Source organism: Hetaerina americana, unplaced genomic scaffold (genome assembly GCF_022747635.1).
Source record: "Hetaerina americana unplaced genomic scaffold, ioHetAmer1.1.p SCAF_268, whole genome shotgun sequence".
Classification (NCBI taxonomy): Eukaryota; Metazoa; Arthropoda; class Insecta; order Odonata; family Calopterygidae; genus Hetaerina; species Hetaerina americana.
The window spans coordinates 48042-120130 of NW_027286839.1; the positions used below are offsets into that span (position 1 = coordinate 48042).

The 72089-nt window shown below is 50.0% G+C and overlaps 1 protein-coding gene across 1 annotated transcript; it reads left to right on the forward strand.

Moving 5' to 3' along the window:
- Window positions 1-7188: 7188 nt before the first annotated feature.
- Window positions 7189-48696, forward strand: LOC139689656 (cell surface glycoprotein 1-like; the record flags this gene model as incomplete). The annotated part of the gene is made up of 8 exons (XM_071586844.1): window positions 7189-7739; window positions 16912-17092; window positions 17310-17956; window positions 27130-27310; window positions 27528-28174; window positions 37359-37539; window positions 37757-38467; window positions 47986-48696. Coding segments are annotated over exons 1-8 (3810 nt in total), but the record flags the coding sequence as incomplete, so codon positions are not given.
- Window positions 48697-72089: the final 23393 nt, after the last annotated feature.

The following is a 72089-nucleotide window of genomic DNA, read 5'->3' on the forward strand; positions in this document are numbered from 1 at the left end:
AACAGAGACCAGTGAAATTTTGGGAATGAAGCGCTTTTTCATTAGTTAAGAAAAAAGATCATAAGACTGAATAACGTGAGGATTTGACTTAATGAATTCGGTAGCAGTACCGCTCAGACGCAGCCGTGCTACGCTTAAGGTCTGATTCTCACTCCACCCGCTAAGATGACTCACTAACTTAAGACTGTTCAAAAAATCCTCGATGCTTGTGTCCCCATCACCGTTAAAACTCGGAATTAAATGAATGTGATGTCCTGAAAATGTTTGTTGCATAGTTGGAGGGAAACAGGGGCGCTTTCTATCATATAAACAGCGGAAGTAAAATCAACTAGGTTCGTATTGTTTGGTGATAAATCACGCTCCCAAGGCAGAGATTTGCCAAAGCGCCCATACGTGCCCTTGCCACCGAAATCCATTATGAATTAAAGACAATACGGCTAGGAAAAAATTCATTCGCCATATGTTAGCAATATAACCGATTATCGTTAATAAAAAAATGGGGTTAGTTTCCTTTTGGCATTACGCGTAACTACTTCTTAAATCGAAATTCAATCAAACGAATGAAGCATGATGAACGGAACGGAAGTTGCATTTAAATAAGCCGCTCCAAGACTCCGCCACCCCACACCTGACACCAATATGTCGCGTGGACATAGTAGGGTTGGGTTCGTGGAATCAAAGAGGGGCTTTCATTGCTATACATTTATTGGACTTACTACACAAGGAGTCCGGCCCGGAAGGAAAGAGGAAGCGTAGAGACAACAGCGGAGAAAGCAAGGTTGACTTCTAAGGGGCTAACAGTTTGATTTCAAAGCCGGGGTGATGTCGCGGGGACATGATGCTAGTTCTGATGTTTCGGAAAAGCCAAGTAGATGGCAGTCTCAATACACAATGTCGCGGGGACATGATGCTTGGACAACTAGAAGGACTCATGCGAGCTAGTGTCCTTTTCGCCGAATCCACGATAGCAAATTTGGTGAACAGTGGCTGGACACAGTCACCCACTACCGACGTTAACCTACTCTCTCCCCTTTCGCTAATGACACGGAATTCGGCGCCCGGTCTTTGTACCTGGGAATTCATATATAAACCCCGAGCCCCCCAACTTGATTGCCAGAATATAGGAGACATCAGACGAGAGCCTACTACTTTATTCGGATTTCATCTAGCAACTCTGCTTTTCCGGTGGTCCAGGTAAGGAGGAAGATACACCGTCGTGCCAACTCCTTCGGAGACTTCATGTCCACGAAGGGAATTACACAGCGCTGGAATAATCGTCAGCAAGGCAACGAACCTCCAGCTGTTTTGCCGGGGGTATCTAAGGCTTCGGCAAATTCATCATCAGGTGTTGAAGCCTTGGCTCTCAGCCCGTCGCAGTGCTTGGAGGAGACGAAGACCCGAAGCGGGACAACGGAGGCAACAGCAGACCTTGGCCCTTTACAGGGCTAGGTGGTGAAGGACACCGCAGGTGGCGTCAAGCGAAAGAAGGCATCTGTAAGACACCAGAAGCAAGAAGATTCCGCGGTTACGCGGATGCCGAATCTTCAAGGAGACGATAGGGCGGAGCGTGCGCTGAGCACAGAGGAGGGGGAAGGCGACGGCGGATTTACCTTGGTTTCTTCCAAGAGGAAGAAAAGGAAACCGCTTCTGACGAACGACGCAGCCGTCCCGGAAGCCACACCTCTACTGGCACCGGCATCTAAGACGCTGCGACCACCGCCTATCGTCGTCTATTGGGTCACCGACGTCCAGGGACTGATTGACCAGCTGTCGGGCTACAAAAGTGATGCTTTCGGCTTGGAAGTTCGAAGAGCTTGAATCCGGATCATCACCTCCAACAGAGAGGGGCATGAAAAGGCACTCTCCTTGCTGCAGAGGAAGAAAATCCAACACCACTCGCAGCCCATTGAAAGGGTGCCAGGGATGAAGCTGTTCATCAAGGGTATCTCTCGGTGGATAGCAGTCGAAAAGGTATCCGAGGGACAGATCCCTCGGATACGAAATTCGTAGCGTACGTCGCCTTACGGTCACGGAGGACGGAAAAACGGTTCCCATTGATCGCCACGTAGCGAACGCGGTAAAGACTCCATCGGCCATCGCCCCCGGGGACATCCGCCAGCTCTGCCACCGCTACGTCACTGTGGAGCGTTACCGTGGAGACAGAGGTCCACTCCAGTGCAGCAACTGCATGCGGTTTGGACACATCGGCATAGCTTGCTGGTGTGCGAAACACTGCATGCGCTGTGCAGGAGCACACGCAGTCAAGGAATGCTCCCGAGGAAGGGGAGATGATGCCATCTGTGCGAACTGCGGAGGACCTCATGCGGCCGTCTCTCGCCGGTGTCCCGCCTTTCAGGAGGCTGAGCGGCGACAACACGCCAACGCACGCAAGCCAGAACCAGGGAAGCAGGCGCCCAAGAAACCGGCAGCGGAACCGGGACAAAAACCATTCCGACAAGTCGATCACGCTACAACCTACGGAACAATCCTGAAGGGCCCTTCTCAGGACAAGGTTCAGGCTCTCTCCGGAGGAGAGGGGAACATGGAGGTGGATATCACAGATCCACCCAAGGATGCTAAGGCGGTCCGAGAACCACCACCAGCGCCAGCCGTAGTAGAGGCCACCAAGGGGAACTTGTCACCCCCCGACAGCCTCCCTCCGAAGTAAGCGACCCATCCTTTTTCTTCCGAAAGGAAGAAGAAGAAAAAGAAGCAGAAGGTGAAATCCCCGATCACCACCGAGAAAGAAGGAAAAGCCATTACGAAGCCAACCCAGAGGGCGCTTGGGAACACCCTCCGAACGGCAAGTGAAGAAGGCGAAAAACCAAGCCAGAAACAGGAAAAACGGAGAGAGGGGACATCAACTGATAAGTCTCCAGTTTCCGCAGAGTCCTCGCTGACACCAGACAGAGAGGACCAGGAATTATTGCAGACCATTGCCGTTATTGCATGCACCTTGAAGAAACTCGTCACCTCGACGCAGGGCTAACTTCTCCTCTCACTCCTGGAAGAGCTGGTGCGCAGCAGGATCGGAAATTTAACCAACCATGGCTGAACGACCCGTCCTGCTTGCGAAATGGAACGCCAACGGAATTCTTCGCCGGCGCGAGGAATTACGGGCGTTCCTCCAGGAGAAGGGAGCCATAGTCGTCGCTGTCAATGAAACGAACCTTCGGCTAACGGACGCCTGGAGGTTACCTGGCTGGACCATCTATAGGGCGGACAGGGATCCCAGGCGACAACGACTTAAAACATCAGGAGGTGCGGCCATCCTCGTCCACAGGTCCATCGAGCACCGAGCATGTAGAGAGATTTCTCACCCGCATGCGGAGTCTGTTTCGGTGGACGTACGGACAAGAGGAGGAGGGCTCCGGGTCTCATCTCTGTATTTCCCACCCGGGAAACCTTGGGATCCGGATCTCATCCAGTACCTTGCGGGGGACAGCGGACCATCGGTCATCTTGGATGACCTGAATGCCAAGCATCCTACTTGGAATTCACCGTCCTCGAACCCGAGAGGAGAATCCCTGCGTCAGCTAGCAGATGCAAAAGGCCTAACCATCATAGGACCGGCGATACCCACGCACGAACAAGGAGACGTTTTAGGCATTGCGATTGCTCACAATGTAAGGACGTCCCTGAGTTTGTACACATGCGTGGAACTGTCGTCGGACCACAACCCGATCATCCTGGCAGTGGGGAGCCGAATCCCAGTGCTGTCTTCCACCCGGCGATTGGATCTGTCGTCGGCCGACTGGAGCAGTTTCCGCAACGTCATCGCTGAGGAGCTGCCAAGAGAGCCACTGGAGCCGACTTCACCGGAGATGGCCGATCAAATGGTCAGCCACCTCACCTCTGCAATAGACGGCGCAATGAAGGCCTCGATACCGCTATAGGAACAACGAAACTCGTATCTTCGGGTTCCACTTCCAGCGGGGGTTAGAGGCCTCATTTCGCGGCAAAACAACGTGCGGCGCCAATGGTAGAAATATCGTACAGCGGATGTGAGAAGGCAGCTCTCAGAGCTCAACGCGTCGGTACAGGATGCCCTCCGGGAGGTCCGATCGGGCCACTGGGAGGCGCACCTGCTGGATGAGCTCCTATCGGAAGACGGCAACGAGGACCTGCCGTCGGTGTGGAAGATATGCCGGAGGCTGCGGGCCCCTCAAAGACTTGACCCGATTATTACCGACGGAGACAGAGAGGCACGATCTCCCATGGAGAAGGCGGAACTGCTCGCTGATCACTTGGTCTGCAGCTTTTCAACCAATCCTGGGAATCCCGCTTCTGCCGAGATTGAAGAAGAAATCGAGGCGTTTGAAAGAGCCGGAGACGCCGATCTGAAAGACGCCTCGGAAATTCCAAGATTCGACGAGAAGGACGTCAAAGAATCAATACGTCACCTACGCACGAGGAAGGCCCCCGGAAGCGACAACATTCCCAATGTGGTCATTCGGGAGCTTCCAAAGGCGGCGGAGAGGTCCCTGACAAAATTCCTAAATGGCTGTGTCAGGATTTTCTACTTCCCGACCACTTGGAAAAGAGCGAGAATCATCTGCCTGCCGAAGTTGCAGAAATTGGAGGTGGGTCCCGGAGAATTCCGGCCTATCTCCTTGCTCGACGGCTTCGGTAAGATATTCGAGCGACTGCTGCAACGGCCGCTGACTGATTTCGTCCGGGAGAATGACATCCTCCCGGAGGAGCAGTTTGGTTTCCGTGCGTAGCCTTCCACAGTCCATCGGCTGGTGTGAGCGGCGGATTTCATCACGGACAGCTTCAACAGGAATAGGGCGGTTGCTGGGGCCATCTTCGACGTCAGTAAGGCGTTCGATCGCGTCTGGCATCCGGCTCTCTTGTTGAAGATGAGACGACTCCATTTCCCACCTTTGATTGTTCGGATGGTTCATTCCTATTTGAGAGACAGGACATTCACCATGGAATGGCTCGGGGCGAATTCAGGGGTGCGTCGGATCTCCGCCGGCGTGCCCCAGGGATCAGTCCTCGGACCAATGCTTTACAATATCTACTCCCACGACATTCCAACTCCACGTGGGAACCTCGAGATCCTGTCTCTCTATGCCGACGATACGGCCCTCCTGTGCTGCTCCTGGCAGAAGGTGACCGCGGTGCGAAGACTGAAGAGCGCTGGGGCGGATCTCCTTGAATGATACCGCCGATGGCGCTTTGCTGTTAACGCACAGAAGACGAAAGCGATCATCTTCCATCCAGGAAATGGTCGGCCGCCAGGAGTGAACCTAACAGTGAATGGAGTCGCCCTACCGTGGGAATCCGAAGTTACCTACCTCGGAGTGCTGATGGATCGGAAACTCCTTAGGAACGCCCAAGCGCTTCGTGTAGTAAGCGCTGGTCCTGAGTATGGACAGGAAGCGTAGACTGTACCAAGCGTGCGTGCTGCCTGTCATCACGTACGCTGCTCCGGTACGGTCAGGAGTGTCGCGAACGAGTCTCGCTCAATTCAGGTGGTGCAGAATTCTGCTCTTCGTGACATCATGGCACGCGGTGCTTACGCCCGCGTTTCCGAGATGCACGAGGACGGAAAGCTGGAAACCCTGGACGTCCTTCTGCCTAGAATATCTGGAAAATTCTTCATAAAAGCGGCAGAAGCGGAAGTAAAAGTAAATCTCCGGGTTGGCGACATAAGGGTCTGGCCATGGGACCGCTACAAGCGCCCCATAGCATGCCAAGACGAGCAAGACACCCTTCCGGCAAAGTAGAAGCCAAGGCTGCTCTGAGTGGGAATAAATCCAACGACTGAAAACGCTGAAGAATTCTTCCCGCCTTAGTAGTCTTGGAGGCTGGAAAGGCGCAGTGTAAGGGCTACGCAAGAGCCCTTGCAAGAAACTGCTCTATAATCAAAGCAGAGCAGTGACTGAAGACACTAAAGGTTGTGGAAATCTCTTACGGAGGCCGAACCTGCTGTTGTCTCTACGCTTCCTCTTTCCTTCCGGGCTGGACTCCTTGTGTAGTAAGTCCAATAAATGTATTGCAATGAAAGCCCCTCTTTGATTCCACGAACCCAACCCTACTATTTCCACGCAACAAATGGAGTTAAGTCCATGAGGAGTAATTTCCGGGAATATGTGGAATGGGCAAAGTGACAGGCAAGAGACGCTGTTCAACGCTTCTGAATCCAACGATGATGTATTATGGTTTTTTAAAATGCAATGGAGGGAGTTGGCAGAGGTATTTGCTTTGTCGCAGTCATTGTATAGTGCTCTCCCATCATGTGGTATTGGCGGGATGGGTACCTTTTTCCTTCGCAGACAGTGGGCTAGGGTCCATACCGAATTGTCGTTATGTGAGAGTGAACTTATTTTCTCTTGCCATGTTTTTTCCCAGTATGTTCTACTTTTGTATGTTACAAATTTTTGAAGTGCACAGAAGCCGATTTTATCTTGGCGGATATGAATGCGTTGCCATGAGGGCTCTGGCCTTGTTTCTAAGTGAAATTAAGTGCAAAATATCCGGAGGTAGTGTGGCACCAGCGATGGAGGCCGGAGAAGGAGGGTAGCAAGACCGATGAATGATTTTGGTTAAGGTGCTTGTAAAACCTTGAGCCGCTGTCCCAATGCTGTCTGGAGTGCTAGCAGGAGATGGGACAAGGTTAATGGCCAAGCAGTTTTCTTTAAATAGTTTCCAGTTAACTCTTCTAGTTGGTTCTGGTTGTATGAAGGAGCAACAAGCCACTGCAACAAGCCACTCAAGAATGGCGGTTACCCCAAGGCCAATGTCAGGCAAGACCCGGAACGCCAGCCCCCGACGAGCTTACCTTTGCGGCCCTCCGCCAGCCGGGTCCACCCACGTGGATCGCCCCGCCGACGGACGATCAGGGGGTGATGCAACTCTGCCATCAGGTAAAGGCAGCACGGGGCTCTCAGCGTTTAACTAAACGCGACCTTCATGACTTGGACGCGATGTTAGATTTGGCGGCTGACTGGCCGACGTTGCCTGAGACGAGCCGGCACATCATTTATAATCGTATCAGGGTCCTCGCCATCGTCCAGGCCCATGGGTGGGAGGCGGCAATGCGTTTAACGGACACAACGGGAAACGCATTACTCCGGCTGCCAGCCAACGCTATCCCACCGCCGCCTCCCACCATCATCGTCCAAACACCCCAGCAGTGGTACGCCGGAGAACCAACCCAACAACAGGCACGCCCGAGAAATGCAGGAGGACAGCCGCAGCAGCCCTTTCGCGGCCGTGGTCGCCGAGGCGGCGGCCGTGGGTCCTCCGACAGATACAACAATTGAAAGCATGCAAGTTTCCCAGCCGACACCACCTGCGGTTGAGGGCAGCCCTAACGGCCACAAGCCGACACTGCAGCAGCTGGGAGAATTCCTGCTCTTTCGTGACAGCGCGGAACCGGACAATCCAGACGAGTGGCAAACGGACTCCGAATCGGTGAGTGACGCCACAGATTCCCCAAGCGAACCAGGATCCGAACAGGAAAACCCACAGTGCAGTGACAGTGACAGTGATAATAACGACGATATAGAACCCAGTGCATGGCGGATTCCCGGACCGTTGGGAACGGCGGACGGCCCGGAACATGTCGACCCCATTACTTACGACCCGGAGGAGGAGGTGCAGCCCGGCGATGACCCGGATGCCCCCGAGGATGCGCAGGAGCCAGAGGACGTGGCAGAGGAGGACGATTACTTCCCCACGGCAAGGAAATTTTACTACCAATGCCAATCCACCCGGGACACCATTTGGTATGGCGCCAATCTGCCCATGCTGGAGCAGGCACCACATGTATTCATCCCAACACGTCCAACGGTATTAATCGATCAATATATACACAAGTTAGTCAATCGAGGCATCCTGACCATAGGACGGGCAACCAATGCGTTCCCCTAATTGCCATCCCGAAGGCGGGAGGCGGCGTCAGGGTAATCCAGGATCTATCGGCTTGGACGAGGTTCATCCGCACACCACGGTTCACATTAAAATCCGCGGCCCAAGCCCTAGAGTCAATCCCCCCAGGTTCCCTTCTAATTAAGATTGACCTAAAAGATGCCTTTTGGCAAGTGCCGATCGAGCCGTCGCATCGGCATAATTACGGTGTTTATCACCGGGGCACGACATATACTTGGACACGCCTGCCAATTAGCCACGCGCTAGCGCCTGCAATCATGCAGAGGTGGGCGCGGGCGGTGATAAACGAAGTCCATCGGAAATTCAAAATAGTTATGATTGCATATTTAGACGACTGGTTGCTGTTGTTTGACGACTCTACGGAACACTTGATCCTAGAGGTGGTAGACTTCCTACGCCAGGAACTACAAATTCAAATTAACGATAAGAAAATCCGCTTGGTCCCGGCAACCAGAATCAAATACCTGGGAGTTAAAATAGATACAATAGCCATGACCCTCAGTCTTACCAGATACTCCCTGCGTAGAATCGCGTATATTATTAAAGTAATCAAGCGCATTAGAAACCGCGACATCCCGAAAGCAGCGGGATTCATTTCATGGTGTGTTTATGTCCTCCGACTCCCGTTGTTCCTGATTACCCAGACGGCGCAACGCGACACCACCTGGTTGGCCCGCTTATGGGATGACGGAGTCTGGCACGCACCAAGGGAATTTACAGATTTCCACTACGTCATGGATGTATACGCCGATGCCACACCATGGCAGACGGCGTGGACCATCCCAATGCTCCGGACGACTGAGATTTGGGCGCTAGGGCAAGAGCGGCCCATATTGGAAGCGGAGGGGCTGGCGGCCTTGATGGCAGCACACCACGCCATCAGTGTCACGGAACCGGATACACTAATAAATGTTTACACAGATAATATGGCAGTTATGTATTCTTTAATCAAAGTCGAGGGGGTCCTGTTGACCTACCCTGATGTTGTAAGATTATTTATGCTCTTAATAAAGGATTTGTCACGCAATGTGACCTGGAGGTACATCCCCTCGGACCAGAATCCGGCCGACCGTCCGTCTCGGACCGTGCTACCTCCCTATGCCCGCTCGGCCTCGGATTCGGGGTCCGGGCTGGTATATAGGTGGGATGAAGCCTGAAACGGACAGTCGATCGAGATTTCGAGGTCAGGGCGGACGTATCTCCAGATCTCCCAACCGGCAAATCTAGGGAAAGTACCGTCATACGGTACTTTCCCTAGATTTGCACTCAATGTATCGTGAGGATAAACTTCTCCATCGATAATGAAAGTTATGTTGCATTGCCCTACTGTGGCGAGCACATGGCCGGAGGCACTTCTCACAGGGGAGGAATAGTCGTCAATTTTTAGGCTTTCAAAAGGGAAACTTGTACTCTGCATAATACTCACAGCGGCACAGGTATCCACTAAAAAGGAATACACTCTACCTAGTACTGTAACCGAGACCGTTAAGCCGACTTCTGGTGCTACGACGAGCACTAATTCGTCCCCGACCTGCCGGCCGGGGTGGCCGCGTTTCCCTGATCTCGCTTTTGGGTGGGGGTTGGACAATCTATCGGGCAATGGCCCGCTTGCTTGCACACGCCGAAAATCATCAGAGGGCAATCTTTACTGACATGGCTCCCTTCCCCACAGTTATAACATGCGCGGGGTTTTGTACGGCTATAGTGCGCGATGTGTCCCACCTTTTTACAGTAATTACAAGTCCGATGTGCATTAGATACGTTCCCTCCACCCACCGACAGTGTAGACTGTGAAGGCTTCGTGTTTACATTTGTCAGAATTGCGTGCACTTGATCCGCAAGACTAGGGCTCACAGTGGGGTTTAAGATTGGCTCGAGATGGGGTTGAACATGACTCCTTGTGAAATATCGTGTCGGGTCACTGTACGGAAAGTTTGTCGGTGTCTTCACGTTAGGACTGCGCACGGGCATACCAAAGTCATGGTTCTGCAAGAAGTTTACTTTTCTAACGTCTGAGTGATTACGAGCATCCTCTAGGTTAGCAAATTCCTCAGCCTCTTGCATGGTTCTTGGATTGCGCACTAGCACGAATCGCCCAATTTTTCCCTAAGTCCGACCAAGAACTGTGAGAGCAGGCGGTTTTCGAGCAGAATTCCTGTCGCTTGTGAGTCTGGGTCTAGAAAAGCAACTCTTAGTTTTCGTCCCAATTCCCTGAGACGGGAAGAATACTCGTTCACGCTTTCCAAGGGTCGTTGGAAACAGCGTGTGAACATTTTTTCAACAGAGACCAGTGAAATTTTGGGAATGAAGCGCTTTTTCATTAGTTAAGAAAAAAGTTCATAAGACTCAATAACGTGAGGATTTGACTTAATGAATTCGGCAGCAGTACCGCTCAGACGCAGCCGTGCTACGCTTAATGTCTGATTCTCACTCCACCCGCTAAGATGACTCACTAACTTAAGAATGTTCAAAAAATCCTCGATGCTCGTGTCCCCATCACCGTTAAAACTCGGAATTAAATGAATGTGATGTCCTGAAAATGTTTGTTGCATAGTTGGAGGGAAACAGGGGCGCTTTCTATCATATAAACAGCGGAAGTAAAATCAATTAAGTTCGTATTGTTTGGTGATAAATCACGCTCCCAAGGCAGAGATTCGCCAAAGCGCCCATACGTGCCCTTGCCACCGAAATCCATTATGAATTAAAGACAATACGGCTAGGAAAAAATTCATTCGCCATATGTTAGCAATATAACCGATTATCGTTAATAAAAAAATGGGGTTAGTTTCCTTTTGGCATTACGCGTAACTACTTCTTAAATCGAAATTCAATCAAACGAATGAAGCATGATGAACGGAACGGAAGTTGCATTTAAATAAGCCGCTCCAAGACTCCGCCACCCCACACCTGACACCAATATGTCGCGTGGACATAGTAGGGTTGGGTTCGTGGAATCAAAGAGGGGCTTTCATTGCTATACATTTATTGGACTTACTACACAAGGAGTCCGGCCCGGAAGGAAAGAGGAAGCGTAGAGACCACAGCGGAGAAAGCAAGGTTGACTTCTAAGGGGCTAACAGTTTGATTTCAAAGCCGGGGTGATGTCGCGGGGACATGATGCTAGTTCTGATGTTTCGGAAAAGCCAAGTAGATGGCAGTCTCAATACACAATGTCGCGGGGACATGATGCTTGGACAACTAGAAGGACTCATGCGAGCTTGTGTCCTTTTCGCCGAATCCGCGATAGCAAATTTTGGTGAACAGTGCCTGGACACAGTCACCCACTACCGAGGTTAACCTACTCTCTCCCCTTTCGCTAATGACACGGAATTCGGCGCCCGGTCTTTGTACCCGGGAATTCATATATAAACCCCGAGCCCCCCAACTTGATTGCCAGAATATAGGAGACATCAGACGAGAGCCTACTACTTTCTTCGGATTTCATCTAGCAACTCTGCTTTTCCGGTGGTCCAGGTAGGGAGGAAGATTCACCGTCGTGCCAACTCCTTCGGAGATTTCATGGCCACGAAGGGAATTACACAGCGTGGGAATAATCGTCCGCAAGGCAACGAACCTCCAGCTGTTTTGCCGGGGGTATCTAAGCCTTCGGCAAATTCATCATCAGGTGTTGAAGCCTTGGCTCTCAGCCCGTCGCAGTGCTTGGAGGAGACGAAGACCCGAAGCGGGACAACGGAGGCAACAGCAGACCTTGGCCCTTTACAGGGCCCTTAGCAGGCCTTCAACACCTGGCCCTTTACAGGGCCAGGTGGTGAAGGACACCGCAGGCGGCGTCAAGCGAAAGAAGGCATCTGTAAGGAACCAGAAGCAAGAAGATTCCGCGGTTACGCGGATGCCGAATCTTCAAGGAGACGATAGGGCGGAGCGTGCGCTGAGCACAGAGGAGGGGGAAGGCGACGGCGGATTTACCTTGGTTTCTTCCAAGAGGAAGAAAAGGAAACCGCTTCTGACGAACGACGCAGCCGTCCCGGAAGCCACACCTCTACCGGCACCGGCACCTAAGACGCTGCGACCACCGCCTATCGTCGTCTATGAGGTCACCGACGTCCAGGGACTGATTGACCAGCTGTCGGGCTACAAAGGTGATGCTTTCGGCTTGGAAGTTCGAAGAGCTTGAATCCGGATCATCCCCTCCAACAGAGAGGGCATGAAAAGGCACTCTCCTTGCTGCAGAGGAAGAAAATCCAACACCACTCGCAGCCCATTGAAAGAGTGCCAGGGATGAAGCTGTTCATCAAGGGTATCTTACGATGGATAGCAGTCGAAAAGGTATCCGAGGGACAGATCCCTCGGATACGAAATTCGTAGCGTACGTCGCCTTACGGTCACGGAGGACGGAAAAACGGTCCCCATTGATCGCCACGTAGCGAACGCGGTAAAGACTCCATCGGCCATCGCCCCCGGGGACATCCGCCAGCTCTGCCACCGCTACGTCACTGTGGAGCATTACCGTGGAGACAGAGGTCCACTCCAGTGCAGCAAGTGCGTGCGGTTTGGACACATCGGCATAGCTTGCTGGTGTGCGAAACGCTGCATGCGCTGTGCAGGAGCACACGCAGTCAAGGAATGCTCCCGAGGAAGGGGAGATGATGCCATCTGTGCGAACTGCGGAGGACCTCATGCGGCCGTCTCTCGCCGGTGTCCCGCCTTTCAGGAGGCTGAGCGGCGACAACACGCCAACGCACGCAAGCCAGCACCAGGGAAGCAGGCGCCCAAGAAACCGGCAGCGGAACCGGGAAAAAAACCATTCCGACAAGTCGATCACGCTACAACCTACGGAGCAATCCTGAAGGGCCCTTCTCAGGACAAGGTTCAGGCTCTCTCCGGAGGAAAGGGGAACATGGAGGTGGATATCACAGATCCACCCAAGGATGCTAAGGCAGTCCGAGAACCACCACCAGCGCCAGCCGTAGTAGAGGCCACCAAGGGGAACTTGTCACCCCCCGACAGCCTCCCTCCGAAGGAAGCGACCCTTCCTTTTTCTTCCGAAAGGAAGAAGAAGAAAAAGAAGCAGAAGGTGAAATCCCCGATCACCACCGAGAAAGAAGGAAAAGCCATTACGAAGCCAACCCAGAGGGCGCTTGGGAACACCCTCCGAACGGCAAGTGAAGAAGGCGAAAAACCAAGCCAGAAACAGGAAAAACGGAGAGAGGGGACATCAACTGATAAGTCTCCGGTTTCCGCAGAGTCCTCGCTGACACCAGACAGAGAGGACCAGGAATTATGGCAGACCATTGCCGTTATTGCATGCACCTTGAAGAAACTCGTCACCTCGACGCAGGGCAAACTTCTCCTCTCACTCCTGGAAGAGCTGGAGCGCAGCAGGATCGGAAATTTAACCAACCATGGCTGAACGACCCGTCCTGCTTGCGCAATGGAACGCCAACGGAATTCTTCGCCGACGCGAAAAATTACGGGCGTTCCTCCAGGAGAAGGGAGCCATAGTCGTCGCTGTCAATGAGACGAACCTTCGGCCAACGGACGCCTGGAGGTTACCTGGCTGGACCATCTATAGGGCGGACAGGGATCCCAGGCGACAACGACTTAAAACATCAGGAGGTGCGGCCATCCTCGTCCACAGGTCCATCGAGCACCGAGCATGTAGAGAGATTTCTCACCCGCATGCGGAGTCTGTTTCGGTGGACGTACGGACAAGAGGAGGAGGGCTCCGGGTCTCATCTCTGTATTTCCCACCCGGGAAACCTTGGGATCCGGATCTCATCCAGTACCTTGCGGGGGACAGCGGACCATCGGTCATCTTGGATGACCTGAATGCCAAGCATCCTACTTGGAATTCACGGTCCTCGAACCCGAGAGGAGAATCCCTGCGTCAGCTAGCAGATGCAAAAGGCCTAACCATCTTAGGACCGGGGATACCCACGCACGAACAAGGAGACGTTTTAGGCATTGCGATTGCTCACAATGTAAGGACGTCCCTGAGTTTGTACACATGCGTGGAACTGTCGTCGGACCACAACCCAATCATCCTGGCAGTGGGGAGCCGAATCCCAGTGCTGTCTTCCACCCGGCGATTGGATCTGTCGTCGGCCGACTTGAGCAGTTTCCGCAACGTCATCGCTGAGGAGCTGCCAAGAGAGCCATGGAGCCGACTTCACCGGAGATGGCCGATCAAATGGTCAGCCACCTCACCTCTGCAATAGACGGCGCAATGAAGGCCTCGATACCGCTATAGGAACAACGAAACTCGTATCTTCGGGTTCCACTTCCAGCGGGGGTTAGAGGCCTCATTTCGCGGCAAAACAACGTGCGGCGCCAATGGCAGAAATATCGTACAGCGGATGTGAGAAGGCAGCTCTCAGAGCTCAACGCGTCGGTACAGGATGCCCTCCGGGAGGTCCGATCGGGCCACTGGGAGGCGCACCTGCTGGATGAGCTCCTATCGGAAGACGGTAACGAGTACCTGCCGTCGGTGTGGAAGATATGCCGGAGGCTGCGGGCCCCTCAAAGACTTGACCCGATTATTACCGACGGAGACAGAGAGGCACGATCTCCCTTGGAGAAGGCGGAACTGCTCGCTGATCACTTGGTCTGCAGCTTTTCACCCAATCCTGGGAATCCCGCTTCTTCCAAGATTGAAGAAGGAATCGAGGCGTTTGAAAGACCCGGAGACGCCGATCTGAAAGACGCCTCGGAAATTCCAAGATTCGACGAGAAGGACGTCAAAGAATCAATACGTCACCTACGCACGAGGAAGGCCCCCGGAAGCGACAACATTCCCAATGTGGTCATTCGGGAGCTTCCAAAGGCGGCGGAGAGGTCCCTGACAAAATTCCTACATGGCTGTGTCAGGATTTTCTACTTCCCGACCACTTGGAAAAGAGGGAGAATCGTCTGCCTGCCGAAGTTGCAGAAATTGGAGGTGGGTCCCGGAGAATTCCGGCCTATCTCCTTGCTCGACGGCTTCGGTAAGATATTCGAGCGACTGCTGTAACGGCCGCTGACTGATTTCGTCCGGGAGAATGACATCCTCCCGGAGGAGCAGTTTGGTTTCCGTGCGCAGCCATCCACAGTCCATCGGCTGGTGCGAGCGGCGGAATTCATCACGGACAGCTGCAACAGGAATAGAGCGGTTGCTGGGGCCATCTTCGAAGTCAGTAAGGCGTTCGATCGCGTCTGGCATCCGGCTCTCTTGTTGAAGATGAGACGACTCCATTTCCCAACTTTGATTGTTCGGATGGTTCACTCCTATATGAGAGACAGGACATTCACCGTGCAATGGCTCGGGGCGAATTCAGGGGTGCGTCGGATCTCCGCCGGCGTGCCCCAGGGATCAGTCCTCGGACCAATGCTTTACAATATCTACTCCCACGACATTCCAACTCCACGTGGGAACCTCGAGATCCTGTCTCTCTATGCCGACGATACGGCCCTCCTGTGCTGCTCCTGGCAGAAGGTGACCGCGGTGCGAAGACTGAAGGGCGCTGTGGCGGATCTCCTTGAATGGTACCGCCGATGGCGCTTTGCTGTTAACGCACAGAAGACGAAGGCGATCATCTTCCATCCAGGAAATGGTCGGCCGCCAGGAGTGAACCTAACAGTGAATGGAGTCGCCCTACCGTGGGAATCCGAAGTTACCTACCTCGGAGTGCTGATGGACCGGAAACTCCTTAGGAACGCCCAAGCGCTTCTTGTAGTAAGCGCTGGTCCTGAGTATGGACAGGAAGCGTAGACTGTACCAAGCGTGCGTGCTGCCTGTCATCACGTACGCTGTTCCGGTACGGTCAGGAGTGTCGCGAACGAGTCTCGCTCAAATTCAGGTGGTGCAGAATTCTGCTCTTCGTGACATCATGGCACGCGGTGCTTACGCCCGCGTTTCCGAGATGCACGATTACGGAAAGCTGGAAACCCTGGACGTCCTTCTGCCTAGAATATCTGGAAAATTCTTCATAAAAGCGGCAGAAGCGGAAGTAAAAGTAATTCTCCGGGTTGGCGACATAAGGGTCTGGCCATGGGACCGCTACAAGCGCCCATAGCATGCCAAGACGAACAAGACACCCTTCCGGCAAAGAAGAAGCCAAGGCTGCTCTGAGCGGGAATAAATCCAACGAATGAAAACGCTGAAGAATTCTTCCCGCCTTAGTAGTCTTGGAGGCTGGAAAGGCGCAGTGTAAGGGCTACGCAAGAGCCCTTGCAAGAAACTGCTCTATAATCAAAGCAGAGCAGTGACTGAAGACACTAAAGGTTGTGGAAATCTCTTACGGAGGCCGAACCTGCTGTTGTCTCTACGCTTCCTCTTTCCTTCCGGGCTGGACTCCTTGTGTAGTAAGTCCAATAAATGTATTGCAATGAAAGCCCCTCTTTGATTCCACGAACCCAACCCTACTATTTCCACGCAACAAATGGAGTTAAGTCCATGAGGAGTAATTTCCGGGAATATGTGGAATGGGCAAAGTGACAGGCAAGAGACGCTGTTCAACGCTTCTGAATCCAACGATGATGTATTATGGTTTTTTAAAATGCAATGGAGGGAGTTGGCAGAGGTATTTGCTTTGTCGCAGTCATTGTATAGTGCTCTCCCATCATGTGGTATTGGCGGGATGGGTACCTTTTTCCTTCGCAGACAGTGGGCTAGGGTCCATACCGAATTGTCGTTATGTGAGAGTGAACTTATTTTCTCTTGCCATGTTTTTTCCCAGTATGTTCTACTTTTGTATGTTACAAATTTTTGAAGTGCACAGAAGCCGATTTTATCTTGGCGGATATGAATGCGTTGCCATGAGGGCTCTGGCCTTGTTTCTAAGTGAAATTAAGTGCAAAATATCCGGAGGTAGTGTGGCACCAGCGATGGAGGCCGGAGAAGGAGGGTAGCAAGACCGATGAATGATTTTGGTTAAGGTGCTTGTAAAACCTTGAGCCGCTGTCCCAATGCTGTCTGGAGTGCTAGCAGGAGATGGGACAAGGTTAATGGCCAAGCAGTTTTCTTTAAATAGTTTCCAGTTAACTCTTCTAGTTGGTTCTGGTTGTATGAAGGAGCAACAAGCCACTGCAACAAGCCACTCAAGAATGGCGGTTACCCCAAGGCCAATGTCAGGCAAGACCCGGAACGCCAGCCCCCGACGAGCTTACCTTTGCGGCCCTCCGCCAGCCGGGTCCACCCACGTGGATCGCCCCGCCGACGGACGATCAGGGGGTGATGCAACTCTGCCATCAGGTAAAGGCAGCACGGGGCTCTCAGCGTTTAACTAAACGCGACCTTCATGACTTGGACGCGATGTTAGATTTGGCGGCTGACTGGCCGACGTTGCCTGAGACGAGCCGGCACATCATTTATAATCGTATCAGGGTCCTCGCCATCGTCCAGGCCCATGGGTGGGAGGCGGCAATGCGTTTAACGGACACAACGGGAAACGCATTACTCCGGCTGCCAGCCAACGCTATCCCACCGCCGCCTCCCACCATCATCGTCCAAACACCCCAGCAGTGGTACGCCGGAGAACCAACCCAACAACAGGCACGCCCGAGAAATGCAGGAGGACAGCCGCAGCAGCCCTTTCGCGGCCGTGGTCGCCGAGGCGGCGGCCGTGGGTCCTCCGACAGATACAACAATTGAAAGCATGCAAGTTTCCCAGCCGACACCACCTGCGGTTGAGGGCAGCCCTAACGGCCACAAGCCGACACTGCAGCAGCTGGGAGAATTCCTGCTCTTTCGTGACAGCGCGGAACCGGACAATCCAGACGAGTGGCAAACGGACTCCGAATCGGTGAGTGACGCCACAGATTCCCCAAGCGAACCAGGATCCGAACAGGAAAACCCACAGTGCAGTGACAGTGACAGTGATAATAACGACGATATAGAACCCAGTGCATGGCGGATTCCCGGACCGTTGGGAACGGCGGACGGCCCGGAACATGTCGACCCCATTACTTACGACCCGGAGGAGGAGGTGCAGCCCGGCGATGACCCGGATGCCCCCGAGGATGCGCAGGAGCCAGAGGACGTGGCAGAGGAGGACGATTACTTCCCCACGGCAAGGAAATTTTACTACCAATGCCAATCCACCCGGGACACCATTTGGTATGGCGCCAATCTGCCCATGCTGGAGCAGGCACCACATGTATTCATCCCAACACGTCCAACGGTATTAATCGATCAATATATACACAAGTTAGTCAATCGAGGCATCCTGACCATAGGACGGGCAACCAATGCGTTCCCCTAATTGCCATCCCGAAGGCGGGAGGCGGCGTCAGGGTAATCCAGGATCTATCGGCTTGGACGAGGTTCATCCGCACACCACGGTTCACATTAAAATCCGCGGCCCAAGCCCTAGAGTCAATCCCCCCAGGTTCCCTTCTAATTAAGATTGACCTAAAAGATGCCTTTTGGCAAGTGCCGATCGAGCCGTCGCATCGGCATAATTACGGTGTTTATCACCGGGGCACGACATATACTTGGACACGCCTGCCAATTAGCCACGCGCTAGCGCCTGCAATCATGCAGAGGTGGGCGCGGGCGGTGATAAACGAAGTCCATCGGAAATTCAAAATAGTTATGATTGCATATTTAGACGACTGGTTGCTGTTGTTTGACGACTCTACGGAACACTTGATCCTAGAGGTGGTAGACTTCCTACGCCAGGAACTACAAATTCAAATTAACGATAAGAAAATCCGCTTGGTCCCGGCAACCAGAATCAAATACCTGGGAGTTAAAATAGATACAATAGCCATGACCCTCAGTCTTACCAGATACTCCCTGCGTAGAATCGCGTATATTATTAAAGTAATCAAGCGCATTAGAAACCGCGACATCCCGAAAGCAGCGGGATTCATTTCATGGTGTGTTTATGTCCTCCGACTCCCGTTGTTCCTGATTACCCAGACGGCGCAACGCGACACCACCTGGTTGGCCCGCTTATGGGATGACGGAGTCTGGCACGCACCAAGGGAATTTACAGATTTCCACTACGTCATGGATGTATACGCCGATGCCACACCATGGCAGACGGCGTGGACCATCCCAATGCTCCGGACGACTGAGATTTGGGCGCTAGGGCAAGAGCGGCCCATATTGGAAGCGGAGGGGCTGGCGGCCTTGATGGCAGCACACCACGCCATCAGTGTCACGGAACCGGATACACTAATAAATGTTTACACAGATAATATGGCAGTTATGTATTCTTTAATCAAAGTCGAGGGGGTCCTGTTGACCTACCCTGATGTTGTAAGATTATTTATGCTCTTAATAAAGGATTTGTCACGCAATGTGACCTGGAGGTACATCCCCTCGGACCAGAATCCGGCCGACCGTCCGTCTCGGACCGTGCTACCTCCCTATGCCCGCTCGGCCTCGGATTCGGGGTCCGGGCTGGTATATAGGTGGGATGAAGCCTGAAACGGACAGTCGATCGAGATTTCGAGGTCAGGGCGGACGTATCTCCAGATCTCCCAACCGGCAAATCTAGGGAAAGTACCGTCATACGGTACTTTCCCTAGATTTGCACTCAATGTATCGTGAGGATAAACTTCTCCATCGATAATGAAAGTTATGTTGCATTGCCCTACTGTGGCGAGCACATGGCCGGAGGCACTTCTCACAGGGGAGGAATAGTCGTCAATTTTTAGGCTTTCAAAAGGGAAACTTGTACTCTGCATAATACTCACAGCGGCACAGGTATCCACTAAAAAGGAATACACTCTACCTAGTACTGTAACCGAGACCGTTAAGCCGACTTCTGGTGCTACGACGAGCACTAATTCGTCCCCGACCTGCCGGCCGGGGTGGCCGCGTTTCCCTGATCTCGCTTTTGGGTGGGGGTTGGACAATCTATCGGGCAATGGCCCGCTTGCTTGCACACGCCGAAAATCATCAGAGGGCAATCTTTACTGACATGGCTCCCTTCCCCACAGTTATAACATGCGCGGGGTTTTGTACGGCTATAGTGCGCGATGTGTCCCACCTTTTTACAGTAATTACAAGTCCGATGTGCATTAGATACGTTCCCTCCACCCACCGACAGTGTAGACTGTGAAGGCTTCGTGTTTACATTTGTCAGAATTGCGTGCACTTGATCCGCAAGACTAGGGCTCACAGTGGGGTTTAAGATTGGCTCGAGATGGGGTTGAACATGACTCCTTGTGAAATATCGTGTCGGGTCACTGTACGGAAAGTTTGTCGGTGTCTTCACGTTAGGACTGCGCACGGGCATACCAAAGTCATGGTTCTGCAAGAAGTTTACTTTTCTAACGTCTGAGTGATTACGAGCATCCTCTAGGTTAGCAAATTCCTCAGCCTCTTGCATGGTTCTTGGATTGCGCACTAGCACGAATCGCCCAATTTTTCCCTAAGTCCGACCAAGAACTGTGAGAGCAGGCGGTTTTCGAGCAGAATTCCTGTCGCTTGTGAGTCTGGGTCTAGAAAAGCAACTCTTAGTTTTCGTCCCAATTCCCTGAGACGGGAAGAATACTCGTTCACGCTTTCCAAGGGTCGTTGGAAACAGCGTGTGAACATTTTTTCAACAGAGACCAGTGAAATTTTGGGAATGAAGCGCTTTTTCATTAGTTAAGAAAAAAGTTCATAAGACTCAATAACGTGAGGATTTGACTTAATGAATTCGGCAGCAGTACCGCTCAGACGCAGCCGTGCTACGCTTAATGTCTGATTCTCACTCCACCCGCTAAGATGACTCACTAACTTAAGAATGTTCAAAAAATCCTCGATGCTCGTGTCCCCATCACCGTTAAAACTCGGAATTAAATGAATGTGATGTCCTGAAAATGTTTGTTGCATAGTTGGAGGGAAACAGGGGCGCTTTCTATCATATAAACAGCGGAAGTAAAATCAATTAAGTTCGTATTGTTTGGTGATAAATCACGCTCCCAAGGCAGAGATTCGCCAAAGCGCCCATACGTGCCCTTGCCACCGAAATCCATTATGAATTAAAGACAATACGGCTAGGAAAAAATTCATTCGCCATATGTTAGCAATATAACCGATTATCGTTAATAAAAAAATGGGGTTAGTTTCCTTTTGGCATTACGCGTAACTACTTCTTAAATCGAAATTCAATCAAACGAATGAAGCATGATGAACGGAACGGAAGTTGCATTTAAATAAGCCGCTCCAAGACTCCGCCACCCCACACCTGACACCAATATGTCGCGTGGACATAGTAGGGTTGGGTTCGTGGAATCAAAGAGGGGCTTTCATTGCTATACATTTATTGGACTTACTACACAAGGAGTCCGGCCCGGAAGGAAAGAGGAAGCGTAGAGACCACAGCGGAGAAAGCAAGGTTGACTTCTAAGGGGCTAACAGTTTGATTTCAAAGCCGGGGTGATGTCGCGGGGACATGATGCTAGTTCTGATGTTTCGGAAAAGCCAAGTAGATGGCAGTCTCAATACACAATGTCGCGGGGACATGATGCTTGGACAACTAGAAGGACTCATGCGAGCTTGTGTCCTTTTCGCCGAATCCGCGATAGCAAATTTTGGTGAACAGTGCCTGGACACAGTCACCCACTACCGAGGTTAACCTACTCTCTCCCCTTTCGCTAATGACACGGAATTCGGCGCCCGGTCTTTGTACCCGGGAATTCATATATAAACCCCGAGCCCCCCAACTTGATTGCCAGAATATAGGAGACATCAGACGAGAGCCTACTACTTTCTTCGGATTTCATCTAGCAACTCTGCTTTTCCGGTGGTCCAGGTAGGGAGGAAGATTCACCGTCGTGCCAACTCCTTCGGAGATTTCATGGCCACGAAGGGAATTACACAGCGTGGGAATAATCGTCCGCAAGGCAACGAACCTCCAGCTGTTTTGCCGGGGGTATCTAAGCCTTCGGCAAATTCATCATCAGGTGTTGAAGCCTTGGCTCTCAGCCCGTCGCAGTGCTTGGAGGAGACGAAGACCCGAAGCGGGACAACGGAGGCAACAGCAGACCTTGGCCCTTTACAGGGCCCTTAGCAGGCCTTCAACACCTGGCCCTTTACAGGGCCAGGTGGTGAAGGACACCGCAGGCGGCGTCAAGCGAAAGAAGGCATCTGTAAGGAACCAGAAGCAAGAAGATTCCGCGGTTACGCGGATGCCGAATCTTCAAGGAGACGATAGGGCGGAGCGTGCGCTGAGCACAGAGGAGGGGGAAGGCGACGGCGGATTTACCTTGGTTTCTTCCAAGAGGAAGAAAAGGAAACCGCTTCTGACGAACGACGCAGCCGTCCCGGAAGCCACACCTCTACCGGCACCGGCACCTAAGACGCTGCGACCACCGCCTATCGTCGTCTATGAGGTCACCGACGTCCAGGGACTGATTGACCAGCTGTCGGGCTACAAAGGTGATGCTTTCGGCTTGGAAGTTCGAAGAGCTTGAATCCGGATCATCCCCTCCAACAGAGAGGGCATGAAAAGGCACTCTCCTTGCTGCAGAGGAAGAAAATCCAACACCACTCGCAGCCCATTGAAAGAGTGCCAGGGATGAAGCTGTTCATCAAGGGTATCTTACGATGGATAGCAGTCGAAAAGGTATCCGAGGGACAGATCCCTCGGATACGAAATTCGTAGCGTACGTCGCCTTACGGTCACGGAGGACGGAAAAACGGTCCCCATTGATCGCCACGTAGCGAACGCGGTAAAGACTCCATCGGCCATCGCCCCCGGGGACATCCGCCAGCTCTGCCACCGCTACGTCACTGTGGAGCATTACCGTGGAGACAGAGGTCCACTCCAGTGCAGCAAGTGCGTGCGGTTTGGACACATCGGCATAGCTTGCTGGTGTGCGAAACGCTGCATGCGCTGTGCAGGAGCACACGCAGTCAAGGAATGCTCCCGAGGAAGGGGAGATGATGCCATCTGTGCGAACTGCGGAGGACCTCATGCGGCCGTCTCTCGCCGGTGTCCCGCCTTTCAGGAGGCTGAGCGGCGACAACACGCCAACGCACGCAAGCCAGCACCAGGGAAGCAGGCGCCCAAGAAACCGGCAGCGGAACCGGGAAAAAAACCATTCCGACAAGTCGATCACGCTACAACCTACGGAGCAATCCTGAAGGGCCCTTCTCAGGACAAGGTTCAGGCTCTCTCCGGAGGAAAGGGGAACATGGAGGTGGATATCACAGATCCACCCAAGGATGCTAAGGCAGTCCGAGAACCACCACCAGCGCCAGCCGTAGTAGAGGCCACCAAGGGGAACTTGTCACCCCCCGACAGCCTCCCTCCGAAGGAAGCGACCCTTCCTTTTTCTTCCGAAAGGAAGAAGAAGAAAAAGAAGCAGAAGGTGAAATCCCCGATCACCACCGAGAAAGAAGGAAAAGCCATTACGAAGCCAACCCAGAGGGCGCTTGGGAACACCCTCCGAACGGCAAGTGAAGAAGGCGAAAAACCAAGCCAGAAACAGGAAAAACGGAGAGAGGGGACATCAACTGATAAGTCTCCGGTTTCCGCAGAGTCCTCGCTGACACCAGACAGAGAGGACCAGGAATTATGGCAGACCATTGCCGTTATTGCATGCACCTTGAAGAAACTCGTCACCTCGACGCAGGGCAAACTTCTCCTCTCACTCCTGGAAGAGCTGGAGCGCAGCAGGATCGGAAATTTAACCAACCATGGCTGAACGACCCGTCCTGCTTGCGCAATGGAACGCCAACGGAATTCTTCGCCGACGCGAAAAATTACGGGCGTTCCTCCAGGAGAAGGGAGCCATAGTCGTCGCTGTCAATGAGACGAACCTTCGGCCAACGGACGCCTGGAGGTTACCTGGCTGGACCATCTATAGGGCGGACAGGGATCCCAGGCGACAACGACTTAAAACATCAGGAGGTGCGGCCATCCTCGTCCACAGGTCCATCGAGCACCGAGCATGTAGAGAGATTTCTCACCCGCATGCGGAGTCTGTTTCGGTGGACGTACGGACAAGAGGAGGAGGGCTCCGGGTCTCATCTCTGTATTTCCCACCCGGGAAACCTTGGGATCCGGATCTCATCCAGTACCTTGCGGGGGACAGCGGACCATCGGTCATCTTGGATGACCTGAATGCCAAGCATCCTACTTGGAATTCACGGTCCTCGAACCCGAGAGGAGAATCCCTGCGTCAGCTAGCAGATGCAAAAGGCCTAACCATCTTAGGACCGGGGATACCCACGCACGAACAAGGAGACGTTTTAGGCATTGCGATTGCTCACAATGTAAGGACGTCCCTGAGTTTGTACACATGCGTGGAACTGTCGTCGGACCACAACCCAATCATCCTGGCAGTGGGGAGCCGAATCCCAGTGCTGTCTTCCACCCGGCGATTGGATCTGTCGTCGGCCGACTTGAGCAGTTTCCGCAACGTCATCGCTGAGGAGCTGCCAAGAGAGCCATGGAGCCGACTTCACCGGAGATGGCCGATCAAATGGTCAGCCACCTCACCTCTGCAATAGACGGCGCAATGAAGGCCTCGATACCGCTATAGGAACAACGAAACTCGTATCTTCGGGTTCCACTTCCAGCGGGGGTTAGAGGCCTCATTTCGCGGCAAAACAACGTGCGGCGCCAATGGCAGAAATATCGTACAGCGGATGTGAGAAGGCAGCTCTCAGAGCTCAACGCGTCGGTACAGGATGCCCTCCGGGAGGTCCGATCGGGCCACTGGGAGGCGCACCTGCTGGATGAGCTCCTATCGGAAGACGGTAACGAGTACCTGCCGTCGGTGTGGAAGATATGCCGGAGGCTGCGGGCCCCTCAAAGACTTGACCCGATTATTACCGACGGAGACAGAGAGGCACGATCTCCCTTGGAGAAGGCGGAACTGCTCGCTGATCACTTGGTCTGCAGCTTTTCACCCAATCCTGGGAATCCCGCTTCTTCCAAGATTGAAGAAGGAATCGAGGCGTTTGAAAGACCCGGAGACGCCGATCTGAAAGACGCCTCGGAAATTCCAAGATTCGACGAGAAGGACGTCAAAGAATCAATACGTCACCTACGCACGAGGAAGGCCCCCGGAAGCGACAACATTCCCAATGTGGTCATTCGGGAGCTTCCAAAGGCGGCGGAGAGGTCCCTGACAAAATTCCTACATGGCTGTGTCAGGATTTTCTACTTCCCGACCACTTGGAAAAGAGGGAGAATCGTCTGCCTGCCGAAGTTGCAGAAATTGGAGGTGGGTCCCGGAGAATTCCGGCCTATCTCCTTGCTCGACGGCTTCGGTAAGATATTCGAGCGACTGCTGTAACGGCCGCTGACTGATTTCGTCCGGGAGAATGACATCCTCCCGGAGGAGCAGTTTGGTTTCCGTGCGCAGCCATCCACAGTCCATCGGCTGGTGCGAGCGGCGGAATTCATCACGGACAGCTGCAACAGGAATAGAGCGGTTGCTGGGGCCATCTTCGAAGTCAGTAAGGCGTTCGATCGCGTCTGGCATCCGGCTCTCTTGTTGAAGATGAGACGACTCCATTTCCCAACTTTGATTGTTCGGATGGTTCACTCCTATATGAGAGACAGGACATTCACCGTGCAATGGCTCGGGGCGAATTCAGGGGTGCGTCGGATCTCCGCCGGCGTGCCCCAGGGATCAGTCCTCGGACCAATGCTTTACAATATCTACTCCCACGACATTCCAACTCCACGTGGGAACCTCGAGATCCTGTCTCTCTATGCCGACGATACGGCCCTCCTGTGCTGCTCCTGGCAGAAGGTGACCGCGGTGCGAAGACTGAAGGGCGCTGTGGCGGATCTCCTTGAATGGTACCGCCGATGGCGCTTTGCTGTTAACGCACAGAAGACGAAGGCGATCATCTTCCATCCAGGAAATGGTCGGCCGCCAGGAGTGAACCTAACAGTGAATGGAGTCGCCCTACCGTGGGAATCCGAAGTTACCTACCTCGGAGTGCTGATGGACCGGAAACTCCTTAGGAACGCCCAAGCGCTTCTTGTAGTAAGCGCTGGTCCTGAGTATGGACAGGAAGCGTAGACTGTACCAAGCGTGCGTGCTGCCTGTCATCACGTACGCTGTTCCGGTACGGTCAGGAGTGTCGCGAACGAGTCTCGCTCAAATTCAGGTGGTGCAGAATTCTGCTCTTCGTGACATCATGGCACGCGGTGCTTACGCCCGCGTTTCCGAGATGCACGATTACGGAAAGCTGGAAACCCTGGACGTCCTTCTGCCTAGAATATCTGGAAAATTCTTCATAAAAGCGGCAGAAGCGGAAGTAAAAGTAATTCTCCGGGTTGGCGACATAAGGGTCTGGCCATGGGACCGCTACAAGCGCCCCATAGCATGCCAAGACGAACAAGACACCCTTCCGGCAAAGAAGAAGCCAAGGCTGCTCTGAGCGGGAATAAATCCAACGAATGAAAACGCTGAAGAATTCTTCCCGCCTTAGTAGCCTTGGAGGCTGGAAAGGCGCAGTGTAAGGGCTACGCAAGAGCCCTTGCAAGAAACTGCTCTATAAGCAAAGCAGAGCAGTGGCTGAAGACAATAAAGGTTGTGGAAATCTCTTACGGAGGCCGAACCTGCTGTTGTCTCTACGCTTCCTCTTTCCTTCCGGGCTGGACTCCTTGTGTAGTAAGTCCAATAAATGTATTGCAATGAAAGCCCCTCTTTAATTCCACGAACCCAACCCTACTATTTCCACGCAACAAATGGAGTTAAGTCCATGAGGACTAATTTCCGGGAATATGTGGAATGGGCAAAGTGACAGGCAAGAGACCCTTTTCAACGCTTCTGAATCCAACGATGATGTATTATGGTTTTTTAAAATGCAATGGAGGGAGTTGGCAGAGGTATTTGCTTTGTCGCAGTCATTGTATAGTGCTCTCCCATTATGTGGTATTGGCGGGATGGGTACCTTTTTCCTTCGCAGACAGTGGGCTAGGGTCCATACCGAATTGTGGTTATGTGAGAGTGAACTTATTTTCTCTTGCCATGTTTTTTCCCAGTATGTTCTACTTTTGTATGTTACAAATTTTTGAAGTGCACAGAAGCCGATTTTATCTTGGCGGATATGAGTGCGTTGCCATGAGGGCTCTGGCCGTGTTTCTAAGTGAAATTAAGTGCAAAATATCCGGAGGTAGTGTGGCACCAGCGATGGAGGCCGGAGAAGGAGGGTAGCAAGAGCGATGAATGATTTTGGTTAAGGTGCTTGTAAAACCTTGAGCCGCTGTCCCAATGCTGTCTGGAGTGCTAGCAGGAGATGGGACAAGGTTAATGGCCAAGCAGTTTTCTTTAAATAGTTTCCAGTTAACTCTTCTAGTTGGTTCTGGTTGTATGAAGGAGCAACAAGCCACTGCAACAAGCCACTCAAGAATGGCGGTTACCCCAAGGCCAAAGTCAGGCAAGACCCGGAACGCCAGCCCCCGACGAGCTTACCTTTGCGGCCCTCCGCCAGCCGGGTCCACCCACGTGGATCGCCCCGCCGGCGGACGATCAGGGGGTGATGCAACTCTGCCATCAGGTAAAGGCAGCACGGGTCTCTCAGCGTTTAACTAAACGCGGCCTTCATGACTTGGACGCGATGTTTGATTTGGCGGCTGACTGGCCGACGTTGCCTGAGACGAGCCGGCACATCATTTATAATCGTATCAGGGTCCTCGCCATCGTCCAGGCCCATGGGTGGGAGGCGGCAATGCGTTTAACGGACACAACGGGAAACGCATTACTCCGGCTGCCAGCCAACGCTATCCCACCGCCGCCTCCCACCATCATCGTCCAAACACCCCAGCAGTGGTACGCCGGAGAACCAACCCAACAACAGGCACGCCCGAGAAATGCAGGAGGACAGCCGCAGCAGCCCTTTCGCGGCCGTGGTCGCCGAGGCGGCGGCCGTGGGTCCTCCGACAGATACAACAATTGAAAGCATGCAAGTTTCCCAGCCGACACCACCTGCGGTTGAGGGCAGCCCTAACGGCCACAAGCCGACACTGCAGCAGCTGGGAGAATTCCTGCTCTTTCGTGACAGCGCGGAACCGGACAATCCAGACGAGTGGCAAACGGACTCCGAATCGGTGAGTGACGCCACAGATTCCCCAAGCGAACCAGGATCCGAACAGGAAAACCCACAGTGCAGTGACAGTGACAGTGATAATAACGACGATATAGAACCCAGTGCATGGCGGATTCCCGGACCGTTGGGAACGGCGGACGGCCCGGAACCTGTCGACCCCATTACTTACGACCCGGAGGAGGAGGTGCAGCCCGGCGATGGCCCGGATGCCCCCGAGGATGCGCAGGAGCCAGAGGACGTGGCAGAGGAGGACGATTACTTCCCCACGGCGGGGAAATTTTACTACCAATGCCAATCCACCCGGGACACCATTTGGTATGGCGCCAATCTGCCAATGCTGGAGCAGGCACCACATGTATTCATCCCAACACGTCCAACGGTATTAATCGATCAATATATACACAAGTTAGTCAATCGAGGCATCCTGACCATAGGACGGGCAACCAATGCGTTCCCCTAATTGCCATTCCGAAGGCGGGAGGCGGCGTCAGGGTAATCCAGGATCTATCGGCTTGGACGAGGTTCATCCGCACACCACGGTTCACATTAAAATCCGCGGCCCAAGCCCTAGAGTCAATCCCCCCAGGTTCCCTTCTAATTAAGATTGACCTAAAAGATGCCTTTTGGCAAGTGCCGATCGAGCCGTCGCATCGGCATAATTACGGAGTTTATCACCGGGGCACGACATATACTTGGACACGCCTGCCAATGGGCCACGCGCTAGCGCCTGCAATCATGCAGAGGTGGGCGCGGGCGGTGATAAACGAAGTCCATCGGAAATTCAAAATAGTTATGATTGCATATTTAGACGACTGGTTGCTGTTGTTTGACGACTCTACGGAACACTTGATCCTAGAGGTGGTAGACTTCCTACGCCAGGAACTACAAATTCAAATTAACGATAAGAAAATCCGCTTGGTCCCGGCAACCAGAATCAAATACCTGGGAGTTAAAATAGATACAATAGCCATGACCCTCAGTCTTACCAGATACTCCCTGCGTAGAATCGCGTATATTATTAAAGTAATCAAGCGCATTAGAAACCGCGACATCCCGAAAGCAGCGGGATTCATTTCATGGTGTGTTTATGTCCTCCGACTCCCGTTGTTCCTGATTACCCAGACGGCGCAACGCGACACCACCTGGTTGGCCCGCTTATGGGATGACGGAGTCTGGCACGCACCAAGGGAATTTACAAATTTCCACTACGTCATGGATGTATACGCCGATGCCACACCATGGCAGACGGCGTGGACCATCCCCATGCTCCGGACGACTGAGATTTGGGCGCTAGGGCAAGAGCGGCCCATATTGGAAGCGGAGGGACTGGCGGCCTTGATGGCAGCACACCACGCCTTCAGTGTCACGGAACCGGATACACTAATAAATGTTTACACAGATAATATGGAAGTTATGTATTCTTTAATCAAAGGCAGGGGGGTCCTGTTGACCTACCCTGATGTTGTAAGATTATTTATGCTCTTAATAAAGGATTTGTCACGCAATGTGACCTGGAGGTACATCCCCTCGGACCAGAATCCGGCCGACCGTCCGTCTCGGACCGTGCTACCTCCCTATGCCCGCTCGGCCTCGGATTCGGGGTCCGGGCTGGTATATAGGTGGGATGAAGCCTGAAACGGACAGTCGATCGAGATTTCGAGGTCAGGGCGGACGTATCTCCAGATCTCCCAACCGGCAAATCTAGGGAAAGTACCGTCATACGGTACTTTCCCTAGATTTGCACTCAATGTATCGTGAGGATAAACTTCTCCATCGATAATGAAAGTTATGTTGCATTGCCCTACTGTGGCGAGCACATGGCCGGAGGCACTTCTCACAGGGGAGGAATAGTCGTCAATTTTTAGGCTTTCAAAAGGGAAACTTGTACTCTGCATAATACTCACAGCGGCACAGGTATCCACTAAAAAGGAATACACTCTACCTAGTACTGTAACCGAGACCGTTAAGCCGACTTCTGGTGCTACGACGAGCACTAATTCGTCCCCGACCTGCCGGCCGGGGTGGCCGCGTTTCCCTGATCTCGCTTTTGGGTGGGGGTTGGACAATCTATCGGGCAATGGCCCGCTTGCTTGCACACGCCGAAAATCATCAGAGGGCAATCTTTACTGACATGGCTCCCTTCCCCACAGTTATAACATGCGCGGTGTTTTGTACGGCTATAGTGCGCGATGTGTCCCACCTTTTTACAGTAATTACAAGTCCGAGGCGCATTAGATACGTTCCCTCCACCCACTGACAGTGTAGACTGTGAAGGCTTCGTGTTTACATTTGTCAGGATTGCGTGCACTTGATCCGCAAGACTAGGGCTCACAGTGGGGTTTAAGATTGGCTCGAGATGGGGTTGAACATGACTCCTTGTGAAATATCGTGTCGGGTCACTGTACGGAAAGGTTGTCGGTGTCTTCACGTTAGGACTGCGCACGGGCATACCAAAGTCATGGTTCTGCAAGAAGTTTACTTTTCTAACGTCTGAGTGATTACGAGCATCCTCTAGGTTAGCAAATTCCTCAGCCTCTTGCATGGTTCTTGGATTGCGCACTAGCACGAATCGCCCAATTTTTCCCTAAGTCCGACCAAGAACTGTGAGAGGAGGCGGTTTTCGAGCATAATTCCTGTCGCTTGTGAGTCTGGGTCTAGAAAAGCATCCCTTAGTTTTCGTCCCAATTCCCTGAGACGGGAAGAATACTCGTTCACGCTTTCCAAGGGTCGTTGCAAACAGCGTGTGAACATTCTTTCAACAGAGACCAGTGAAATTTTGGGAATGAAGCGCTTTTTCATTAGTTAAGAAAAAAGATCATAAGACTCAATAACGTGAGGATTTGACTTAATGAATTCGGCAGCAGTACCGCTCAGACGCAGCCGTGCTACGCTTAAGGTCTGATTCTCACTCCACCCGCTAAGATGACTCACTAACTTAAGACTGTTCAAAAAATCCTCGATGCTTGTGTCCCCATTACCGTTGAAACTCGGAATTAAATGAATGTGATGTCCTGAAAATGTTTGTTGCATAGTTGGAGGGAAACAGGGGCGCTTTCTATCATATAAACAGCGGAAGTAAAATCAATTAAGTTCGTATTGTTTGGTGATAAATCACGCTCCCAAGGCAGAGATTCGCCAAAGCGCCCATACGTGCCCTTGCCACCGAAATCCATTATGAATTAAAGACAATACGGCTAGGAAAAAATTCATTCGCCATATGTTAGCAATATAACCGATTATCGTTAATAAAAAAATGGGGTTAGTTTCCTTTTGGCATTACGCGTAACTACTTCTTAAATCGAAATTCAATCAAACGAATGAAGCATGATGAACGGAACGGAAGTTGCATTTAAATAAGCCGCTCCAAGACTCCGCCACCCCACACCTGACACCAATATGTCGCGTGGACATAGTAGGGTTGGGTTCGTGGAATCAAAGAGGGGCTTTCATTGCTATACATTTATTGGACTTACTACACAAGGAGTCCAGCCCGGAAGGAAAGAGGAAGCGTAGAGACAACAGCGGAGAAAGCAAGGTTGACTTCTAAGGGGCTAACAGTTTGATTTCAAAGCCGGGGTGATGTCGCGGGGACATGATGCTAGTTCTGATGTTTCGGAAAAGCCAAGTAGATGGCAGTCTCAATACACAATGTCGCGGGGTCATGATGCTTGGACAACTAGAAGGACTCATGCGAGCTTGTGTCCTTTTCGCCGAATCCGCGATAGCAAATTTGGTGAACAGTGGCTGGACACAGTCACCCCCTACCGAGGTTAACCTACTCTCTCCCCTTTCGCTAATGACACGGAATTCGGCGCCCGGTCTTTGTACCCGGGAATTCATATATAAACCCCGAGCCCCCTAACTTGATTGCCAGAATATAGGAGACATCAGACGAGAGCCTACTACTCTCTTCGGATTTCATCTAGCAACTCTGCTTTTCCGGTGGTCCAGGTAGGGAGGAAGATACACCGTCGTGCCAACTCCTTCGGAGACTTCATGTCCACGAAGGGAATTACACAGCGTGGGAATAATCGTCCGCAAGGCAACGAACCTCCAGCTGTTTTGCCGGGGGTATCTAAGCCTTCGGCAAATTCATCATCAGGTGTTGAAGCCTTGGCTCTCAGCCCGTCGCAGTGCTTGGAAGAGACGAAGACCCGAAGCGGGACAACGGAGGCAACAGCAGACCTTGGCCCTTTAAAGGGCCCTTTACAGGGCCCTTAGCAGGCCTTCACCACCTTGCCCTTTACAGTGCCAGGTGGTGAAGGACACCGCAGGCGGCGTCAAGCGAAAGAAGGCATTTGTAAGGAACCAGAAGCAAGAAGATTCCGCGGTTACGCGGATGCCGAATCTTCAAGGAGACGATAGGGCGGAGCGTGCGCTGAGCACAGAGGAGGGGGAAGGCGACGGCGGATTTACCTTGGTTTCTTCCAAGAGGAAGAAAAGGAAACCGCTTCTGACGAACGACGCAGCCGTCCCGGAAGCCACACCTCTACCGGCACCGGCACCTAAGACGCTGCGACCACCGCCTATCGTCGTCTATGAGGTCACCGACGTCCAGGGACTGATTGACCAGCTGTCGGGCTACAAAGGTGATGCTTTCGGCTTGGAAGTTCGAAGAGCTTGAATCCGGATCATCACCTCCAACAGAGAGGGGCATGAAAAGGCACTCTCCTTGCTGCAGAGGAAGAAAATCCAACACCACTCGCAGCCCATTGAAAGAGTGCCAGGGATGAAGCTGTTCATCAAGGGTATCTCTCGATGGATAGCAGTCGAAAAGGTATCCGAGGGACAGATCCCTCGGATACGAAATTCGTAGCGTACGTCGCCTTACGGTCACGGAGGACGGAAAACCGGTCCCCATTGATCGCCACGTAGCGAACGTGGTAAAGACTCCATCGGCCATCGCCCCCGGGGACATCCGCCAGCTCTGCCACCGCTACGTCACTGTGGAGCGTTACCGTGGAGACAGAGGTCCACTCCAGTGCAGCAACTGCATGCGGTTTGGACACATCGGCATAGCTTGCTGGTGTGCAAAACACTGCATGCGCTGTGCAGGAGCACACGCAGTCAAGGAATGCTCCCGAGGAAGGGGAGACGATGCCATCTGTGCGAACTGCGGAGGACCTCATGCGGCCGTCTCTCGCCGGTGTCCCGCCTTTCAGGAGGCTGAGCGGCGACAACACGCCAACGCACGCAAGCCAGCACCAGGGAAGCAGGCGCCCGAGAAACCGGCGGCGGAACCGGGACAAAAACCATTCCGACAAGTCGATCACGCTACAACCTACGGAGCATTCCTGAAGGGCCCTTCTCAGGACAAGGTTCAGGCTCTCTCTAGAGGAGACGGGAACATGGAGGTGGATATCACAGATCCACCCAAGGATGCTAAGGCGGTCCGAGAACCACCACCAGCGCCAGCCGTAGTAGAGGCCACCAAGGGGAACTTATCACCCCCCGACAGCCTCCCTCCGAAGGAAGCGACCCTTCTTTTTCTTCCGAAGGGAAGAAGATGAAAAAGAAGCAGAAGATGAAATTCCCGATCACCACCGAGAAAGAAGGAAAAGGCATAACGAAGCCAACCCAGAGGGCGCTTGGGAACACCCTCCGATCGGCAAGTGAAGAAGGCGAAAAACCAAGCCAGAAACAGGAAAAACGGAGAGAGGGGACATCAACTGATAAGTCTCCAGTTTCCGCAGAGTCCTCGCTGACACCAGACAGAGAGGACCAGGAATTATGGCAGACCATTGCCGTTATTGCATACACCTTGAAGAAACTCGTCACCTCGACGCAGGGCAAACTTCTCCTCTCACTCCTGGAAGAGCTGGTGCGCAGCAGGATCGGAAATTTAACCAACCATGGCTGAACGACCCGTCCTGCTTGCGCAATGGAACGCCAACGGAATTCTTCGCCGACGCGAAAAATTACGGGCGTTCCTCCAGGAGAAGGGAGCCATAGTCGTCGCTGTCAATGAGACGAACCTTCGGCCAACGGACGCCTGGAGGTTACCTGGCTGGACCATCTATAGGGCGGACAGGGATCCCAGGCGACAACGACTTAAAACATCAGGAGGTGCGGCCATCCTCGTCCACAGGTCCATCGAGCACCGAGCATGTAGAGAGATTTCTCACCCGCATGCGGAGTCTGTTTCGGTGGACGTACGGACAAGAGGAGGAGGGCTCCGGGTCTCATCTCTGTATTTCCCACCCGGGAAACCTTGGGATCCGGATCTCATCCAGTACCTTGCGGGGGACAGCGGACCATCGGTCATCTTGGATGACCTGAATGCCAAGCATCCTACTTGGAATTCACGGTCCTCGAACCCGAGAGGAGAATCCCTGCGTCAGCTAGCAGATGCAAAAGGCCTAACCATCTTAGGACCGGGGATACCCACGCACGAACAAGGAGACGCTTTAGGCATTGCGATTGCTCACAATGTAAGGACGTCCCTGAGTTTGTACACATGCGTGGAACTGTCGTCGGACCACAACCCAATCATCCTGGCAGTGGGGAGCCGAATCCCAGTGCTGTCTTCCACCCGGCGATTGGATCTGTCGTCGGCCGACTTGAGCAGTTTCCGCAACGTCATCGATGAGGAGCTGCCAAGAGAGCCATGGAGCCGACTTCACCGGAGATGGCCGATCAAATGGTCAGCCACCTCACCTCTGCAATAGACGGCGCAATGAAGGCCTCGATACCGCTATAGGAACAACGAAACTCGTATCTTCGGGTTCCACTTCCAGCGGGGGTTAGAGGCCTCATTTCGCGGCAAAACAACGTGCGGCGCCAATGGCAGAAATATCGTACAGCGGATGTGAGAAGGCAGCTCTCAGAGCTCAACGCGTCGGTACAGGATGCCCTCCGGGAGGTCCGATCGGGCCACTGGGAGGCGCACCTGCTGGATGAGCTCCTATCGGAAGACGGTAACGAGGACCTGCCGTCGGTGTGGAAGATATGCCGGAGGCTGCGGGCCCCTCAAAGACTTGACCCGATTATTACCGACGGAGACAGAGAGGCACGATCTCCCTTGGAGAAGGCGGAACTGCTCGCTGATCACTTGGTCTGCAGCTTTTCACCCAATCCTGGGAATCCCGCTTCTTCCGAGATTGAAGAAGGAATCGAGGCGTTTGAAAGACCCGGAGACGCCGATCTGAAAGACGCCTCGGAAATTCCAAGATTCGACGAGAAGGACGTCAAAGAATCAATACGTCACCTACGCACGAGGAAGGCCCCCGGAAGCGACAACATTCCCAATGTGGTCATTCGGGAGCTTCCAAAGGCGGCGGAGAGGTCCCTGACAAAATTCCTACATGGCTGTGTCAGGATTTTCTACTTCCCGACCACTTGGAAAAGAGGGAGAATCGTCTGCCTGCCGAAGTTGCAGAAATTGGAGGTGGGTCCCGGAGAATTCCGGCCTATCTCCTTGCTCGACGGCTTCGGTAAGATATTCGAGCGACTGCTGTAACGGCCGCTGACTGATTTCGTCCGGGAGAATGACATCCTCCCGGAGGAGCAGTTTGGTTTCCGTGCGCAGCCATCCACAGTCCATCGGCTGGTGCGAGCGGCGGAATTCATCACGGACAGCTGCAACAGGAATAGAGCGGTTGCTGGGGCCATCTTCGAAGTCAGTAAGGCGTTCGATCGCGTCTGGCATCCGGCTCTCTTGTTGAAGATGAGACGACTCCATTTCCCAACTTTGATTGTTCGGATGGTTCACTCCTATATGAGAGACAGGACATTCACCGTGCAATGGCTCGGGGCGAATTCAGGGGTGCGTCGGATCTCCGCCGGCGTGCCCCAGGGATCAGTCCTCGGACCAATGCTTTACAATATCTACTCCCACGACATTCCAACTCCACGTGGGAACCTCGAGATCCTGTCTCTCTATGCCGACGATACGGCCCTCCTGTGCTGCTCCTGGCAGAAGGTGACCGCGGTGCGAAGACTGAAGGGCGCTGTGGCGGATCTCCTTGAATGGTACCGCCGATGGCGCTTTGCTGTTAACGCACAGAAGACGAAGGCGATCATCTTCCATCCAGGAAATGGTCGGCCGCCAGGAGTGAACCTAACAGTGAATGGAGTCGCCCTACCGTGGGAATCCGAAGTTACCTACCTCGGAGTGCTGATGGACCGGAAACTCCTTAGGAACGCCCAAGCGCTTCTTGTAGTAAGCGCTGGTCCTGAGTATGGACAGGAAGCGTAGACTGTACCAAGCGTGCGTGCTGCCTGTCATCACGTACGCTGTTCCGGTACGGTCAGGAGTGTCGCGAACGAGTCTCGCTCAAATTCAGGTGGTGCAGAATTCTGCTCTTCGTGACATCATGGCACGCGGTGCTTACGCCCGCGTTTCCGAGATGCACGATTACGGAAAGCTGGAAACCCTGGACGTCCTTCTGCCTAGAATATCTGGAAAATTCTTCATAAAAGCGGCAGAAGCGGAAGTAAAAGTAATTCTCCGGGTTGGCGACATAAGGGTCTGGCCATGGGACCGCTACAAGCGCCCCATAGCATGCCAAGACGAACAAGACACCCTTCCGGCAAAGAAGAAGCCAAGGCTGCTCTGAGCGGGAATAAATCCAACGAATGAAAACGCTGAAGAATTCTTCCCGCCTTAGTAGCCTTGGAGGCTGGAAAGGCGCAGTGTAAGGGCTACGCAAGAGCCCTTGCAAGAAACTGCTCTATAAGCAAAGCAGAGCAGTGGCTGAAGACAATAAAGGTTGTGGAAATCTCTTACGGAGGCCGAACCTGCTGTTGTCTCTACGCTTCCTCTTTCCTTCCGGGCTGGACTCCTTGTGTAGTAAGTCCAATAAATGTATTGCAATGAAAGCCCCTCTTTAATTCCACGAACCCAACCCTACTATTTCCACGCAACAAATGGAGTTAAGTCCATGAGGACTAATTTCCGGGAATATGTGGAATGGGCAAAGTGACAGGCAAGAGACCCTTTTCAACGCTTCTGAATCCAACGATGATGTATTATGGTTTTTTAAAATGCAATGGAGGGAGTTGGCAGAGGTATTTGCTTTGTCGCAGTCATTGTATAGTGCTCTCCCATTATGTGGTATTGGCGGGATGGGTACCTTTTTCCTTCGCAGACAGTGGGCTAGGGTCCATACCGAATTGTGGTTATGTGAGAGTGAACTTATTTTCTCTTGCCATGTTTTTTCCCAGTATGTTCTACTTTTGTATGTTACAAATTTTTGAAGTGCACAGAAGCCGATTTTATCTTGGCGGATATGAGTGCGTTGCCATGAGGGCTCTGGCCGTGTTTCTAAGTGAAATTAAGTGCAAAATATCCGGAGGTAGTGTGGCACCAGCGATGGAGGCCGGAGAAGGAGGGTAGCAAGAGCGATGAATGATTTTGGTTAAGGTGCTTGTAAAACCTTGAGCCGCTGTCCCAATGCTGTCTGGAGTGCTAGCAGGAGATGGGACAAGGTTAATGGCCAAGCAGTTTTCTTTAAATAGTTTCCAGTTAACTCTTCTAGTTGGTTCTGGTTGTATGAAGGAGCAACAAGCCACTGCAACAAGCCACTCAAGAATGGCGGTTACCCCAAGGCCAAAGTCAGGCAAGACCCGGAACGCCAGCCCCCGACGAGCTTACCTTTGCGGCCCTCCGCCAGCCGGGTCCACCCACGTGGATCGCCCCGCCGGCGGACGATCAGGGGGTGATGCAACTCTGCCATCAGGTAAAGGCAGCACGGGTCTCTCAGCGTTTAACTAAACGCGGCCTTCATGACTTGGACGCGATGTTTGATTTGGCGGCTGACTGGCCGACGTTGCCTGAGACGAGCCGGCACATCATTTATAATCGTATCAGGGTCCTCGCCATCGTCCAGGCCCATGGGTGGGAGGCGGCAATGCGTTTAACGGACACAACGGGAAACGCATTACTCCGGCTGCCAGCCAACGCTATCCCACCGCCGCCTCCCACCATCATCGTCCAAACACCCCAGCAGTGGTACGCCGGAGAACCAACCCAACAACAGGCACGCCCGAGAAATGCAGGAGGACAGCCGCAGCAGCCCTTTCGCGGCCGTGGTCGCCGAGGCGGCGGCCGTGGGTCCTCCGACAGATACAACAATTGAAAGCATGCAAGTTTCCCAGCCGACACCACCTGCGGTTGAGGGCAGCCCTAACGGCCACAAGCCGACACTGCAGCAGCTGGGAGAATTCCTGCTCTTTCGTGACAGCGCGGAACCGGACAATCCAGACGAGTGGCAAACGGACTCCGAATCGGTGAGTGACGCCACAGATTCCCCAAGCGAACCAGGATCCGAACAGGAAAACCCACAGTGCAGTGACAGTGACAGTGATAATAACGACGATATAGAACCCAGTGCATGGCGGATTCCCGGACCGTTGGGAACGGCGGACGGCCCGGAACCTGTCGACCCCATTACTTACGACCCGGAGGAGGAGGTGCAGCCCGGCGATGGCCCGGATGCCCCCGAGGATGCGCAGGAGCCAGAGGACGTGGCAGAGGAGGACGATTACTTCCCCACGGCGGGGAAATTTTACTACCAATGCCAATCCACCCGGGACACCATTTGGTATGGCGCCAATCTGCCAATGCTGGAGCAGGCACCACATGTATTCATCCCAACACGTCCAACGGTATTAATCGATCAATATATACACAAGTTAGTCAATCGAGGCATCCTGACCATAGGACGGGCAACCAATGCGTTCCCCTAATTGCCATTCCGAAGGCGGGAGGCGGCGTCAGGGTAATCCAGGATCTATCGGCTTGGACGAGGTTCATCCGCACACCACGGTTCACATTAAAATCCGCGGCCCAAGCCCTAGAGTCAATCCCCCCAGGTTCCCTTCTAATTAAGATTGACCTAAAAGATGCCTTTTGGCAAGTGCCGATCGAGCCGTCGCATCGGCATAATTACGGAGTTTATCACCGGGGCACGACATATACTTGGACACGCCTGCCAATGGGCCACGCGCTAGCGCCTGCAATCATGCAGAGGTGGGCGCGGGCGGTGATAAACGAAGTCCATCGGAAATTCAAAATAGTTATGATTGCATATTTAGACGACTGGTTGCTGTTGTTTGACGACTCTACGGAACACTTGATCCTAGAGGTGGTAGACTTCCTACGCCAGGAACTACAAATTCAAATTAACGATAAGAAAATCCGCTTGGTCCCGGCAACCAGAATCAAATACCTGGGAGTTAAAATAGATACAATAGCCATGACCCTCAGTCTTACCAGATACTCCCTGCGTAGAATCGCGTATATTATTAAAGTAATCAAGCGCATTAGAAACCGCGACATCCCGAAAGCAGCGGGATTCATTTCATGGTGTGTTTATGTCCTCCGACTCCCGTTGTTCCTGATTACCCAGACGGCGCAACGCGACACCACCTGGTTGGCCCGCTTATGGGATGACGGAGTCTGGCACGCACCAAGGGAATTTACAAATTTCCACTACGTCATGGATGTATACGCCGATGCCACACCATGGCAGACGGCGTGGACCATCCCCATGCTCCGGACGACTGAGATTTGGGCGCTAGGGCAAGAGCGGCCCATATTGGAAGCGGAGGGACTGGCGGCCTTGATGGCAGCACACCACGCCTTCAGTGTCACGGAACCGGATACACTAATAAATGTTTACACAGATAATATGGAAGTTATGTATTCTTTAATCAAAGGCAGGGGGGTCCTGTTGACCTACCCTGATGTTGTAAGATTATTTATGCTCTTAATAAAGGATTTGTCACGCAATGTGACCTGGAGGTACATCCCCTCGGACCAGAATCCGGCCGACCGTCCGTCTCGGACCGTGCTACCTCCCTATGCCCGCTCGGCCTCGGATTCGGGGTCCGGGCTGGTATATAGGTGGGATGAAGCCTGAAACGGACAGTCGATCGAGATTTCGAGGTCAGGGCGGACGTATCTCCAGATCTCCCAACCGGCAAATCTAGGGAAAGTACCGTCATACGGTACTTTCCCTAGATTTGCACTCAATGTATCGTGAGGATAAACTTCTCCATCGATAATGAAAGTTATGTTGCATTGCCCTACTGTGGCGAGCACATGGCCGGAGGCACTTCTCACAGGGGAGGAATAGTCGTCAATTTTTAGGCTTTCAAAAGGGAAACTTGTACTCTGCATAATACTCACAGCGGCACAGGTATCCACTAAAAAGGAATACACTCTACCTAGTACTGTAACCGAGACCGTTAAGCCGACTTCTGGTGCTACGACGAGCACTAATTCGTCCCCGACCTGCCGGCCGGGGTGGCCGCGTTTCCCTGATCTCGCTTTTGGGTGGGGGTTGGACAATCTAATTGGCAATGGCCCGCTTGCTTGCACACGCCGAAAATCATCAGAGGGCAATCTTTACTGACATGGCTCCCTTCCCCACAGTTATAACATGCGCGGTGTTTTGTACGGCTATAGTGCGCGATGTGTCCCACCTTTTTACAGTAATTACAAGTCCGAGGCGCATTAGATACGTTCCCTCCACCCACTGACAGTGTAGACTGTGAAGGCTTCGTGTTTACATTTGTCAGGATTGCGTGCACTTGATCCGCAAGACTAGGGCTCACAGTGGGGTTTAAGATTGGCTCGAGATGGGGTTGAACATGACTCCTTGTGAAATATCGTGTCGGGTCACTGTACGGAAAGGTTGTCGGTGTCTTCACGTTAGGACTGCGCACGGGCATACCAAAGTCATGGTTCTGCAAGAAGTTTACTTTTCTAACGTCTGAGTGATTACGAGCATCCTCTAGGTTAGCAAATTCCTCAGCCTCTTGCATGGTTCTTGGATTGCGCACTAGCACGAATCGCCCAATTTTTCCCTAAGTCCGACCAAGAACTGTGAGAGGAGGCGGTTTTCGAGCATAATTCCTGTCGCTTGTGAGTCTGGGTCTAGAAAAGCATCCCTTAGTTTTCGTCCCAATTCCTTGAGACGGGAAGAATACTCGTTCACGCTTTCCAAGGGTCGTTGCAAACAGCGTGTGAACATTCTTTCAACAGAGACCAGTGAAATTTTGGGAATGAAGCGCTTTTTCATTAGTTAAGAAAAAAGATCATAAGACTCAATAACGTGAGGATTTGACTTAATGAATTCGGCAGCAGTACCGCTCAGACGCAGCCGTGCTACGCTTAAGGTCTGATTCTCACTCCACCCGCTAAGATGACTCACTAACTTAAGACTGTTCAAAAAATCCTCGATGCTTGTGTCCCCATTACCGTTGAAACTCGGAATTAAATGAATGTGATGTCCTGAAAATGTTTGTTGCATAGTTGGAGGGAAACAGGGGCGCTTTCTATCATATAAACAGCGGAAGTAAAATCAATTAAGTTCGTATTGTTTGGTGATAAATCACGCTCCCAAGGCAGAGATTCGCCAAAGCGCCCATACGTGCCCTTGCCACCGAAATCCATTATGAATTAAAGACAATACGGCTAGGAAAAAATTCATTCGCCATATGTTAGCAATATAACCGATTATCGTTAATAAAAAAATGGGGTTAGTTTCCTTTTGGCATTACGCGTAACTACTTCTTAAATCGAAATTCAATCAAACGAATGAAGCATGATGAACGGAACGGAAGTTGCATTTAAATAAGCCGCTCCAAGACTCCGCCACCCCACACCTGACACCAATATGTCGCGTGGACATAGTAGGGTTGGGTTCGTGGAATCAAAGAGGGGCTTTCATTGCTATACATTTATTGGACTTACTACACAAGGAGTCCAGCCCGGAAGGAAAGAGGAAGCGTAGAGACAACAGCGGAGAAAGCAAGGTTGACTTCTAAGGGGCTAACAGTTTGATTTCAAAGCCGGGGTGATGTCGCGGGGACATGATGCTAGTTCTGATGTTTCGGAAAAGCCAAGTAGATGGCAGTCTCAATACACAATGTCGCGGGGTCATGATGCTTGGACAACTAGAAGGACTCATGCGAGCTTGTGTCCTTTTCGCCGAATCCGCGATAGCAAATTTGGTGAACAGTGGCTGGACACAGTCACCCCCTACCGAGGTTAACCTACTCTCTCCCCTTTCGCTAATGACACGGAATTCGGCGCCCGGTCTTTGTACCCGGGAATTCATATATAAACCCCGAGCCCCCTAACTTGATTGCCAGAATATAGGAGACATCAGACGAGAGCCTACTACTCTCTTCGGATTTCATCTAGCAACTCTGCTTTTCCGGTGGTCCAGGTAGGGAGGAAGATACACCGTCGTGCCAACTCCTTCGGAGACTTCATGTCCACGAAGGGAATTACACAGCGTGGGAATAATCGTCCGCAAGGCAACGAACCTCCAGCTGTTTTGCCGGGGGTATCTAAGCCTTCGGCAAATTCATCATCAGGTGTTGAAGCCTTGGCTCTCAGCCCGTCGCAGTGCTTGGAAGAGACGAAGACCCGAAGCGGGACAACGGAGGCAACAGCAGACCTTGGCCCTTTAAAGGGCCCTTTACAGGGCCCTTAGCAGGCCTTCACCACCTTGCCCTTTACAGTGCCAGGTGGTGAAGGACACCGCAGGCGGCGTCAAGCGAAAGAAGGCATTTGTAAGGAACCAGAAGCAAGAAGATTCCGCGGTTACGCGGATGCCGAATCTTCAAGGAGACGATAGGGCGGAGCGTGCGCTGAGCACAGAGGAGGGGGAAGGCGACGGCGGATTTACCTTGGTTTCTTCCAAGAGGAAGAAAAGGAAACCGCTTCTGACGAACGACGCAGCCGTCCCGGAAGCCACACCTCTACCGGCACCGGCACCTAAGACGCTGCGACCACCGCCTATCGTCGTCTATGAGGTCACCGACGTCCAGGGACTGATTGACCAGCTGTCGGGCTACAAAGGTGATGCTTTCGGCTTGGAAGTTCGAAGAGCTTGAATCCGGATCATCACCTCCAACAGAGAGGGGCATGAAAAGGCACTCTCCTTGCTGCAGAGGAAGAAAATCCAACACCACTCGCAGCCCATTGAAAGAGTGCCAGGGATGAAGCTGTTCATCAAGGGTATCTCTCGATGGATAGCAGTCGAAAAGGTATCCGAGGGACAGATCCCTCGGATACGAAATTCGTAGCGTACGTCGCCTTACGGTCACGGAGGACGGAAAACCGGTCCCCATTGATCGCCACGTAGCGAACGTGGTAAAGACTCCATCGGCCATCGCCCCCGGGGACATCCGCCAGCTCTGCCACCGCTACGTCACTGTGGAGCGTTACCGTGGAGACAGAGGTCCACTCCAGTGCAGCAACTGCATGCGGTTTGGACACATCGGCATAGCTTGCTGGTGTGCAAAACACTGCATGCGCTGTGCAGGAGCACACGCAGTCAAGGAATGCTCCCGAGGAAGGGGAGATGATGCCATCTGTGCGAACTGCGGAGGACCTCATGCGGCCGTCTCTCGCCGGTGTCCCGCCTTTCAGGAGGCTGAGCGGCGACAACACGCCAACGCACGCAAGCCAGCACCAGGGAAGCAGGCGCCCGAGAAACCGGCGGCGGAACCGGGACAAAAACCATTCCGACAAGTCGATCACGCTACAACCTACGGAGCATTCCTGAAGGGCCCTTCTCAGGACAAGGTTCAGGCTCTCTCTAGAGGAGACGGGAACATGGAGGTGGATATCACAGATCCACCCAAGGATGCTAAGGCGGTCCGAGAACCACCACCAGCGCCAGCCGTAGTAGAGGCCACCAAGGGGAACTTATCACCCCCCGACAGCCTCCCTCCGAAGGAAGCGACCCTTCTTTTTCTTCCGAAGGGAAGAAGATGAAAAAGAAGCAGAAGATGAAATTCCCGATCACCACCGAGAAAGAAGGAAAAGGCATAACGAAGCCAACCCAGAGGGCGCTTGGGAACACCCTCCGATCGGCAAGTGAAGAAGGCGAAAAACCAAGCCAGAAACAGGAAAAACGGAGAGAGGGGACATCAACTGATAAGTCTCCAGTTTCCGCAGAGTCCTCGCTGACACCAGACAGAGAGGACCAGGAATTATGGCAGACCATTGCCGTTATTGCATACACCTTGAAGAAACTCGTCACCTCGACGCAGGGCAAACTTCTCCTCTCACTCCTGGAAGAGCTGGTGCGCAGCAGGATCGGAAATTTAACCAACCATGGCTGAACGACCCGTCCTGCTTGCGCAATGGAACGCCAACGGAATTCTTCGCCGACGCGAGGAAGTACGGGCGTTCCTCCAGGAGAAGGGAGCCATAGTCGTCGCTGTCAATGAGACGAACCTTCGGCCAACGGACGCCTGGAGGTTACCTGGCTGGACCATCTATAGGGCGGACAGCGATCCCAGGTGACAACGACTTAAAACATCAGGAGGTGCGGCCATCCTCGTCCACAGGTCCATCGAGCACCGAGCATGTAGAGAGATTTCTCACCCGCATGCGGAGTCTGTTTCGGTGGACGTACGGACAAGAGGAGGAGGGCTCCGGGTCTCATCTCTGTATTTCCCACCCGGGAAACCTTGGGATCCGGATATCATCCAGTACCTTGTTGGGGACTGCGGATCATCGGTCATCTTTGGGGACCTGAATGCCAAGCATCCTACTTGGAATTCACGGTCCTCGAACCCGAGAGGAGAATCCCTGCGTCAGCTAGCAGATGCAAAAGGCCTAACCATCTTAGGCCCGGCGATACCCACGCACGAACGTGGGGACGTTTTAGGCATTGCGATTGCTCACAATGTAAGGCCGTCCCTGAGTTTGTACACATGCGTGGAACTGTCGTCGGACAACAACCCGATCATCCTGGCAGTGGGGAGCCGAATCCCAGTGCTGTCTTCCACCCGGCGATTGGATCTGTCGTCGGCCGACTGGAGCAGTTTCCGCAACGTCATCGCTGAGGAGCTGCCAAGAGAGCCACTGGAGCCGACTTCACCGGAGATGGCCGATCAAATGGTCAGCCACCTCACCTCTGCAATAGACGGCGCAATGAAGGCCTCGATACCGCTATAGGAACAACGAAACTCCTATCTTCGGGTTCCACTTCCAGCGGGGGTTAGAGGCCTCATTTCGCGGCAAAACAACGTGCGGCGCCAAAGGCAGAAATATCGTACAGCGGATGTGAGAAGGCAGCTCTCAGAGCTCAACGCGTCGGTACAGGATGCCCTCCGGGAGGTCCAATCGGGCCACTGGGAGGCGCACCTGCTGGATGAGCTCCTATCGGAAGACGGCCACGAGCACCTGCCGTCGGTGTGGAAGATATGCCGGAGGCTGCGCGCCCCTCAAAGACTTGACCCGATTTTTACCGACGGAGACAGAGAGGCACGATCTCCCATGGAGAAGGCGGAACTGCTCGCTGATCACTTGGTCTGCAGCTTTTCACCCAATCCTGGGAATCCCGCTTCTGCCGAGATTGAAGAAGAAATCGAGGCGTTTGAAAGAGCCGGAGACGCCGATCTGAAAGACGCCTCGGAAATTCCAAGATTCGACGAGAAGGACGTCAAAGAATCAATACGTCACCTACGCACGAGGAAGGCCCCCGGAAGCGACAACATTCCCAATGTGGTCATTCGGGAGCTTCCAAATGCGGCGGAGAGGTCCCTGACAAAATACCTAAATGGCTGTGTCAGGGTTTCTACTTCCCGACCACTTGGAAAAGAGCGAGAATCGTCTGCCTGCCGAAGTTGCAGAAATTGGAGGTGGGTCCCGGAGAATTCCAGCCTATCTCCTTGCTCGACGGCTTCGGTAAGATATTCGAGCGACTGCTGCAACGGCCGCTGACTGATTTCATCCGGGAGAATGACATCCTCCCGGAGGAGCAGTTTGGTTTCCGTGCGCAGCCTTCCACAGTCCATCGGCTGGTGCGAGCGGCGGATTTCATCACGGACAGCTTCAACAGGAATAGGGCGGTTGCTGGGGCCATCTTCGACGTCAGTAAGGCGTTCGATCGCGTCTGGCATCTGGCTCTCTTGTTGAAGATGAGACGACTTCATTTCCCACCTTTGATTGTTCGGATGGTTCATTCCTATTTGAGAGACAGGACATTCACCGTGCAATGGCTCGGGGCGAATTCAGGGGTGCGTCGGATATCCGCCGGCGTGCCCCAGGGATCAGTCCTCGGACCAATGCTTTACAATATCTACTCCCACGACATTCCAACTCCACGTGGGAACCTCGAGATCCTGTCTCTCTATGCCGACGATACGGCCCTCCTGTGCTGCTCCTGGCAGAAGGTGACCGCGGTGCGAAGACTGAAGAGCGCTGTGGCGGATCTCCTTGAATGGTACCGCCAATGGCGCTTTGCTGTTAACGCACAGAAGACGAAGGCGATCATCTTCCATCCAGGAAATGGTCGGCCGCCAGGAGTGAACCTAACAGTGAATGGAGTCGCCCTACCGTGGGAATCCGAAGTTACCTACCTCGGAGTGCTGATGGACCGGAAACTCCTTAGGAACGCCCAAGCGCTTCGTGTAGTAAGCGCTGGTCCTGAGTATGGACAGGAAGCGTAGACTGTACCAAGCGTGCGTGCTGCCTGTCATCACGTACGCTTCTCCGGTACGGTCAGGAGTGTCGCGAACGAGTCTCGCTCAAATTCAGGTGGTGCAGAATTCTGCTCTTCGTGACATCATGGCACGCGGTGCTTACGCCCGCGTTTCCTAGATGCACGAGGACGGAAAGCTGGAAACCCTGGACGTCCTTCTGTCTAGAATATCTGGAAAATTCTTCATAAAAGCGGCAGAAGCGGAAGTAAAAGTAATTCTCCGGGTTGGCGACATAAGGGTCTGGCCATGGGACCGCTACAAGCGCCCCATAGCATTCAAAGACGAGCAAGACACCCTTCCGGCAAAGAAGAAGCCAAGGCTGCTCTGAGTGGGAATAAATCCAACGACTGAAAACGCTGAAGAATTCTTCCCGCCTTAGTAGTCTTGGAGGCTGGAAAGGCGCAGTGTAAGGGCTACGCAAGAGCCCTTGCAAGAAACTGTTCTATAAGCAAAGCAGAGATGTGACTGAAGACACTAAAGGTTGTGGAAATCTCTTACGGAGGCCGAACCTGCTGTTGTCTCTACGCTTCCTCTTTCCTTCCGGGCTGGACTCCTTGTGTAGTAAGTCCAATAAATGTATTGCAATGAAAGCCCCTCTTTGATTCCACGAACCCAACCCTAATATTTCCACGCAACAAATTGAGTTAAGTCCATGAGGAGTAATTTCCGGGAATATGTGGAATGGGCAAAGTGACAAGCAAGAGACGCTGTTCAACGCTTCTGAATCCAACGATGATGTATTATGGTTTTTTAAAATGCAATGGAGGGAGTTGGCAGAGGTATTTGCTTTGTCGCAGTCATTGTATAGTGCTCTCCCATCATGTGGTATTGGCGGGATGGGTACCTTTTTCCTTCGCAGACAGTGGGCTAGGGTCCATACCGAATTGTCGTTATGTGAGAGTGAACTTATTTTCTCTTGCCATGTTTTTTCCCAGTATGTTCTACTTTTGTATGTTACAAATTTTTGAAGTGCACAGAAGCCGATTTTATCTTGGCGGATATGAGTGCGTTGCCATGAGGGCTCTTGCCTTGTTTCTAAGTGAAATTAAGTGCAAAATATCCGGAGGTAGTGTGGCACCAGCGATGGAGGCCGGAGAAGGAGGGTAGCAAGAGCGATAAATGATTTTGGTTAAGGTGCTTGTAAAACCTTGAGCCGCTGTCCCAATGCTGTCTGGAGTGCTAGCAGGAGATGGGACAAGGTTAATGGCCAAGCAGTTTTCTTTAAATAGTTTCCAGTTAACTCTTCTAGTTGGTTCTGGTTGTATGAAAGAGCAACAAGCCACTGCAACAAGCCACTCAAGAATGGCGGTTACCCTAAGGCCAATGTCAGGCAAGACCCGGAACGCCAGCCCCCGACGAGCTTACCTTTGCCGCCCTCCGCCAGCCGGGTCCACCCACGTGGATCGCCCCGCCGGCGGACGATCAGGGGGTGATGCAACTCTGCCATCAGGTAAAGGCAGCACGGGGCTCTCAGCGTTTAACTTAACGCGACCTTCATGACTTGGACGCGATGTTAGATTTGGCGGCTGACTGGCCGACGTTGCCTGAGACGAGCCGGCACATCATTTATAATCGTATCAGGGTCCTCGCCATCGTCCAGGCCCATGGGTGGGAGGCGGCAATGCGTTTAACGGACACAACGGGACACGCATTACTCCGGCTGCCAGCCAACTCTATCCCACCGCCGCCTCCCACCATCATCGTCCAAACACCCCAGCAGTGGTAAGCCGGAGAACCAACCCAACAAAAGGCATGCCCGAGAAATGCAGGAGGCCAGCCGCAGCAGCCCTTTCGCGGTCGTGGTCGCCGAGGCGGCGGCCATGGGTCCTCCGCCAGATACAACAATTGAAAGCATGCACGTTTCCCAGCCGACACCACCTGCGGTTGAGGGCAGCCCTAACGGCCACAAGCCGACACTGCAGCAGCTGGGAGAATTCCTGCTCTTTCGTGACAGCGCGGAACCGGACAATCCAGACGAGTGGCGAACGGACTCCGAATCGGTGAGTGACGCCACAGATTCCCCAAGCGAACCAGGATCCGAACAGGAAAACCCACAGTGCAGTGACAGTGACAGTGATAATAACGACGATATAGAACCCAGCGCATGGCGGATTCCCGGACCGTTGGGAACGGCGGACGCCCCGGAACCCGTCGACCCCATTACTTACGACCCGGAGGAGGAGGTGCAGCCCGGCGATGACCCGGATGCCCCCGAGGATGCGCAGGAGCCAGAGGACGTGGCAGAGGAGGACGATTACTTCCCCACGGCGGGGAAATTTTACTACCAATGCCAATCCACCCGGGACACCATTTGGTATGGCGCCAATCTGCCCATGCTGGAGCATGCACCACATGTATTCATCCCAACACGTCAAACGGTATTAATCGATCAATATATACACAAGTTAGTCAATCGAGGCATCCTGACCATAGGACGGGCAACCAATGCGTTCCCTCTAATTGCAATCCCGAAGGCGGGAGGCGGCGTCAGGGTAATCCAGGATCTATCGGCTTGGACGAGGTTCATCCGCACACCACGGTTCACATTAAAATCCGCGGCACAAGCCCTAGGGTCAATCCCCCCAGGTTCCCTTCTAATTAAGATTGACCTAAAAGATGCCTTTTGGCAAGTGCCGATCGAGCCGTCGCATCGGCATAATTACGGAGTTTATCACTGGAGCACGACATATACTTGGACACGCCTGCCAATGGGCCACGCGCTAGCGCCTGCAATCATGCAGAGGTGGGCGCGGGCGGTGATAAAGTAAGTCCATTGGAAATTCAAAATAGTTATGATTGCATATTTAGACGACTGGTTGCTGTTGTTTGACGACTCTACGGAACACTTGATCCTAGAGGTGGTAGACTTCCTAAGCCAGGAACTACAAATTCAAATTAACGATAAGAAAAGCCGCTTGGTCCCGGCAACCAGAATCAAATACCTGGGAGTTAAAATAGTTACAATAGCCATGACCCTCAGTCTTACCAGATACTCCCTGCGTAGAATCGCGTATATTATTAAAGTAATCAAGCGCATTAGAAACCGCGACATCCCGAAAGCAGCGGGATTCATTTCATGGTGTGTTTATGTCCTCCGACTCCCGTTGTTCCTGATTACCCAGACGGCGCAACGCTACACCACCTGGTTGGCCCGCTTATGGGATGACGGAGTCTGGCACGCACCAAGGGAATTTACAAATTTCCACTACGTCATGGATGTATACGCCGATGCCACACCATGGCAGACGGCGTGGACCATCCCCATGCTCCGGACGACTGAGATTTGGGCGCTAGGGCAAGAGCGGCCCATATTGGAAGCGGAGGGGCTGGCGGCCTTGATGGCAGCACACCACGCCATCAGTGTCACGGAACCGGATACACTAATAAATGTTTACACAGATAATATGGCAGTTATGTATTCTTAAATCAAAGGCAGGGGGGTCCTGTTGACCTACCCTGATGTTGTAAGATTATTTATGCTCTTAATAAAGGATTTGTCACGCAATGTGACCTGGAGGTACATCCCCTCGGACCAGAATCCGGCCGACCGTCCGTCTCGGACCGTGCTACCTCCCTATGCCCGCTCGGCCTCGGATTCGGGGTCCGGGCTGGTATATAGGTGGGATGAAGCCTGAAACGGACAGTCGATCGAGATTTCGAGGTCAGGGCGGACGTATCTCCAGATCTCCCAACCGGCAAATCTAGGGAAAGTACCGTCATACGGTACTTTCCCTAGATTTGCACTCAATGTATCGTGAGGATAAACTTCTCCATCGATAATGAAATTTATGTTGCATTGCCCTACTGTGGCGAGCGCATGGCCGGAGGCACTTCTCACAGGGGAGGAATAGTCGTCAATTTTTAGGCTTTCAAAAGGGAAACTTGTACTCTGCATAATACTCACAGCGGCACAGGTATCCACTAAAAAGGAATACACTCTACCTAGTACTGTAACCGAGACCGTTAAGCCGACTTCTGGTGCTACGACGAGCACTAATTCGTCCCCGACCTGCCGGCCGGGGTGGCCGCGTTTCCCTGATCTCGCTTTTGGGTGGGGGTTGGACAATCTATCGGGCGATGGCCCGCTTGCTTGCACACGCCGAAAATCATCAGAGGGCAATCTTTACTGACATGGCTCCCTTCCCCACAGTTATAACATGCGCGGGGTTTTGTACGGCTATAGTGCGCGATGTGTCCCACCTTTTTACAGTAATTACAAGTCCGAGGCGCATTAGATACGTTCCCTCCACCCACCGACAGTGTAGACTGTGAAGGCTTCGTGTTTACATTTGTCAGGATTGCGTGCACTTGATCCGCAAGACTAGGGCTCACAGTGGGGTTTAAGATTGGCTCGAGATGGGGTTGAACATGACTCCTTGTGAAATATCGTGTCGGGTCACTGTACGGAAAGTTTGTCGGTGTCTTCGCGTTAGGACTGCGCACGGGCATAATAAAGTCATGGTTCTGCAAGAAGTTTACTTTTCTAACGTCTGAGTGATTACGAGCATCCTCTAGGTTAGCAAATTCCTCAGCCTCTTGCATGGTTCTTGGATTGCGCACTAGCACGAATCGCCCAATTTTTCCCTAAGTCCGACCAAGAACTGTGAGAGGAGGCGGTTTTCGAGCATAATTCCTGTCGCTTGTGAGTCTGGGTCTAGAAAAGCATCCCTTAGTTTTCGTCCCAATTCCCTGAGACGGGAAGAATACTCGTTCACGCTTTCCAAGGGTCGTTGCAAACAGCGTGTGAACATTCTTTCAACAGAGACCAGTGAAATTTTGGGAATGAAGCGCTTTTTCATTAGTTAAGAAAAAAGTTCATAAGACTCAATAACGTGAGGATTTGACATAATGAATTCGGCAGCAGTACCGCTCAGACGCAGCCGTGCTACGCTTAAGGTCTGATTCTCACTCCACCTGCTAAGATGACTCACTAACTTAAGACTGTTCAAAAAATCCTCGATGCTTGTGTCCCCATCGCCGTTAAAACTCGGAATTAAATGAATGTGATGTCCTGAAAATGTTTGTTGCATAGTTGGAGGGAAACAGGGGCGCTTTCTATCATATAAACAGCGGAAGTAAAATCAATTAAGTTCGTATTGTTTGGTGATAAATCACGCTCCCAAGGCAGAGATTCGCCAAAGCGCCCATACGTGCCGTTGCCACCGAAATCCATTATGAATTAAAGACAATACGGCTAGGAAAAAATTCATTCGCCATATGTTAGCAATATAACCGATTATCGTTAATAAAAAAATGGGGTTAGTTTCCTTTTGGCATTACGCGTAACTACTTCTTAAATCGAAATTCAATCAAACGAATGAAGCATGATGAACGGAACGGAAGTTGCATTTAAATAAGCCGCTCCAAGACTCCGCCACCCCACACCTGACACCAATATGTCGCGTGGACATAGTAGGGTTGGGTTCGTGGAATCAAAGAGGGGCTTTCATTGCTATACATTTATTGGACTTACTACACAAGGAGTCCGGCCCGGAAGGAAAGAGGAAGCGTAGAGACAACAGCGGAGAAAGCAAGGTTGACTTCTAAGGGGCTAACAGTACGATTTCAAAGCCGGGGTGATGTCGCGGGGACATGATGCTAGTTCTGATGTTTCGGAAAAGCCAAGTAGATGGCAGTCTCAATACACAATGTCGCGGGGACATGATGCTTGGACAACTAGAAGGACTCATGCGAGCTAGTGTCCTTTTCGCCGAATCCGCGATAGCAAATTTGGTGAACAGTGGCTGGACACAGTCACCCACTACCGAGGTTAACCTACTCTCTCCCCTTTCGCTAATGACACGGAATTCGGCGCCCGGTCTTTGTACCCGGGAATTCATATATAAACCCCGAGCCCCCCAACTTGATTGCCAGAATATAGGAGACATCAGACGAGAGCCTACTACTTTCTTCGGATTTCATCTAGCAACTCTGCTTTTCCGGTGGTCCAGGTAAGGAGGAAGATACACCGTCGTGCCAACTCCTTCGGAGACTTCATGTCCACGAAGGGAATTATACAGCGTGGGAATAATCGTCCGCAAGGCAACGAACCTCCAGCTGTTTTGCCGGGGGTATCTAAGCCTTCGGCAAATTCATCATCAGGTGTTGAAGCCTTGGCTCTCAGCCCGTCGCAGTGCTTGGAGGAGACGAAGACCCGAAGCGGGACAACGGAGGTAACAGCAGACCTTGGCCCTATACAGGGCCAGGTGGTGAAGGACACCGCAGGCGGCGTCAAGCGAAAGAAGGCATCTGTAAGGAACCAGAAGCAAGAAGATTCCGCGGTTACGCGGATGCCGAATCTTCAAGGAGACGATAGGGCGGAGCGTGCGCTGAGCACAGAGGAGGGGGAAGGCGACGGCGGATTTACCTTGGTTTCTTCCAAGAGGAAGAAAAGGAAACCGCTTCTGACGAACGACGCAGCCGTCCCGGAAGCCACACCTCTACCGGCACCGGCACCTAAGACGCTGCGACCACCGCCTATCGTCGTCTATGGGGTCACCGACGTCCAGGGACTGATTGACCAGCTGTCGGGCTACAAAGGTGATGCTTTCGGCTTGGAAGTTCGAAGAGCTTGAATCCGGATCATCACCTCCAACAGAGAGGGGCATGAAAAGGCACTCTCCTTGCTGCAGAGGAAGAAAATCCAACACCACTCGCAGCCCATTGAAAGGGTGCCAGGGATGAAGCTGTTCATCAAGGGTATCTCTCGATGGATAGCAGTCGAAAAGGTATCCGAGGGACAGATCCCTCGGATACGAAATTCGTAGCGTACGTCGCCTTACGGTCACGGAGGACGGAAAAACGGTCCCCATTGATCGCCACGTAGCGAACGCGGTAAAGACTCCATCGGCCATCGCCCCCGGGGACATCCGCCAGCTCTGCCACCGCTACGTCACTGTGGAGCGTTACCGTGGAGACAGAGGTCCACTCCAGTGCAGCAACTGCATGCGGTTTGGACACATCGGCATAGCTTGCTGGTGTGCGAAACGCTGCATGCGCTGTGCAGGAGCACACGCAGTCAAGGAATGCTCCCGAAGGAGGGGAGATGATGCCATCTGTGCGAACTGCGGAGGACCTCATGCGGCCGTCTCTCGCCGGTGTCCCGCCTTTCAGGAGGCTGAGCGGCGACAACACGCCATCGTACGCAAGCCAGCACCAGGGAAGCAGGCGCCCAAGAAACCGGCAGCGGAACCGGGACAAAAACCATTCCGACAAGTAGATCACGCTACAACCTACGGAGCAATCCTGAAGGGCCCTTCTCAGGACAAGGTTCAGGCTCTCTCCGGAGGAGAGGGGAACATGGAGGTGGATATCACAGATCCACCCAAGGATGCTAAGGCGGTCCGAGAACCACGACCAGCGCCAGCCGTAGTAGAGGCCACCAAGGGGAACTTGTCACCCCCCGACAGCCTCCCTCCGAAGGAAGCGACCCTTCCTTTTTCTTCCGAAGGGAAGAAGAAGAAAAAGAAGCAGAAGATGAAATCCCCGATCACCACCGAGAAAGAAGGAAAAGCCATTACGAAGCCAACCCAGAGGGCGCTTGGGAACACCCTCCGAACGGCAAGTGAAGAAGGCGAAAAACCAAGCCAGAAACAGGAAAAACGGAGAGAGGGGACATCAACTGATAAGTGTACGGTTTCCGCAGAGTCCTCGCTGACACCAGACAGAGAGGACCAGGAATTATGGCTGACCATTGATGTTATTGCATGCACCTTGATGAAACTCGTCACCTCGACGCAGGGCAAACTTCTCCTCTCACTCCTGGAAGAGCTGGTGCGCAGCAGGATCGGAAATTTAACCAACCATGGCTGAACGACCCGTCCTGCTTGCGCAATGGAACGCCAACGGAATTCTTCACCGACGCGAGGAATTATGGGCGTTCCTTCAGGAGAAGGGAGCCATAGTCGTCGCTGTCAATGAGACGAACCTTCGGCCAACGGACGCCTGGAGGTAACCTGGCTGGACCATCTATAGGGCGGACAGCGATCCCAGGTGACAACGACTTAAAACATCAGGAGGTGCGGCCATCCTCGTCCGCAGGTCCATCGAGCACCGAGCATGTAGAGAGATTTCTCACCCGCATGCGGAGTCTGTTTCGGTGGACGTACGGACAAGAGGAGGAGGGCTCCGGGTCTCATCTCTGTATTTCCCACCCGGGAAACCTTGGGATCCGGATATCATCCAGTACCTTGTTGGGGACTGCGGATCATCGGTCATCTTTGGGGACCTGAATGCCAAGCATCCTACTTGGAATTCACGGTCCTCGAACCCGAGAGGAGAATCCCTGCGTCAGCTAGCAGATGCAAAAGGCCTAACCATCTTAGGCCCGGCGATACCCACGCACGAACGTGGGGACGTTTTAGGCATTGCGATTGCTCACAATGTAAGGCCGTCCCTGAGTTTGTACACATGCGTGGAACTGTCGTCGGACCACAACCCGATCATCCTGGCAGTGGGGAGCCGAATCCCAGTGCTGTCTTCCACCCGGCGATTGGATCTGTCGTCGGCCGACTGGAGCAGTTTCCTCAACGTCTTCGCTGAGGAGCTGCCAAGAGAGCCACTGGAGCCGACTTCACCGGAGATGGCCGATCAAATGGTCAGCCACCTCACCTCTGCAATAGACGGTGCAATGAAGGCCTCGATACCGCTATAGGAACAACGAAACTCGTATCTTCGGGTTCCACTTCCAGCGGGGGTTAGAGGCCTCATTTCGCGGCAAAACAACGTGCGGCGCCAATGGCAGAATTATCGTACAGCGGATGTGAGAAGGCAGCTCTCAGAGCTCAACGCGTCGGTACAGGACGCCCTCCCGGAAGGTCCGATCGGGCCACTGAGAGGCGCACCTGCATGATGAGCTCCTATCGGAAGACGGCCACGAGCACCTGCCGTCGGTGTGGAAGATATGCCGGAGGCTGCGGGCCCCTCAAAGACTTGACCCGATTATTACCGACGGAGACACAGAGGCACGATCTCCCATGGAGAAGGCGGAACTGCTCGCTGATCACTTGGTCTGCAGCTTTCCACCCAATCCTGGGAATCCCGCTTCTCGAAGAAGAAATCGAGGCGTTTGAAAGAGCCGGAAACGCCGATCTGAAAGACGCCTCGGAAATTCCAAGATTCGACGAGAAGGACGTCAAAGAATCAATACGTCACCTACGCACGAGGAAGGCCCCCGGAAGCGACAACATTCCCAATGTGGTCATTCGGGAGCTTCCAAAGGCGGCGGAGAGGTCCCTGACAAAATTCCTAAATGGCTGTGTCAGGATTTTCTACTTCCCGACCACTTGGAGAAGAGCGAGAATCGTCTGCCTGCCGAAGTCGCAGAAATTGGAGGTGGGTCCCGGAAAATTCCTGCCTATCTCCTTGCTCGACGGCTTCGGTAAGATATTCGAGCGACTGTTGCAACGGCCGCTGACTGATTTCGTCCGGGAGAATGACATCCTCCCGGAGGAGCAGTTTGGTTTCCGTGCGCAGCCTTCCACAGTCCATCGGCTGGTGCGAGCGGCGGATTTCATAACGGACAGATTAAACAGGAATAGGGCGGTTGCTGGGGCCTTCTTCGACGTCAGTAAGGCGTTCGATCGCGACTGGCATCCGGCTCTCTTGTTGAAGATGAGACGACTCCATTTCCCACCTTTGATTGTTCGGATGGTTCACTCCTATTTGAGAGACAGGACATTCACCGTGCAATGGCTCGGGGCGAATTCAGGGGTGCGTCGGATCTCCGCCGGCGTACCCAAGGGATCAGTCCTCGGACCAATGCTTTACAATATCTACTCCCACGACATTCCAACTCCACGTGGGAACCTCGAGATCCTGTCTCTCTATGCGACGATACGGCCCTCCTGTGCTGCTCCTGGCAGAAGGTGACCGCGGTGCGAAGACTGAAGAGCGCTCTGGTGGATCTCCTTGAATGGTACCGCTAATGGCGCTTTGCTGTTAACGCACAGAAGACGAAGGCAATCATCTTCCATCCGGGAAATGGTCGGCCGCCAGAAGTGAACCTAACAGTGAATGGAGTCGCCCAACCGTGGGAATCCGAAGTTACCTACCTCGGAGTGCTGATGGACCGGAAACTCCTTAGGAACGCCCAAGCGCTTCGTGTAGTAAGCGCTGGTCCTGAGTATGGACAGGAAGCGTAGACTGTACCAAGCGTGCGTGCTGCCTGTCATCACGTACGCTGCTCCGGTACGGTCAGGAGTGTCGCGAACGAGTCTCGCTCAAATTCAGGTGGTGACGCTGTTCAACGCTTCTGAATCCAACGATGATGTATTATGGTTTTTTAAAATGCAATGGAGGGAGTTGGCAGAGGTATTTGCTTTGTCGCAGTCATTGTATAGTGCTCTCCCATTATGTGGTATTGGCGGGATGGGTACCTTTTTCCTTCGCAGACAGTGGGCTAGGGTCCATACCGAATTGTCGTTATGTGAGAGTGAACTTATTTTCTCTTGCCAAGTTTTTTCCCAATATGTTCTACTTTTGTATGTTACAAATTTTTGAAGTGCACAGAAGCCGATTTTATCTTGGCGGATATGAGTGCGTTGCCATGAGGGCTCTGGCCTTGTTTCTAAGTGAAATTAAGTGCAAAATATCCGGAGGTAGTGTGGCACCAGCGATGGAGGCCGGAGAAGGAGGGTAGCAAGAGCGATGAATGATTTTGATTAAGGTGCTTGTAAAATCTTGAGCCGCTGTCCCAATGCTGTCTGGAGTGCTAGCAGGAGATGGGACAAGGTTAATGGCCAAGCAGTTTTCTTTAAATAGTTTCCAGTGTACTCTTCTAGTTGGTTCTGGTTGTATGAAGGAAGATAGGAACGCAGTAAAATATGGGGCAGTGGTCCGAGGCTGAGTTATCTAAGTTAAGGATTTGGAATGCGATATCTGCGGATAATGGAACTACATCCAGGATATTGGAGGAGTGGGGGTGATGATGGAAGAGGGTAGGGAAAGGCGGTGAGTGAATTGCGATATTTTTGGTAAATAGGAGCTTATGAAGGGTTCGCCCTCGTGTGATAATGGTTTTGCAACCCCAGGCAGAGTAATTTGCGTTTATGTCACCACCTTTTATGAGATTTGGGTGGAGTAGGGATGAGAGCGCTGATAAGCCAGGGGCATCTGACATTGAGGATGAAGGTGGAAAGTAGGCTGACCAAATGTTAAGGGTCCCAGTAACTCCTTTTATTGCTATTCCAGCGAGTTCCAGTTTTTGGGTGGGTGGGGGTAGAAGTTATGTGAAGAGTAGGTTAGTTTTGGATAGGATCATGACCCCGCAACCAGGATCATTGGCTCTATCTCTTCTGATTGTAGAGTAATTTGGACAATTAAATGTTTGGCTAGAATTAAGTTTGTTTTTTTGAAGAAGGATGATGTCTGGATTATGATTGGTTATTAGGAGGTTTAGCTATTGTTTTTTGTTTTTTATGCAATTTATGTTCCATTGTAGAGGTTTAAGGAAGTGGTTCTTTATTTGTGAATTAGGCACCATTTACAAGTTGAAGAAGGGCTGGTATAAGGTCATTGGTGAAGATGCTAATAAGAGTTTTATTGTCAGTAGGAGAGAGAAGTTTCGTAATTATGCTCAATAGAGCAGTTCTTATATTTGCGGTTGATGATTGGTCATTGATTGAGGGAGAGTGTTGACCAGAGGGTGGCGGAGGGTGTTGATCGGAGGTTAGGGGAGAGTTAAGAGATGATTTAGGGGTCACAGCCAAACTGTCAGCTATCAAAAGGGCCCTAAAAGACATAAGAGAATGTAATGGCTCTTCTCTCATTTGTTCGCACTCATTTATTTCCCTATAATCCATATCAATCTTGTCATCAATGCACCTGATGGTTCAGGAGATCTATTATACCCAGTGGTCCTTTCAGATAAAGGGGAAGTAGGTATCCTCTATATGGACTGCTGGACATGTGGGAATACCAGGCATTGAAAAAGCTGGCAAAGCAGCAAAGGAAGCCCTGGTCAAACTCAAAACAGACTCAGCATTGCTTCCTGTAGTGAACGTCGGGGTTGCCTTGCGGAATTTGGTTCTGAACCAGTGGAAGGAAGCTTGGTGATTCTTGCAAAACAAGGAACTTCAGGCCATAAATTTGGTTGTTTTGACAGGGCCCTCTTCCATCTGGAGCATTCAGATAAAAGAGGTTAGGATCACGTGCCTGAGAATAGGGCACTTAGCCCTCACGCACTCTTCATGGAGACAAAAGTGCAACCTTGCTGCAATGTTTTTAGCTTGCACCTCATTGTGACTCAGAAATAAATTATAAAAGGCCAGATACCTTTTTTAAAATAAGAGGTAATTTAAGCAATAGTTTAGGAGAGGACCCCAACTTTTTAGGTAAGGTTTCCGAGTTTTTAAAAGAAACTGACCTGAACAGACAACTTGAGTTTCTGTTTCTTTATTTTTAAATAATTTTGTTTTTAACTATATATGTGTTTTTTTATACATTAATGTATTTATCAAAATTGGATTGAGGTTTTAAATGTTTTAAAAAGTATTGCAAAAAGAACCACTATTACTACGGGTTGGTCTCTTTGGGTAAGACCATTGCCTTCAGCTGCGAGATCTGAATGAAAATGTTGGTTAGTACGGAAGAGAGGGGTGATCCCATGGCTGCACTTTAATGATGTTCAATGTGCTTATCATTCCATAGGAAGTATGAGTTCCAGAGGCAGAATTTACGAGGTCCAGGTTAATCCTTAGCTAATCCCTGTGAGGTGAGGTTTTTGATGAGTAGCATGGAGTCATCAATGGGCGTATTTGTGAGCAAGGAGATTACATCAAAGGTCACGAGCATGTTGACTATTTGGACTTCAGCATTCCGAATAATGTGAATGAAATCCATGGAAGTTTTAGCAAAAAAGTCAGTTTTTCTGGGGAAGAGTGAAGAGCATGCGCAACATATTGCACTACCTTGTGGGTTGGTGCATCGATGTTGCTGACAATGGGTCATAAGCAACATCGATGCGTTAGAACCTTAAGTGCCATCAAAGCACGCGGAAATTTGGAAACTAAGAAGAAAAAGAACCACAATGAAACTACAAGATATTAACTTGCATTGCTTGGCACATATCCCAGGCGTGTACACTAATAGGCAATGGTTCGCATTCTTAGATATAATTACATATTGATATATTTCATACACTCCTTCCCATGTATGGTAAATTTATTCATTCATTTATTTATTATATTACCAACACGAAGCCCGGATACATCTTGAAATGACTTTCTTGCTTGCAAGAAAGAAAAACATCTTCAATTGCCATTATATATTTGTTGAGAAAGGAAAGTCAAACGTTTGTATGTCTCCGCACATGTCCAATAATTTGATTTTCCTTTCCAGTATTTGATCTTTATACCTAACAAACGAAAATATAGTATCCATAGAGCATACTTTATTTCTCTTTAAAATTAAATCTTATTCTCAATCTAATTCGAAACTTTTCATTCTTCACTTGTTTGTTACTGTTGCCACGGCAACAGCGTCACCAAATGAACGAATCAAAACAAACATTTTTGCGTACTTCAGAAACAGCATTCTTTACACACTCACAGACCATAGGCTTTCCATTCCAACTGAATGACATTGAGCAAATTCTTAACGGCATGGCTTCTCATTTGCGTAAACAAGGATATGGTGTTTCAGGTTGCTAATCTTAGTGAATGTATTTTGGAAAGAATGGGCGGGGGAGATCTTTTGTGAGATATATGCCTTTTAAATTTGGAGAACACCTAATTACATACACAACAATAATACTTGCTGCTGAGATAGTCATGTTTTAATTGCTTTGGGCTCTGCTTGAATTGACTGCAGTATCAATCTCTGTAGAAAATATATTTGTAAATGTTCCTTTTTTAAGTAGTTAAGATCCATGTTTTTGGTAGAATTGAACGGGAGTCAAGTGTCAAACGACAGCTGTAAACATCGTCAATAATATTTAGAAATTAGTATTATTTCACATGCGCAATGATCAAACGATACATTGAGTAAAAATCATTGAAAATGGATTGTTAAAATACAATGGTTATAAAAAGGAAGATTGGATATTTAAGTAGTTAACGTAAAGTTAGATTTTTAATCTGTTCTGTAGTGAGGGACCATTTTATTTAATATGCTGAATCAATTCGCAAATACACCTATTAACGCCACAAATCCCTTGCTGTTGTGAAATACTCCTTTTTAATTATGGTGACTGTGACCTGAATTCACATCTTCTTCTACATTCTGTTCGATTGCCATTGCTTATATTCTTGAAAATGCCAGTATTTAAGGATACAAGTGTGACCTTTATATTTCAAATGCATTTAATGTACTCACTTTCACAGCAAACCGATAATGGTTGATTATATGCAGTTTAACTGAGTACACTATGCATTTAGACGGGCTTTATTATTATACAAATTCAGAATCAATGGAAACAAAATTTAATTAAATATTGGAGCAATGTAAGACAATAAGAAGTCTCCTTGAATTTGAGTGTTTGTGTACAATAATAAAAAAATGTTTAACATCACCAATATAATGACACGCTCATTTAAACGGTTAAATTCTCATTAAGTATGATGAAGGAACATGCATCAATTGTCCTTTGATTTTGGAGAATTTAATAAACCAAAATGAGCACACATAATGAAATGGCACCCATCATAATTTCTGTCAAATTTCCTTGAAGAATTAGCAGTTTTATTGTAGCGTTCTTGGATTTATTTTGATGAATGCACCAAACTCAAAGGATTTCATTTCCACCTTACTCATCTCTCAATAAGCAATCAGTGTTACAAAAACAGTGTAAAAAAACAGATAGTTTTACATTTGAATGTCCACAATATGAAATGCACTGTAAGTTGATGAAAATCCACAAAAAATTGTATTATTTAGATTTGCTCTACCCCTCATGGTGTACAATCATGACTCCACAGCTAATTAAAAATGGTCTGCAGAAATCACGTTGTGGTGTATTAGCAAAGGAGCAAAAATCTCTCTTGTGTAGTAGCAAGATTCGTATGATATGTTTAGGGAAATGACCCCATAACTCATCACTGTAATTGAAATGACATGGAAAGAAGACATGGCCAAGTGTTAAACGATACTCATTTGAAATGGGAAAGTTGAGCTTTAATCAGTTCATTACAGATCTGACTGATGTGAGTCTCCCTGTTAAGTTTCCTATCTATATTAATTCCTAGTATTTTAGAATTTTCAACATCAGTACATTTTTATATACTATAACTGCATACAATATGCTGAGTTTTGTTAGTATTTAAACGTAAATGATAAACTGAAACCTGCCTGCTTTAAACTGAAACCTGCCTGCCTGCATTTTTGCACACACAAAGCATAATAAGGATATAAAACATATGTAGGTTTAATTTTACAGGGCAAATCAGTAATCATGATGATACCAAAAATATCTCAAAGACTAGAAATTCTTCATGAAAATATGGGCATTGAAATTATTATTGGAAGCCGAATGAGGCAATGTTTTTATGGACAAATTAATCCTAGAACTACTAAAAATTTAAGAGAAATTAGGTAAATCAGACTGTTATGCTAAGATACAATTTTTAAGGGAATAATGAAATTAACTCCTAATAATAATAATCTAGAAGGAACTTGAATCCTTAAATGAAACTTCCCTATCCTGTTCCTTCCCTTTTCTTGCTTGCCTCAAATTCTCCCCTCTATTACCATCTTGAACAGTCCCCTGTCGGTCAATATGCCCTTCATCCATTTTTACTGCCTAAATAGGATTTCTCCCAACCAACCCCTCTCTTCACCTACCATACCAAGTACTCTCTCATTGGTTTTCTTCTCGGTCCATTTCACCTTCTCCATTTTCTCCACACCCACATGTCAAAAGCCTCCAGTCCACGACTATCCTCCTGCTTCAATGAGCACATTTCCGCACCTTATATAACTCTGCACCATATCAAAAGTTTCCCGAGTCTTTTTTTAATATCCTTACAGAACATCCCATTCATCAACTCTCTCCTCCTTATGAAAGCCTCTGTGCCTAGCATAATTCTTCTCCATACGTCCCTACTACTTTGACCGAATTGGTCCAAAATGCTTCAGAGATAAGTGAACTGTTCTACCTGCATTAGTTTTTGCCTGCCTATTTAAATGTTTAGCTTAGCTTTTTCTTTCTAGAAAATTGCATAACCTTTGTTTTATTAATTTTGTTTCTCATCCCATATCTGTCCCACTAAATTTCCAATTCACTCAGCAATCCTTACAACTCCTTGTCTGACTGACAAACTAAAGCTTAATTAATTTATTTTTTCATACTCCTTGTGTATCCGATACCCATGGTGGGCCCTTCTCGGGCTAATTGATGGTTCCTGATGAAGTAATCCTTAATTTAATTGTGCGCAGAGAATCGGGATGAGGTTATAGCACGTGTCTTAAAATAATAATTCGTGAGCTCAGCTCAGATTAGCATATCCCACCTGTCCGAGAAAATACTGAACTTCCGATTTAAAGAGGTACACGGGCACATGATAATCTATGAGACACTGTCGCATACACTGAATAAATCACTAGTCCAACCGTGCAACCCCTCACTTGACACCAATATGTCGAAAGAGGGATTTCTATGGTGCGACACAAAGGGTATGGGGAAGGTCAGAGTAACTACACCAAGTATTAACAAAGCAGCCGTATATTACCCAACATCAGTCATAATGCACCATTTACATAAGTGTAAGCAAATTATGGATGGCTAGACCCTCGGTAAATGAACGCGAGTGCCGACAGAATTAAAATGGCAGAAAATTACCTGGAACAGGGTAAATGCAGGGTGGACGCGGTCACAAAACACATAACCTAGGCAGAGCCCTCGTCCGTCGGAAAAGAAGGGAGTATGGCAGGGTCGACGTGGTCATGGCACGCATAACCTAGGTGGAGCCCTCGTCCGTCGGAAAGGAAGGGAGTATTGCAGGGTGGACGAGGTCAAACGAACGTAACCTAGGCAGAGCACTCGTCTGAAGTTTAGTAAGGAATAGGACACACTGTCACGACAAGCGCAACATAGCTGAATCATCGTGCCCTACGGGTTACCGCCAGATAACCAACTGACTGCTTTTTGCCCGGCGACCAGGGCTTTTATACCCAATTTAGGAGTCAGGGGAGGAATACTTATGAAACATTGTCTTTGGTCACGTGGGACATTCGGAGGAGCCAGGGAAGGAGTACCATGTTGCATACTTGCGACAATAGATATATACATTTTTGCAAAGTTACCATCTAGAATTTCGTTCAAATATAATAAGCTTTGTTGTTTAAAATATTAAATCTTCCTATTTACGCCATACATGGAAAGAATGGACTGGTGAGATCTTTTATGAAACATATACCTTTTAAATTCTGGAGAACACCAAATTTCATTCACGACAAGATTTCCAGCTGCTGAGATAGTTGTCTTTTAATTTTGTTCTGATCGTAAACTCTGCTTGAATTGACTGGAGTATCCATCTAAGTGTAGAAAATATATATGTTAATGCTCCTTTTTGAAGTAGTTATGCTCTATGTTTTGGATGGAATTGAACAGGAATCAAGTGCCAAACTACAGACGTAAACAATGTCAATATAAATTGAAAATAATACTTAATAATGTATTCCATGATCAACCAAAACATTGAGACCAAATTATTCAATGTGGATTTTTAAAATACAATTTATTGAAAGATTCAATATTGAAAAATTAAACATAAAATAAACTGTATTTAATACACGCTCGGTAGATGATAGGGCTTCTTAAGTTATTTCCACAGCCATTTTGCAATTACCCAATTGGGTGCCACAAATCCCATATTATAAAGCACTCCTTTTTAATTAAAGTGGTTGTAAAATGAATTCATTTCTTCATCTTCATTATATTTGATTGGCATCCATTGGCTTAGAAATGCCATTTATTTTAGAGTATATGTATGACATATATAAGTCAATTGTTTTAAATGCACGCGATTTCAAAGCCAATTAATAATTACTGATTACATACAGGTTCATTGAGTATATTTTATTTATTTTTATAGGCTTTATTTTCATAAAAAATTCAGAATCAATCAAAACAGATTTCGATGAAATATTGGAACAGTTTAAGACGATGAGAAGTCTTCTTGAATTATAAAGTTTGTGTTCAAAATTATAAAATATCAAACCAATTTAATGGCAGACTCATTTAAACAGTTATTAATTCATTTATGTATTCATTGTCGTTTTATTTTGGAAAATTTATAAACTCAAATTAAAACAAACATATTAAATATTAATCTTCATTACCTCAGAATGAATGATCCAGAAACGGACATATTTTCCCAGATTTATGAAGAAGGTTTGATTGCCCAATTGCTTGATGCATGGGTGTTTTGGTGTCCGATGGATTCCCAGCAACATCGCTAACCACCAATTCCAAGATTTCTTTTGACTGCTTCTCATCCTTTTCATTTAGAGATTGATGAAACTGCTGGAATTCTTCAATGCTCTCAGGCATTAATTGATGATTACTCAATTGAACTAATAACTGTGGAAATCAAGTTATATGCTGACCACTATACTGATTCTTTTGTTAAAAAAAATCAAGTTTTATAGATTGGTAGTGTATAAATACTATTGAAATTAGTGTGTTGTTTTGCATTGATCATTCTTCATAAAACAACTGTACAAGGATGAGCTCTCACTGATGCAGTATGTTTCCCTGAAAGGAGCCAGATTTGGGGTAGAAACGTTTAGATTTTCTAAGCCTAAGTCTGGATATATATGGTCATTTAATATTATTTCTACAGGAAAAATGTGGGTCATAATAGTCCAGGGGGGTAGAGCATTGGACTATTGACCGGAGGGTCCTGAGTTCAAACCCCAGGCAAGGCACTCAGGGCAGCTGCTGCTCCAGTCAAGCTATGTGATTTTTTCTGGTACCAATCTTCCTGGAAAACCTTATCTGCCACAGTGAAAGTAACTGGCTTCCCTTAATACCCTGATGTGTGAATTTCACAGACTGTATAGAGCTAAGTACAGGGTGAACTCTACCATCACCCATAAACCGACCTTCCAGCATTGATTACTGTGTTTATTGTACACAGGAAATGGTCAGTATTGAACGTGGAATATGCCAATCTTTCTAATACATACTTAGATTGTGCTAGCAGTAATGAAACCTCTGCTAGGTCAAAGATTATATCCTGACTGCAGACAACTATTAGACCTCCTCAGAGCTGGCTGATTTATTGGTTTCGAAAGGAACCGTTAGACATGGGACATTGAGAATTAAAAGGAAGGAAGTACTAGATGACGTATAGACTAAAGAAGTTGAAAAAGGAGGAATTGACTGCCCTCCAGCAAGGCAAAGTGATTGCTATGAATTGGGAAGATAAGAAGGCCGTCACGTCTTTGTACCCTTTACAGTACATAATACGGAATTTGTGGAATATAAATGAAAAGGATATGGTGCTATAAAAGCCAAAAGTTGCTGTTGTGTACAATAATACAATAGGTGGAGTAGAAAGGGAAGATCAGCACCTGACTAATTTCCCCATTATGAAAAAAGGGGGTCAAAAATTATTTAAAACATTTTTCACTTGTTGGACCAATGCTCATGGAATGGATTTCTGTTGCAGAGAAAGGGTGGTGGACCAAAGGGTAAGTTCAGAATTTAGAATCAAACTAGTGGAAGATGTAATTGATGGGTACATTGCATATGATATAACATGTGAGGGTGGAAGGACTTCAGTAGAACAAATCCTTGAACCTCTATGAAAGTTACAATTTCCCAAGTATATTCCACCTACAGAGAAGAAGGAAAAGCTTTGTAGGATGTGTGCAGTTTGTTGTGCCAAAAGGGATGGAACTAGCAAAAAGATTGGAAAAGAAGCAAGGTGCCATTTCCAAGCATGTCACAGCCACTAAGAACAGACATGTGATTTTATGAACGGGAGATGATTTTCGTGTGTTTTAAAAATATGGTTAAAAGAATTTGTAAATCATGCCTTAAAGTTCTACGTCATATGATTTTAATCCCAATGTTGTTTCGTCATCCTATTTTTCAACAGGAATAAATAATTCAAAATCGTCGATGACTTCATTTGCGTGTGAATGTTCCTGAGCAACTTTCATTTGCCGCTGTGTTTGTAATTCAAATTTCGAAAATTATGGAGAAATGTTGCTGTTTCTCTCGCTTTTAATACCCAAAACATTCTTTATAAAAATAATTTAATTAGAATGAGCCAATTGCGACATGCCATACATCTTCAATCGTTTTCTCTCCGAATATTTTGATTATGCTGATTAAATCGTAAACAATTTCTTTCACTTTTTCCACGTTTTTTCATTGGTCGTTATTGATGCGAAAGAAGAATGGGGGTCTTGCTACCGGCCGACCAAACGATGCTTTTGGACTGCGCCGTTAGGTGCTAGGGCGTTATCTTATACCAATATCCAGCTAGGCTGATCAATGGTCGCAGGTTATAAGTGGTTTATGGGCGAAGTTAAGCTAGTGAGTATATTTTAGTGCAGTTTGTGACAGGCTTATATTTGGAAATTATGACTGCCCATCTATGCTTGCTTTAGCACAATTGTATCTGAAATGGGGATTATCAGGATAATCCCATAAAGGTTCTAATAATGGGTTACCAGTATTTCCTATTGCTTGTTGAAATGACGTGGCTAGGTCGCTTAGATATGTTAGAAGGTCCGGTATTTTTAGATCGGTGTGAATATCTGAGTTTCTTACAAACCAGGCATCATTGGCTGATAGGTGGTATCATAGATTTAAGTAACAGTACCTTGGTGAGAAGACAAAGGGGACTGGTGCGTTTTCTGAGGGGATAGAATAAGAAAGCGGCTGAATTGGCCTTGTTGAGTGCATATTGAGTGTGTGCTTGCCAAGTGAGTTTACTGTCCATTTGTACACCGAGAAATTTAGCCGATGATGCCTGGGGGATTATTTCCCTGCCATAGTGGATAGGTGTAATGTGAGGTTTCTTCCATTTTCTAGCGTAGTTTACGTATATGCATTTTGTGGTGTTAATGGTTAGTTTCCAATTGGTCATCCACTCTGCTATGCTCTTAAGGTGTTTTTGGACATTTTTCGCGGCATTATTTGGGTCAAAGGAAGTTGACGCTCTAGCTGAGTCATCCGCATAGAGATAGCTTTTAGGTCGGATGGGAGGTCATTAATGTAGAGGTGTAATAGGACGGGTGACAAAATTGATCCTTGAGGAAAGCCTGCGGATATGGACCGGGTAGTTGATTTGGCATTGTTAAGGGCTAAAAAGAACGTGTGGTTTGAAAGAAAGGAGGGGATGGTCTAATTTAGGTATACTGATATGTCGGTTTTAAGCAGTTTATGTATTAAACCAGTTCGCCAGAACTTGTCAAAAGCTCTTTGGAGATCAAAGAAGACTACTTGGGTGTGCTTGTGGATGTTGAAGCCGAAAGTGATCTGTTCAACCAATCTTGTTATTTGCTGAGTCGTGGAATGGCGACGGCGGAAGCCAGTTTGCTCAGGTCTGATCAAGTCTAGGGCCGAGATTTATTCTTGTAGCCTGTTTAAGATGCATTTTTCTAGAAGTTTGCCCATGCAGGAGAGCAGGCCACTAGGTCTATAGTTCAGGATATAAGAAGGATTTTTATCCGGTTTTGGAAGGAGTACTATCTTAGCTGTTTTGCCTTTGGGAAGTGCAATTGGGTAAGACAGGCGTTGAGGATAGAGAGTGGGTGTTTGATAAAAGATTAAGGAAGGTTTTTCTGGTGAAGGTAGGAGATTTGATCGGGTCCCGCAGATGACTAGGTTTTGGAGTGGGACATAATAGAGTAAAGTTCTTGAGGAGTAATTTCCAGGAATATGGGGAATGGGCAAAGTGACAGGCCAGAGACGCTGATCAACGCTTCTGAATCCAACAAGGATGTATTATTGTTTTTAAAAATGCATTTGAAGGAGTCGGCAGAGGTATTTGCTTCGTCGCTGTCATCGTATAGTCCTCTCCCATTATGTGGTATTGGCGGGGTGGGTACCTTTTTCCTTTGCAGACAGTGGGCTAGGGTCCATACCGAATTATCCTTATGTGAGAGTGAACTTATTTTCTCATGCCAAGTTTTTTTCCAATGTTTTCTAGTTTTGGATGTTACAAGGTTTCAAAGTCCACAGAAGCCGATTTTATCTTGGCGGATATGAGTGCGTTCCCAGTGGGCTCTGGCCTAGTTTCTAAGTGAAATTAGGTGCAAATTATCCTGAGGTAGTGTGGCACCAGCGATGGAGGCCGGAGAAGGAGGGTAGCAAGAGCGATAAATGATTTTGGTTAAGGTGCTTGTAAAATCTTGAGCCGCTTTCTTTATGCTGTCTGGAGTGCTAGCAGGAGATGGGACAAGGTTAATGGCCAAGCAGTCTTGTTTAAATAGTTTCCAGTTAACTCTTCTAGTTGTATGAACGACGGTAGGAACGCAGTAAAATATGGGGCAGTGGTCCGAGGCTGAGTTATCTAGGTTAAGGATTTGGAATGCGATATCTGCGGATAAGGGAACTATGTCCAGGATATCGGAGGAGTGGGGGTGATGATGGAAGTGGGTAGGGAAAGGCGGTGAGTGAATTGCGATATTTTTGGTAAATAGGAGCTTATGAAGGGCTTGCCTTCGTGTTGTAGTGGTTTTTCAAGCTTTTGTTTTTTATGCCATTTATGTTCCATTGCAAAACTTTAAGGAAGTGGTTCTTTATTTGTGAATTAGGCACCAGTTACAAGTTGAAGAAGGGCTGGAATAAGGTCATTGGTGAAGATGCTAATAAGGGGTTTACTGTCAGTAGGAGAGAGAAGTTTCGTAATTATGCTCAATAGAGCAGTTCTTATATTTGCAGTTAATGATTGGTCATTGATTGAGGGAGAGTGTGGTCCAGAGGGTGGCGAAGGTTGTTCATCGGAGGTTGGGGGAGAGTTAAGAGATGATTGAGGGGTCTCCACGATTTCGGTTTGATGGTTTTGCCAAGGGTTACGGAGAGAAGGAAACGACTGAGAATTTGTATTTTGGTTTGGTTGTTGAGGGCTCGTGCATGGTCTGTAGTTGTAGGGCTTCCATGCCATGCCGTCACGTAAAAACAGGGGTAAGGGATTATCTGGCGGTGAGGGTAAAAGGTTACGCATATGAGCTAGGAGACGTCTTCCGTGTTTCAGGACCTCAATGTCTGCGGTAACCGAGCTTCTAACTTTAACTGTTTTGGAGGGTCCTCCCCAACGGGAAACTAACTTCCGTGTTTGACCACTTGGTGCTTGCTTGCTCTTGCTGTCTCGATAAGTGAGCAATGCAAAGCCCAGTTGTTCGTCCCAATCAGAGTGGTCTTGGGCTGCATAATGGGGAGTCACGGAAGCAAAGGAATGGTGTGCATGCCCTAGACGACCATTTGAGGCGGGGTTATATGGAGAGAAGTGAAGATAGATTTTATTTTCAGTTCCCTGCAAACGTTTTCCATTAGTTCCAAAGTGAAGTTTGCACCTCTGTCTGCCAGTAAATATTTAAGCACACCGTGACGGCAAATCATGTGCTCGAAAAAAAAATCCTGCTACTGTTTTAGCCGATTGATCTGGAGTCGTAAAGGCTTCATAATAACTTGTGAAACAAACTTGGCGAGTTAAATGATATCGGTTAACTCGGAGGGATAGGGGTAGTGATCCAACAATATCCAAAACTAATTTCTCAATTGGGTAGGCAGCTTCAATCAGTGGCTGTAATGGAATATTATTTGCGTAATTTGCTCTTTTGGCATTCGATGCAATGCTGAACGTACTGGAGGGTGTCCGAATAACAGCCTTTCCAGTTGAAGTGTCGCTGGACGATTTCCACCATTTTGTCGATTCCGCGATGATTCCTGATAGGGGATTATCGTGGCAACGAGTCAAAATGAATTTCCGCATATTTTTGGGTGCACATATTTTAAAAATTGGTTCAATCTCCAAAGGGTCAACTTTCTATAGCACATTTTCCTCATCGTAAAAGTAGCCGGACTAATGGGAACTCCTTGAACCCGTCCCATCGCTATTCTCCACGAAGTCATTCAGTTTATGAAACAGTGTTGCACCGTGTCGGCCTCTTCGCAGGGTCCTAATGGGGGATTCTCGCACGAAATGAAATCTACTTCCTCACCTTTACTGCATACAGATTCTAAAGACATCATGTGGTCAGGTTCAAATTTAATGGTCTTGTTCTCAAAATAAATCTAGCTACGATACTTTATCATAAAATCCAAGCCAAATATGCCTTCATTGAGTGTGTCCCCTAGATTTATTACAAAAGCATCATGAGGGTAAACACGATTGTCTATACAGAAAGGTACGCGACTCTGACCGTTTGTCATCAATGCATGGCCTGAGGCGCTTCTCACTACGCGGTCGTACGGGGCTATTCCTAATGTATCTAAAAGGAACACTCTTTCGTGAAGTATCGTGACCGCCGCACCTGTGCCTACAAGGAAGTGACGTAATTTTCCTATAATCTGCACGCTAATCGTCATTCCTTTCACTGGAGTGATGGATAGGATGAGGTCTTCCCCAACCCGCTGGTCGGGGTCATCCCGTTTCCCGAGGCCATTCGGTTTGAGCGCTCTGGACAATTAATTGGAAGGTGGCGAACTTCCTTACATATGCCGATGCATAGCGGGGGCAGTCTCGGGAAATATGTCTCCTTGCTCCGCAGTTAAAACAAGCTCGAGTTTTAGAGCGACAATCGCGAGCTATGTGGCCCGCGCACCTACAGGAAAAGCATTTTGCAGCGTATCCGGTAGAGCTCAAGAGCACCACAAAAGGCGAGATTCCTACGTAATTAGCGCGCTTTATGTCCAAACCCAGGGGGGACAGGGAATTAACGTTTCTTTCTATATCGGACAGGGATACGGTGGGTACGTCATGAGTATCTAATTTTGCGATCGAATTTAAGAGGTGCTCAAGGTTGGCGTCGTTACTTGCCAGGTTCAGGTATCGGTCATCAATAACACTTTCATTTATCATTAGCAGTGGTTCTACTGAAATATTTGTTTGCAAGGAAGTACTTACACTGTGGAATTCAGTTAAGGCGGGTATGTAATTTACTCCAACGCTGGCCGAACACCCAGATGCAAGAGTTAGGGTGCCTTGCTTACTGATGGATAACTTGGAGTATTTTTGAGGGCAGTCGAGAGTTAATTCGGTGACGCTACTGAGGCTAAAGCGCCACTTTCAAAGGCGTTCCGCCCTTGATAAACATTGCAAATGGAGACTGAGCTAATCCTATCTGGCAGTTCAGCGATGTGGCGAGTGAGGGCAATAAAAGCGGTATGGCTGTAGCTGAAGACTTTAAAAGCGTATTTTGTTGAAGCTATAGTCTCAGTATGTACTTTGATACTCTTTTCTATATTTTTTTGCATGAGTTCTAGGGCTTTCCCTGTCGAAGAAGTCATGTCTTTTAAGTATATTGGATGCGTTGGACAGAAATGTATATCACGCATTTAAGGTATGTTCGGTGCGAATGGATAACCCTTCTATTTTCTTATCTAATGTTTGTATCTGATGGTCGGTCGCAGTGCCTGTAAAGTAATGCAGTCCGTAACCGACCACGTCAAACAATCCTCTGCCCTTACGAGTTGCTTCGGTGGCTCCAATTAACATTTCTAATTACCTTTCCAAATTGTTTAAGTTGAACCGTACATTTTGTTAGATATAGCAAATCATATTAGAAAAGAGATATTAGCAAAGTGAAAAAACATGCTCGCGTTTGGTTATGCTGTTAATTTTAAATTAATCTCATGGAATTGGGTGTTCTG